Here is a 57,003-nt window from a genome sequence, read left to right as displayed (position 1 = left end):
ATGGAAAGGTAGACATTGACTAATATTGTGCAAATATGACAAACAGCAGGTGCTAGTGATAATTCTTTTTAAAAAGTTAGAAAATAAGTTTTTGTTTTTGTTTCTTATTTCGAATAGCTGACTTTAATAGTAGTGGACCTAATGCTCTGTAGTAGCCTACACTACAAGAACAAGAGACCCGTTCAGTTTTGTTCCGTCGCGTCACTAGCTTGAAGAACGTGCGTCTTTAACGAGAGGCGTTGCTTTACTAGCCTATATGTTTTTAAAGAAGAGATTTCCGCTTCCTGCTGCTGTTTTAAACGCTCTATTGATCACAACAAGCCGGAGAAGCACTGAACGCAGCAGCAACTGAGTGAAGTGTCCTATATGAATCCACCGCTAAGCGGAGGCGGGAACGTTAAGAGGCTCGTGCCATGAACGTGTCATCATCATCATTCAAAAAGATTGCAGGCACGAGCGAGTGTCTAAACTGAGCGAGTCCAGTGGCAGCACACACAGATCCAGAGACTTCCTTCAGCATGTCGGAGCGCGGAGGTCTTCAGCAGCAGCAGCAGCAGCAGCAGCGAGCGGGAGCTCCGTCTCCACACCTGCAGCATCTCAGGACGGTCACGATTTCTTCGGGTCGCCCGGTTCAGATGAACCTGTTCGCGACATGGGAGATTGACAGCTCCTCTCCCAGCTGTGTGCCCAGGTATGCCGCTTCTCACTTACTAGTAGACACATGCGCTTTTTTGTTGTACAAGCAGCAACCGATAGAGCTACTTTGTATCAGAGTAAATGGTTAATCCCGATCACGCTGCTGGAGATCACATGAAACAGTGGTTTCTTACTTTAGACAAGGGGGCTTTCAACCTTCACACATCCAGTCCCAGAGACTCTGCAAAGCCGTTTCAACACAGCCAATATGTAGCCTATATTTGTTACTTGTACTTGGCCTATTATTAAATTACTACTGAGAAATTCGTTAAGTTCACTTGTAACTGTCATTAGATAATAGTATTTAGTTTAATAGCACTATAGGCTATATTTAGTCAAGGCTACTCATTCATTACATACTAGCCTTTTCTCCGAGTCACTATTACAGTAATGCCTTGTTTTTATAATTTACCAGAAAGAAAGTTGTATTACTTAACATAGTAGATAACACTTATTTATATTATGGTAACACTCATTTGTAAGTCACTCCGGATAAAAGCATTTGCTAAGTGAATAAATGTAAAATGTAATGTATGTTGAATATGAATGCCACACGAGCTGCAAAATCATTTCTAATTGATTGAAATGTCATGATATACTGTTTGTACCCCTAGGGCCCCTGGTTGAAAACCCCTGGCTTTTGACAGTAGCTGATATTGACTGCTGATCTTTTTGCATTATGTTCAAACTTTTTCCTGTTAATACTTCCTGTTACTTTTTCCGTTACATAAAAAGTGTACTGAACGTAAGCAGTCTGTTAACATCAACACGTCCTTGGAGCCGTCCTTAAATTTGTAGAGTGAAAATGTCATTCGAGGTGGTTGCCACAGTAAAAACTAGTGCAAAAAGAGTTGTTTAACAAAATAAAAAACATTGCATCTCCTTTGTATAATGCTTGCAGTAAAATGGATGCATTTGCTGTTTACTATTCACCAATATTCATAAAGGGATTGTGATATGGAAATAAAGAGGAGGGGCTTTGGGATTATTTATGCAGGGAGTCTTGAAAATTGTCCATGAAGATGCAAAAAGGCAGACTGTAAAAGTGGCCAGCAGAGAAGAAAAGCAGAATTGGAGTGACAGACATAGAATAAAGAGTATTACTCAAATATGAAGACATTTTTAAACTAGTCTCTTTCTATGACACTGCCTCCATAATGCTTTCAAAGGCTTTTGAGACTCTTTAGGCATTTAGTTTCTTACTTTGTACTTTCCATTCAAATACATCAGTACTGCTGAATGTAAAATCTAAATGGATGATGTAGCATATTGTGCCATTAGAATCTTGCAGATGATCACTGAAAGGTGAGATGTGTTTCCAATTCTCCCCTCCTCTCCCAATTTCATTACCTCTGTGCTCTAGAGTTACACTCTAATGCACAGGGACAGACTTGTAAGTGAATTAGACCCGTTCAATATAGTTCACTTTGAAGAGCGGATTGGGCTCAAGCTGCTATTATGTATTAATGTATTTTCTTGATGTTGCTTTTAGGTAATGCAAGGGCATTGGATGTCATCTGTAGCTTAGAAATAAAAACAGATTGCAAGTGAAGATGTATAATTGTATTATACACAAATTTAGTTACTAGATTCAAATATACACAGCTCTGGAAAAAAAATTAAGAGACCATTGGAACATTTGCAGTTTCTCTGGACTTACTATTTATGTGTTTGTGTTTGAGTAAAATTAACATTTTAGTTTTATTCTATAAACTACTGACAACATTTCTTCCAAAATTTAAAGTAAAACCATTGTCATTTAGAGCATTTATTTGCAGAAAATGACAACTGGTCAAAATAACAAAAAAAGATGCTATATTTTCAGACCTTGAATAATGCAAAGAAAACAAGTTTATATTCATGTTTTATGTTTTAATATTATATATATGTTTTAACTTAGGAAGAGTGCCAGAAATCAATATTTAGTGGAATAACCACTAAACCACATTTCCAATCACAGCTTTTATGTGTCTTGGCATGCTCTCTACCAGTCTTTCAAATTGTTATTGGGTGACTCCTGGTGCAAAAATTCAAGCAGCTTGGCTTTGTTTGATGGCTTGTGACATTGTGTCCTACCTCTTGATCACATTCCAGAGGTTTTCACTGGGGTTCAGGTCTAGAGTTTGGGTTGGCCTTGACAGGTTCTTGATCTAGTGGTCCTCTATCCACAGCTTTATTGGCCTAGCTGTGTGGCATGGAGCATTGTCCTGCGGGAAAACCAATCCTTTGAGTTGGGGAACATTGTCAGAGCAGAAGGAAGAAAGTTTTCTTCCAGGATAACCTTGTACGTGGCTTGAGTCACGCATCCTTCACAAAGATGGATCTGCCCGGTTCCAGACAAATTTCACAGTGGGTGCCAGACACGGTAGGTTGTAGGCCTCTATAGGTCTCTCTCTAACCATTAGAGGACCAGTAGAGGAAGGTTATCCTGGAAGAAAAACTTGCTTCCTTTGGCTCTGATGATGTTCCCCAACTCAAAGAATGGGTTTTCCCACAGCCAGGACAATGCTCCATCCCACACAGCTAGGCAAATAAAGGTACTTTTATCTTAGTCTTCATATTGGTTTAGATACACATCTATGTAATTCCTTATGTTAGATTTTGGTGTATTTGGCCGAGCAGTGGTTTGGGTGGCTCGCCAATGTATTAGATTTCTCCAATACATAAAATAAGTAAGCTTGACCAGAGTTCTTGTGGGGAGAAGAATTGATTGAAGGTTTGTAGTGTAGCAGTCCTTCAGCAGCGATGTTAGCATGTCGCCCTTCAACAATCTTAACCCAAAGTTCTGTGTCTGAGACAGAACTTTATACATGAAGACAAAAGGGCTACAAACAAAGGAAAACTGTTAGGACCTCCCACAGGAGATCGATCTATACTGACACTGTTTTCAGTTGATTAAATCTAAGTCATAATGTAGATGAATCTGATGACTGAAAATACAAAATCTTTCACTTACAATGTTATGACAATGTTCTTCTCCTGTCATTCTGTAAAAATACAACCTGTCGAAGAAACTGAATGAGCCAAGAGCCTGAGTGCTGGCTCAGATTTATTACCTGAGTTTAATATCACCAATGCAGTGTTTTTGACTTCAGGCCAAAAACATCTCAGCACACCTTGTGGAGATGTATCAGAGGACAACCCAGTTTTTGGGACGTTGCATTCCTTGTCTGTTACAAAATAGAGTTAACTTCAGATGTCCTGTGTCAGGTGGAGTGGAGAAATTAACTTGGAAATGATTTTCATTCCAGCATCCATTATTAGCTGTCCTTAGATCGCTAGCAGGATATTGAACCTCCAGTCATGTTTGTTTTCTGTACATGTATTTTATAGATTGATTGTTCATTTTTTGGCATGAAACTATTTGCCATCATTTACTCGCCCTCATATTAATCCAAATGTGTATATTGTTTGTTTTCTTTGAAGAACTAAAGTAGAATGTTAAGGAATCACTTCTTAATTGACCGTTCATAATTACATCAAGCTCAAAAAGGGACAAAAAAGGCTCAAAAGGGTATATTTTTGAGTTAGACAAACAAAGGCACTATGGAAAAAGATCTGTGTGTAAACAAATAAATTCTCCTTTTGTGTTCCACAGAGAAAAAAAAAGTAAAACGGTAAAAAAAAGTAAAAAAAAGGTAAGTAGTCTACAAAACAGCCCATGGGTGTGGAACTCCATGAGGGCGAGTAAATACCATTCCCTTTATTTATATGAGGAGGCACATTTCGATTTGTAATTGTGACTGAGAGTGATATATATTAAAAACCATCATGGCACTTCTCACCCACTGCACAAAAGGTCACAATTGTTTTGTAGAATTTTAGGTGAAATGCCAGCCAAAATTGCATCTGGGATTTAAGGCCAAAATGTCAACTCTGTATGGTAAACTTGATAAACCAGCTTGGGGACAGATTACTCATTCAGCTGCCATAGCAACTTGTCCTCGCAACAACGTGTGCATCTCTCTTGTTTTCTCTTGTAGACTTCTCAGTCTAACTCTTAAAAAATTAGTGATTTTGAAGGAGCTGGACAGGGATCTCACATCGGTGGTCATTGCAGTTAAACTTCAGGTAAAAGTGTTTTTTTTTCTGGTTGGCAAAAAAACTGCTTAATCTATGTTTAGGTAACTAATGATTGTAAATATCTCTTTAGGGCTCAAAACGCATTTTGCGGTCAAATGAAATCATGCTATCCTCTGCTGGCCTCACAGAGACCGATCTTCAGCTGACCTTCTCTCTTCAGGTTAGCTGTGTTTGAGTGCATTTTGGATGAGATTAGTACTACATTGACATTTGCAAATTTAATATTATGGTATTATGGTTTTGTTTTGATGAAACTTATTGGAAGTCCTTTAGTGACTCTTCCCTTCTGTTTAAATGAATTGGATTCAATTAGATTAATGTTCATTCTTCAGTGCTTTTTCCCTTCCATATTGGCTTCAGTACCCACACTTTTTGAAGAGAGATGCCAACAAGCTTCAGATTATGCTCCAGAGACGCAAGAGGTACAAGAATCGCACTATACTGGGCTACAAGACCCTCGCACTAGGACTGATAAATATGGCTGAGGTGAGGAACCGCAAAACCCTACACATCCAGTTTGGCCACATTTTTGTGTGATTCTAGACTGCTTGTTTGAAAGAAGTCTCATATTTAAGCACAGATTTGAAAAATACTTCTCAAAAAATGCCATATAAGACATGGAAGCTGCTGTAGGAGGGCGGAGAGAAACTTCTTACAAATGCACCAAAATCCACACAGGTCATTTTGTATCTGTAATTTAATGCCCAAATAAATGCCAAGACATTTGCATTTGTACTATGATTCAGTACATAACTTACTGTTGAAAACACATCCGCGTCATCTCACATTATTATTATTCATTTCATACCAAGAAGAAGAAAATATTCAAAAAAATCTTGAAATTAAACCATAATAAAATGTTAAAACGCATATCTGTTTTCAGCACGAAAGCAAGTCAAACAATATATTGAATATATTTTGCTGCAAACATATCTACATTTGAGCACCATAGCTAATCTAACATTTTGTAGTTTTTTTGCAGTGTAATCATTTAGCAGATTTGTTTTATAGTTTGTTCGCTTGTCTTTAAAGCTACTTCATGGCTTTTGTTCCCCCTGTCTGTAGGTGATGCAGCACCCTACAGAAGGTGCTCAAGTGTTGTGCTTGCACACAACGGTGAAGGACACACCGGTGCCCGTTGCTGAGATCAGGGTCTATTCTCTGTCCAGTCAGCCCATCGACCCAGAGGGACCAAAGTCCAAGCTATCCGGTGAGTTGCACATGTTGATCATGTATTTCAAATTTAACAAGCTAATGAGAAATTACAAAAAGAGGTCAAGGCTGCTCTTTTACTTTTGAGAACACTTTCTGTAAGTTCTTTAGCCAGGCCTGCTCTGGTTTAATCACTTGCATGCTTCCCGTTTTCTGCCTTTCAGATCGTTCACCAGACATTGATAATTACTCTGAGGAGGAGGAGGAAAGCTATTCGTCAGAGCAGGACGGCAGTGATGATCCTCTACAGGGGCAGGTGAGGCCTGTGAGATTGAACGGATTGATTTTGATGTTCAGCCATCTTGCCTATTTCCGGTTTAGTGAATTATGTCTGTGCTCAGAGACTGAAGTGAATCTGTTGAAGAAACGCACTGCATGGTCTTTGTATAGAAAAAAAATATTATGAGATAAGAAGTGTAAGACCCTCTAGCAAAAGATTAGTAAGTTGAACTGAAAACAAAAATTCTGTCATCGTTTACTCATCCTTATGTAGTTTCAAACCTGTATGACTATGAAACTGAAAAAAGAAGTTTTGAAAAATGTTCATGAAGCTCTTTTCCATATAACCCATACCAGTTGGTGATTACCAAGAAAATCCATTCATTCTCCAAAACGCTTATCCTTTAAGAAAAAAACAAAAAAGTGTGTGTATACAGCCCTAATATATATATATATATATATATATATATATATATATATTAAAAAAAAATATATATATATATAAAAAAAAAAAAAAAATATATATATATATATATATATATATATATATATATATATATATATATATATATATTAGGGCTGTTAATTTAATTATTAGTTATGGAAAATAACGTGAAGGTCATCTTACATTTCATACAGTTGATTGGTGACGAACATGCAGGGCAACAACTTGCTGCGTGATGTAGCCCATAGAATGCAGTTAGAATGCCCCTAAAATTCAAGATATTAGGGCAAAAATGCCCCTGTATGAGTTTCTCATATTTAAATTAAATCATATGATATCGTTAAGCAGTATCACACGAGTGCTGTTTTTGTCCCGAATAGCACAAGTGTAAATGTGATATTGATTTCATACAACAATTCAATAAATAAGAAGTTAACATTGTGTTATATTTTTGACAAAATTGTCTGTTTGCCAACGAATATATTACCTATAAAGCCAGCGCAGAACTGTTGTGCATCTCTGAACAACACAGCATTTCTAAATGATTCTGCTTTTTGAGCAAATTGAATGAATGAATGATTCAATGACTTATTCATTTAGACATTTACTGCCACCTACTGGCAGTTTAAGTTTCTTATTTAGAGTATCATTTCATTGAAAAAAATAATTTAATATTTTGGCAATAATTTGTAGCCTAAAAGTTTGTGTAATTAATTCTATATTGAATCAAATAAAATATTTATTTTCTCATTTAACACAATAATGACTTTAAATTATTATTATTTAGATGTATTAATTGCCACATAATGTAATTAAGGAAGTACTTTTTTTTTTTTTACATCACTTGACAGTCCCAAAAAAAAAAGTTTCTATGAACTGTTATTGTATTCAAATAAGGTTTTTGAGGTGGTTTTAAAGCTTGATTTGTCCCTTTTGGGCAGTATCTCTACGACGACGAGGATGAACTGAGGAAAAAGAAACCTCGTCGTAAACTCCCCTCCACAGCCTCCATCACCAGAGCTAACGTAAGTGACGTAAGTGATCTGTCCAGAATTATAAAACTGACCTCAGAGAACCAGACCAGCTTTCTCTGTCTCCATGTTGACTCAGGCTTTGTCAGGCTGAACAACTGCTCATTTCTCCCTGGGGTAACTGATGTTCTTTAGATGTAGCAGTGATTGCAATAGGAGCCGCTGCAATTCTTGCAATCACATGGAAACTCTTGGGATGGGGCTTCTGAGCGCATTAACGTGATATCTGCTTCCTCCTCTCAGATGCTTTCAGAAGTCTGTTTTGTGTTCCTGCGTGCTTCGTCTTCTAGCTGACAAGCCTTCGCCAGTGCTTGCATTAGATGCTCTGTGCTTGTTGTGACAGCTTTTTTTCCCTTCTCTGCTTGCTGCTATTTTTGTTCCCTGCTGTTGCTCAACCAGATTTGTGGTTAATTTGTGTCTGTTTGCTATTGTTGCTTATGACTCCCCCGCTTTCTGTCTAACAAGGTGTTTGTGTTTTAAATCCAGCAACCCAACATCAAACAGAAGCTTATGGCATTGGTGAAATGGTTCAAAGTGTCTGATGAGGTAATTGCACCCTGTCTCTAAATTCACACGCTCTTTTGGTGAAGGTCTTTTCGCTTCTGTTTCCGCCCAGGTTTTCCTTAAGAAATTGATTTGGTCATTTAGAACAGTACAAATCTTCATTAATGAGCAGTTAGGGGTGCATCTATATAAAAATTCTTTCAGATACAGATAAGCTGGTCATTATTTTCATGTAATGTTTAATAATCAATAAATAATAATAAATTTATCTAAAAAATAAATAAATCATTTTTTTAAGTGTTATTTGTGTTTTTAAAGAGTACCATTTAAGTGTATCAGATGATGATAAAGGTATTCTAAATATGGTAATTGAGTAGACCCAATAAATATCCTATATCAGCCGATACATTTTTTTTTTAATATCGGCCGATAACCGATATGGTACCTATTTATCGTTCATCTCTATCAGTAATCGATGGGTAATATTATGAATGTAGGTGGGGTTCGGTTTGGATCATGTGTCCCAAGAGCAGATCCGGGATGTGGAAGAGGACCTGGATGAGCTCTATGACAGTCTTGAAATGTACAACCCCAGTGACAGCGGCCCAGACATGGAGGAGACGGACAGTATTATCAGCACCCCCAAACCCAAACTCCGGTACATCATTCACTAGTTATATTTACTATTATGGCACCCACTTTCAGATATTGATTTAATAATTTTGCTTTGCATTAGATGGATTTATACAATAGAGATAGCCAATAAATGTAGTGTTGTTTTTGCAAAAGATTCTGGTATTGTATATGAGAAGAAGCATATTCCACTCTCAAATGTAGAAATAAACTGACAATAAGCTTTTTCAGCCACATACTGAGTGGGCAAACTGCCTACATCTCAGCTTTCTTATTCTGACCCTGGGTTTTTGTGTGTGTGTATTTTAGGCCATTTTTTGAAGGCATGTCACAGTCCAGCTCTCAGACGGAGTTTGGCAGCTTGAATAGTAGGTGCAGCCGCAGCAAAGACAAGCTGAGCCCTGTGAGTGTCCTTCAGAGAGAGAGAGAGACCTTATTTTAGCACTGCGATTGAACTTTACTTTGATTTGCCTTATTATGGTGCTTGCCCACTACAGCGGCAAAACTCCGCTTAGTGCCGCTTATAATGCCTCTGCTCTGGGGGATGTCTGTAGCGAGTGTTTAATCTGGCAATATAATCATCAGAGATTCGTGCGATTACATTTGGAAATTGGCTAGCTCTGATTCCAAATGCCCCAAGTAAAGATATCCTGTCAATTTTGTAAACTTTGAAAACCCAGCCAGTATAATTGCAATGTAAGCTTTCAAACTGCAATATTTAACATACATGTAACAACTGCAAAGTGTACAATGTGTAAAAAAATGTATCCAGCATAAACTCAGGCACAACCTGCATATTTTTAAACGCTCAAGACAGACCTTACAACCTGAACCACACAGCGATTGGCTGCTCCCGCATTTTTCCCTTGATATTTGCATAGAGTGGAGAATTGCCTAACCTTTTGACAGTCACGCCCACTCTCAACGCTTTCTCCGGTCCGCTTTCAATCCCACAATGCACCGCGTGAGCGTGAAGCTCAACTTCCATAGGAATTAATTGAAAACTCACTGCTCCGCTCGCTCCTCGACAGTGGGCACGCACCATTATTGCTTTTCTTGTGTGTGTGTGTGTGTGTGTGTGTATATGAATGTATATGTGTAAACATTATAAACAATATATATATATATATATATATATATATATATATATATATATATATATATATATGAGGTAAACCAAAACTGTTTTGACTTTTAAACCAGCTATTTTGGCAATTAAACTGACTATGGTCACATTAACTATATGAAAGTGTCCGAATACCTTTTATCTTATACCTTTTATCTTTTATCATTTTTAACATGTTTTCCTTTTGTGAAATATTTAGCTGTTCTTTTTTCAATATACATGTCACTCGCTCAAATTTGTTGTCTAGTGTAATGACATTCATACAGTTTTAACTACAGTTTTAACTGTCTGTATACATTTTGGGGCCACTGTACATCTCATTTCTTTTCAATTCTCTCTCTTTCCCTCGCCCATTCTTTCTCCTGAAGAGGAGCGAGCAGACTATATGTGGTAAAATCCAGCGTTCCCCCAGTGCGCAGCTGGATGAGGCTTTCTCAGAAATGGACACGCTGGTGAGCCTGATTGCACCTCTTTATATGCCCCTTCTCACTTTCTACCCCTCGCATTCGGTTTGTAGTGAATCCACTTTTGTCCTCTGTGAGCCTGTGAACTAGTATTTATTGAAAAGGTTATGCTATAGGAACTCAATGAAGTGGAGGTGATAGCGGACGGGACCCCTTGCATCACTTTATCAGTGGCGGAGAGGCCCCGGACCCCACAGAGGAGCAATAGCACTAACATGCCATCTCCTAGGTTGGTATTTCACATAAAACCTGTATTTAAAGTGATGGTCCACCCAAAAATTAAAAAGTTGATACCCAAAACGAATCGGTTCCCATTGACTTTACATTGTATTTTTTTTGTCTATACAATGGAAAAGGAACCAAAACTGTTCAGTTACCAGCATTCTTCAAAATAGCTTATTTTGTGTTTCACATAAGAAATAAATTTTTGGAACAAGACAAAGGTATGTAAATGAAAACAATTTTTATTTTTGTGTGGACTATCCCTTTAAGGGCTGTTTGCTATGAAGCATCAAATGATAGAAATGTGTCAGCCGATTTTTCCATACTAATTTGTGATAAGTTATGTAATCTTTTGGTTTTATTCCATCAAGTACCAACCAAAAAAAGAAAAAGAAAATAATCATTTGAGATGGAGTAGCTTATATAAACTAAAATAATTATTGCCCTTAATATATAAACAAGTACTTGCCTTTCTTGCTAAATTAACTGCATTGTTAAATGTACTGTTACGACATGATATAAAATGACTCATACCATGAAATTGTGGGTAATACTGCCCACTCCTAATGTATTCTATGCACAGACTATGTACATAGTTCCTTGTTCATTTAGACTTTTGTGCACATATTGAGAAAAAATGGAGTGGATAGTAAATAAATAAAAGCAGCTGTGACATTATCTCCAGGCTGGATGGCAATCATACACCTAAACAGCGGCGAGGGACCCCTATGAAAGAGAGACAGCTGTCCAAACCGCTCAGTGAACGCACCAACAGCTCAGACAGTGAGAGATCACCCGAGCTCAGCCTCACCCCTCAGGTAACAACACACACACACTCATGTAGTGTTTTCATGTTTTATGGGGACTTTCCATAGACATAATGATTTTTATACTGTACAAACTGTATATTCTATTCCCTTACACTAACCCTATCCCTAAACCTACCCATCACAGAAAACTTTCTGCAATTTCACATTTTCAAAAAAACATCACTTTTTTGATTTATAAGCCGTTTTCCTCATGGGGACCAAAAAATTTTGTCCCCATAATGTAGGGTTTACCAGGCCACACATACACACACACACACACTTACACACTTACAGCACTAACAGCTGCCTCACTTTTCTTAAGTTGCTCTGACTGAAGTTCAGCAGAATCAATAAACCCCCAAGGGCTATTTGCTCAGGAAATTGTGTGTTTGTGTGGATGTGAGAGGGCAAAGCAGAGAATATGGTGATGCATTTGGGCCGTGCATGAGGATTAGTGAGAGGGGGAAGTGGGTGTGTTGCTAGAGGAGAGAGAGAGAGAGAGTGGGCGATAATTCTCCTTATGTAACTCTGTACACATGATTCAACACCTAGTTCATATGGCGGTTCACTTTTGTGCAGAGGTGTCAAAACATACTCAAAGGTCATTGTGATGAAGTGCCATTTTTAATTCTGCCTGCATGATACATTCCACTTAATCATGTATTTTTGCTGCTGACCATCTCTGCTGCTTTTTATCAAATGTTTGTGTGAAACCATGCGGTTCGTGAGACCAAAATAGCTATTTCTGAGTCACCCACAATACGAGAGCTCTTAAAGGTGAAGTGTTTATTGGGGGAGGGGAGGGAGGGGAGGGAGGGGGTGTTACAGTAACTAGTTTGGCTCCGGACCTGGACTGTCTGTTTGATAAACAGTGGAAGACACAAGCTGTTGGGTGTGTTTTAGCGCTTGCACAAGATGTTAGCATATCTGGCCCTATGAATGTTATTTCTACAGTAACGGTAGTATTTATCTGATACAAAAACAGGATCTCAATTAGAATAACATTTAAACTTGAACAGATACATTCATTTCAAAAACATTTCTTCTGAACAGTAGTTTCAAACGTTCACCATTTATTTGATTAAAATGTAACAGTAAAAACAGCAATATTGTGAAATACTGTTTTCTATTTTAATCTATTATAAAATGTAATTTATTCCTGTGATGCAAAGCTGAATTGTCATCATCATTACTCCAGTCTTCAGTGTCACATGATCCTTCAGAAATCATTCTAATATGCAGATTTGCTGCTCATTTCTTCTTCTTATTATTATTATCGGCAATGTTAAAAACAGTTGTGCTGCATAATATTTTTGTGGAATCCACAATTCCATTTGATTCTTTGATGAATAGAATGTTAAAAAGAACAGGATTTATCTGAAATAGGAATCTTTCGTAACGATGTGAAAGTATTTACTGTCATTTGATCAATTTAATGCGCCCTTGCTGAATTAAAGTATTAATTCCTTAAAAAAAGTGACCCCAAACTTTTGAACAGTGGTGTTCATTTACATTGAATAAAACTCTCTCCTCTCTCCACCTATATCCGGTGTGTGGTGAGCGCACTGGCGCCGTTGTACTGTGGCTGCCGTCGCATCATCCAAGTGGATGCTGCACACTGGTGGTGGTTGAGGAGAGATCCCCTGACATGATTGTAAAGCGCTTTGGGTGTACAGTAGTACATATGAAAGCGCTATATAAATGCCCCATTCATTCATTCATTCAAAACTAATAAAATAACATTAAATAACTGAGGCAAAAACTATGATAATTAGCAGTAAAATGAACGAAAATGAATTCAATAAAATAAAATCAGACTTTCCAATGCTTATTTCCTCGCTTGGATGTAGAGCTGACATTACAAATACCTGACATTACATTTTATTCTTTAAAAGCTACATTAATAAAGCAGCTCATCTGCTGTCACTCTTCCGTGAAGGTAGTTAAGTTAGTAGCGTCACTATGATGTTAGATACTCTCTAACACCAGAAATTAAACACTGCACCTTAAAATGCTAGTCTGAGAAAATGTTCTCTTTGCAGATGCCGAGGAAGATAGTATATGACCAGCTCAACCAGATTCTGCTGTCTGACAGCACCCTTCCTGACAGCCTTATCTTGGTGAACGGTAGCGATTGGCAAGGACATGTAAATACCATTCCACTTCACTTCCTGTGTGCCTGTGTCTGACCACCCTGCACACAACTTACTGAACTAATTGAACTGTGTTCAACTGATAACTGCTTTAATCTGAAGTTGAACCTCTGTAAATATGTTTCATCAGTAGTGTATCAGTGCATATTGCTGTTTTTATCCATTTTGAAGTAGAGAAATCTGACTCTGTGTGTCTGCAGTATGTGGCTGAGCTGCTGCAGGGCCAGAAGCTGCCGGTGGTCTGCACCTGCTCAGGATCAGAAATCCAGGCCGTCCTTTCCGCCCTGCTCACACGCATACAGAAATTGTGAGTGTAACTGTGGTGGAGTCAGTGAGAATAAACACAAATGTGAAACGACATGGTTTGCAGTGTTGCCTGGCTGTCGGATCTCATGATGTTAATATTCATGGTTGTCAATATGAATCACATAGTTGATCAAAGATTTTAGCATACAAACAGCATGTGCTTCTACCAGTTCCTGTGTCTACAGTGTGGTGCATATTGTTCCTTCTTTATTCTCACAGCTGCAACTGTAACTCCATCATGCCCAAACCGGTGAAGGTTGTGGCGGTTGGAGGTCAGAGCTATTTAGGAGCCGTCTTGAGATTCTTTGTCTCTCAGCTCGCCAACAAGATGTCTGACTGGCTCAGCCACATGAAGTTCCTTGTGGTGCCTTTAGGTGCATTTAGATAACCTCTAAACACAATGATATTTCACATAAAAACTGCAAAAGCTTTCCAAAAAACAACAACTGGGAGTTAAAAAAAGTTCAGGCTGTATCATGTGTCTCCACAGGCTCTCACCCCGTGGCCAAACACCTGGGTTCTCTGGACAATCGCTACAGTTCTTCCTTCCTGGACAGCTCATGGAGAGAGTTTTTCAGCCGCCCAGAGCCTCCCCAGACTGGTAAGTAATGCATTTTTTTGACCCCAGTACGGTTCTTTATTTTTCATGTTTAATCTCAGAGTGCAATGCCCCATTTCTCTTTTCTGTGCCCATTCAGATGTATTATATTGACGATTGTTCATAGGATTTGTTCTTGTATCTCTTCAGCTTCTTCCTCTGCTGACTTCGTGGATGTGACTGGACGAATTCTACAATACATTAACGGATCTGCAGTTACTCATCAGCTCCCCATTGCTGAGGCCATGCTGACCTGCAAACAAAAGATGTGAGTGAGATGATTTCTATCACCTCATCATTTCAAATATTTTGTATTATATTTTATGTATTTTTTTTTACTATTCTAGGCAAGATGAAGATTCCTACCAAAATTTTGTTCCTTTTGTGGGTGTGAGTACATTTTTAGTTAATGTTACACTAGCATTTACAATTTTTTTGAAAGAAGTCTCACCAAGGTCTCAGAATTCTTTGATTTATAGAAAGTTCAAAATTTACTTTTGTAACATTAGAAATGTATTTACTGTCACTTTTGATAAATTTAATGCAAATTAAAAGTATGAATTTCTTTAAAAAGACTTTTTAACACTAGTGTTTTACTCTTCAATGATGGATGGATTTATATTTCCTTTTTTCTTGCAACAGTTGGTTAAGGTAGAGCGATTGGTAGAGCGCAGCCCAGGATCTTCAGGTTTGTCTTTTTTTTTTTTTTGCATCTGTCCACAAAAATTCACCAGTAATATTGTATTACCAATACCATTAGGGTTGGGAACAAATAACCAGACAGTGCAATCAGTGTAGTTTGATTCCTCAACAAGTGACTCTTAAGAGCTGGTTTGTTTTTAGCGAATCAAAAACATACATTGGAACCAGTGTGGTCTGACTCCCAAATGAAGGATTCTGAGTTGGTTCTTTTTACTAAACATGCAACTTACCACTAAAGTTAAAGATGCACATTTTGAATTTTATCAATAGTAAATGAATTTAATCACATTTTTGTTGTTTAATCTATAGTTAAACCTTTATTAGATTAGCCAGTTATTAATAGTAGTAAGCATTTATATTTCTTTTTGAAATTATCTTGTCACTTTGCAATGAAATTGCATTTGTCCCATTATTGAAGTTTTTTTTCTCCAAATGTTTATGACTCATTGTAGGTGGAGATTGTGAGGAAGGTTTGGCTTTGAGCTTGGCAGTTCCCTCGACGTCTCCACCTGCTCATGTATCTCCCACTGGGATGATGAAAGATTCTGCAACGCCTCCTCCATCACCCTCACTAAGCGGCGGACTGGCTGCTCTAGGGTTTGTGTACAGTATTGTACAGAAATCTGCACCGCTTTGCTGTTTCTCACATTGCTATGGCTTACATCTGTTAAAAAATGCTAGCCTGGGAAATCTGGTCAAACTGATTCTGTAATCTAGGAGCCCCAACATGTCTCATGGCGTGGATGCGATTGGGCTGCAGGTGGATTACTGGGTGTCTGCCGGGGTTGAGAAGCGCAAAGACGGAGAGCAGAGAGACAGTAAGAAGACTTTGAGGTGTGCGTTCAGATCCTTGCAGGTTAGCCGACTGCCCGGTTTCGGCAACATAGAGCTCCAGCCTGGCTCTAACACCATGTCCATGACTGTGGTGACCAAGGAGAAGAACAAGAAAGGTGAGATTGTTCACTGAATTTACAGAAAATGCACATTTGTCCTTTTGCTAAAGATCCCTTTGTTTTCATGACTCTATACAGTGTTTTTCATCCCTGCAAATTCATTTGACATTTCTGCTCTCTCTCGCCCTCGGCTCTCTTTCTTTTTTTTTTGCAGTGCTACTATTGTTGATAGTCTCCGTATTTATCCATATCCACACATAACTATATTTACTAATTTTGCCTGTTTTCAGTCCCAACCATCTTCCTAGGGAAGAAGCCAAAAGAGAGAGACACAGAGTCAAAGAGTCAGATCATTGAAGGCATCACCAGACTCATCTGCTCTGCCAAGAATCAACAAACCAGTCTAAGAGGTACTTGTCAACAGAACGCAAATGAATTGAGCAGTTTTTATCGCCTGTTTACTTTTGTAATAACCCAGCAAACATTGGTCCGATGGCAACGTCATGGCCCTGGCCAAAAATAGTCGCTGTAGGACGGTATAAATCGGTAAAAATATGTAACGCAGAACAGATAATGTCAAATATGTCCATTCAACTTTTATTTTGGAACTATTTTTCAACCATGTCAGTGGGACGTCTTTTCAACGGTCATTAAACGTCTAAATGTTTGCTGGGAATGTGTCTAAGACCGCATTTACTTTATATGGTTCAAGTGACCAAATTTTTTTCCTCCCATGTGGCACAGATTAGATATGAAACATGAACGTGTAAGCAAGAAAAAAAGCACATGGATTCCGATATTCTCAGATCGGTTTCAGGCCTCATTCATGCTCATAAATCTGATATGAATCGGATACATGTAGATGAATCTGCCATGTAAGTGGACAGATCAGATATTCCCCTGTAAATGCGAGTTGTACATCATTGAAAAGGTGGCAATAGCGAATGACATCAACTCAGGTGGACACCAACTGCGATCACATGACTCTTTTCAGTGCTCAGGCTGCAACAAGGGCTCCCCTTTTTTTTCTCTGCCGTATGAGACCAATGTTTTGCTGACCTTTAAAGATGATCAGAATGCAAAAGCTCGTAGTATCATTTTGTCTGCGTCTATTGCAAATCGCACCATTTTTACTTCCTTCTCGGCCTAAGCTTTTCCGGGTCAGTACATCTACTTTTTTTCAATTTTAAAAGATATAAGCTGGTTGTCAAAGAAATCGGAATTGGGCTAAAAACCTGCAGTGTAAATGCAGCCTCAAAGATTTAGATACGTTAGATACCAATTCCGTGAATAAAAGATTACTAGTATCTAAGGATTTAACCAAATATTCCAAATTCATGGGGTCAGTGGTAAGTTTAAGAAGCTATCATTGGAAAAACCCATTGTTATATGACCACTAATCTGAACATTAATGTCTATGATGTTTATGGCCCTGAAAGTCCTGAGACCATTCGCAAAATGCTTTTTGCATTTTCCTAATTGAATATTCAGCATATTATCATATTTTATATGATTGAGAAGTTCAATTAAAAAATGTACCTTCATGAATTTTAGAATGTCTTCGTATTTGTTTTGTCTACACGATCAATGTCACACATTTGCTTATTTTAACAGTGACCTAGAATCTTAAATATTTCATATTAATTGTGTTTTAAATGTCAAAATTCAGGTTTAAATTCGCTTTTAAATGTCTCAGACATTTGGACCCTCTGTATGTTAACGCACTTTACTCACGAGATGGACGTGTTTCAGTGTCTGTAGATGGGATGGAGTGGAATGATGTGAAGTTCTTCCAGCTGGCGTCTCAGTGGCCCACTCATGTGAAGTACATTCCTGTGGGGCTGTTTGGGTACAACAAACCATCTTCCTAGTGACCTCTGGCTGGGGAAATAACATGGTAAAGTTTGCTGACCCTGCTTGTTTTAGCCTTCAGATGGAATAGAGGGCTAATTGTTCACGAGTGGTCATGCTTCCTGTACACGAGAGATACTTGAGCCACAGTGGGAGCTCTTGAAATTCTCATCGCTGATCAGTGGGTTGATTTGATCTTGTTTTGACCTATAGAGGGCCAGAGCAGACAGAAAAAGACTTGAGGATGGATCATCAGTGGGTTGAGATATTATTTATGAACCTTTTCTAACAGTTTTTTGTCTGCTGTGCGATTCATGACGCAATAATATCCCAATATTGTATTGAGTTTATATTTAAATGGAACTTGATGTTAGTGATTTAAAGTCCTCAGATTTATTATTTGTACCTTTTATTGTACAACTTTAATGTGATTAGTGCTAATTCACCTGACTGAATCTGATATCCAAAGCTTCTCAACCTTTAAGCTACTTTATTAAAGGATATTTTTGTCTAGGTATGAAATATTCTACTGTATAAAATATATATATTTGCTGCTTATGTAATTTTATCTATATGTATGTAGTAATCAAAGCATGTATGTATATGTGCTTACATCAGGTTTTGTCTAAGCTGCTATTGTCACCTAATCCATTCCACTGTGGTTTCTGAGTTTAATCTCTTTGTTGCTATTCATTTATTAATCTGTTACCATTACTAAAGGTAATCACTGGCATTTGTTATGCCATCCACAACAAATACGATTATTTGTGATAAGTAATAACAAGGGTAAACATAATATGGTCTATTTTGTACATTCTAAGTGACCTGAGACCACGTTTGAAAATTGTGAACCATTATTGCCTTTCTAAATCTGTTGTACACAACCTACAGTAGTTAATTTGCATGATGCAGTATATTGATCAGTATGATTGCCGTACACGTGGTTATTTTGATAACACACTCTACATGTGAAAAGTCAGTATTGTATATTTTGGTCTATAAAGCTTGGTATTTTGACATTTGCAGAAGTAATAAATCTATTGTAACTGCAATCTCTCTGTTGTGTTTGTAAGAAGGGGGCTCAAATAAAGTTCATCATTTAAAAAAGTGTAATATAGATTAATTACAAATTGTAGTCATTTACTGATTCCAAATTACATGACAAAAATTGTAGTTAGTAAAATTGTCATTTTAGGTTATGTATTCTGATTACTTTTAAGATTACTTTTGACCTTTTTTCACATTGATTTTTATAGGATAATCTTGTACCACAGTGAAAATTAAAAATACAAGGAGAAACAAGATATATTCTGTTCTTTGGTATCAACAACATGAAGTACATTACGTCAGGGTTTCCCAGACTGGAGTTCATGATAAACGGCAGGGGGTTCGTGAGAACCGTGAACTTTATTTTTTCCTATATTATTATTATTATTGACTTAATTTTATTATTGACCTAACTTATTAACTTGAAATATAAGGGCTTACTTCAATTAAATGTATTAGGGCAAAGAGATTCAGCTGACATCTGCACTGCATGTAAATATGAAATGACATGAATTTGTATATTTTGATGTGTCTGAAAAACAAAAACAGTCCAAAGACAGAAATACAAGGTTAATTCTGAGATGATTTCTGTAAATCCAGTGGTCAAATGCTCACTGATAGTCACATGACTAATAGTGGCTGGTCTGTGTGTGCAATTCCACAAACCTGGAAGACTTAAAAGGAACATTTTAAATTTAACAAAGTAGTATCAATGAATTATGAATAATTTACTGCCATTGTGAGAATAACATGCAATCAATAGAAAATAACTATAATTTGATTACAAGTATTTTCAAATGTAATATAATCTTATTACAAGTAATTAATTTTTAGATTCTGATTATGTAATCTTACGTGTAATCAGTTACTACACTCACTAATGTATATAGTATAGTGCTGGGTAGTAACTGATTACATGTAATCTGGATTACGTAATATGTATATTATGTATGCATATTATAAATTCGCCTTTAAATTTCCGCTATAAAAGTGAGAGTAGAGATTTATAGTGTTAGAAAAAATTATATATTTCAAATAACATTCTGAAAAACTCACAAATAATAAACAGCACAACTATTTTCAACATTAAATCAGCATATTAGAATGATATCTGAAGGATTATGTGACACTGAAAACTGGAGTAATGATGCTGAAAGTTTAGCATTGACAACACACATATATATATATATATTAGTTTAAATTCTATTAATATTTCAGAATATTACTGTATTTTTTTTTTACCAAAAAAATGCAACCTTATTTCAAAAACAAAAAATCTTACCTCTCCCAAACTTATGAAATATAGTGTGTTAATAACTGCCTTTATATTTTAGGAAGGGGGTCATCCAAAGGGATCATCATATTTGTAGGTCTGTGCCATAAAAACCCCTGATTTAGCAGATGCTTTCTTACTCAACACTAGGGACATGTAAACTATTCACTGTGTGTGGTTACAGGGGATACAGAGCGATAGAGGGAGGGCAGGAGATAAAGGGAGAGAGAACGAGAACTGCCCCCCTTTGATGCCCAATAACCCAGTTATGCCTGTCCAGTCAGAGCCAGGGACTGAGGTTTGAAGGGGAAAACACACTGACCTGTATGGAGGAAAGCACACACGGATCTTCTCAGAGATGGGCTGTACAGGATGGAGACTCCTCTGGTTGGCCTGCTTGGTGTCCACTTTTCTGCAATATGGTACGTGTTGATTTTATTGTTAACATTAGGCTGTTAAATATGGTCGGAAAAAAACGTGTGACTTGGGGAGAAGAACATTCACACAACTGAAGAGAACTGTTGCTCGATAACTTGAAGACAGCTGATTTTAACCAGGGTTTTGCATACTGTAACATACCATTACAAGTCAATATCTCAATGTTTTTCTTATTACAAATCCTTTTGAAATCAGTCCATTAGATATGAAATGTTTGAGTGAGGTATAATAAAAAACAATGATCATTTGAGCATTTTTATAATTGGTGTTTTATGTTACAATAATTGTAGTATATGTAATTTTGGTCAGTTTTTTAGAAGAATTGAACCCCATTGTTCTCTCAGTTGGTGTATTTGTCCTTGCCAATGCTGTCAGCTGTAATTAAGGCTTTATAGTCACTTTGCTTTCCCACACACACACACACACACATACACACACAAAGGCCTGGGGGTGGCAGAGCGGTGGGGGTGGGACTCATCATTATAGTAATGAGACAACCATTGAGATGGAAGGAGAGAGGTTGAGAGCTACACAACCAAACTCTAGAATAAACGGGCCTGCTAGTGATTTATCATTGCCAGTTGTTTACAATACGAAAACGGCCTCAAATCAAGCACAAACGTGCATTAAAAATGATCCAGCTTGACTGTTTCTCTCCATCCCCTTCAGGTGCAGTCCGGGTGACGGTGAGGGAATCTGGTCTGGAGGTTGTGCGGGGAGATTCTGTCACACTGCCCTGTTCGTTCTTCACCATGATGCCCTTGTTCAGACTCAGCATCATCTGGACTCTGACCCCAGTCTCGGACCCTGACTCCCCCACACAGGTGTCACCTATATACAACAATCAGCTAATAGACCTAAAGGCCCATTCACAGCAAGATAGATAATAACTAACCAATAACCAATTTTTTTTTCACCTAATGAACAATTAAAACATTGACAGGCAATCAAAATACATCCAAATTTAAAGCATGGAAAATAACATACCATAGAATAAAAATAGAGTTATTATCCTTTGGTCTGGATGCTTATAGTTATTATTATAGGTTGTGTCTGAAATAGCATTCTCTCCAAGTAAGTACTTCTTTTGAATATGTAATTACTTTGCAACCATTAAAAAAGTATGTTCTGGATAGTATGAATGTGTGTAATATTAATGTAATCTGGATCTACTACATTTGCTATGTTGTCATTATCATGTGACCTACCAGCGTCAGTTGCGTAGCTTCATTGCCATTCGCAAATCCTCTCCAGTGGCCTCATGGGATAGAAAAGTGTCCATTGGACGCGCATACCCTTCAGAATCTTGCCGAAAGTAGTCATCCGGGTACTTTTCACCCTACTGTTTTTTGGATACTGTGAAGTTGGAATTCTGTTTTTCAACTACTATATAGTTGGGAAGAATGTGATTTCAGATACAGCCATTGCTTTTGTTGTTGGTGTGAATGGCTTTTAGACAGGACAGATGCATTATTGAAACAGATTAAAATGAGGCTGGGAGTTAAGGTATAAGTCAAGTCCCTAGTTCAGTATTCAGGGCACTGACTAGGGAGTCAGCCATTTTATGTGCTGTCATAAAATCCTTCCAGTCTACTGGAATGTTCACCCCTTAAAAATTCCACAAAGTATGCAAATTGGGATGGACCTTATGTTCCCTTATCCGGGAATTCTGAAGTGCTAGATGGGTAGTAACCATAGATGAAATTTATAATTAAATTTTGTCTAAAATGCTGCAGGGATGTGTAACAAACCAAAGTTTTTCGTTAAACAGCATAAAAAAATAACGTCAGATATCGGTCCTGCCCGCTGGTGATAAATAGCCAACCAGTGACGTTTTACAGCCCATAGGCTAGTCATGTTGTTGAAAATTGAGTAGGCTAACCAGTGTCCCGATGTGTAGTAGGCCAGGGATTTATTTGAATTGTATGATTTAATGAATAGTTTAACATCAATTCACGGACCCCTTGAAGTTCCCTCACAAACCCAAAATTTTTTCAAAATTTTTTCAAAATTTTCACATTTTTGAAAACTCACAACTTTCATAACAGTTTTATGAAATTTTTGTCCACTGAAAGTGTTTGGAAAAATGTTTAGTCAACTCAACCATTGGCATGTTGTTAAACCTGCGATCAACTGAACACACTGTACTTCTATCCCTCACAGCCTTTCCTTTCAAACATGAAATCTGGTGCTAGTTAGTTTGACTAAGATCTATAAGGACTGATATCTCTCTCGTTGTGCAGGTGATCGTGTATGATCAAGGGCAGGTGTTTGAAAGCCCTTCCTTCATGGGCAGGGTGGGCTTTGCTGGCATGCCCTGGAGTGCAGACATTATCTTGAATTCCACGTGGGTGTCTGACGCTGGAGTCTATCGCTGTGTGGTCAGCAACCCACCTGAGACAGGAGACCCAGGAATAGGAGAGCTCAGCCTCACTGTTCTGGGTATCATACATCACACAGCATCTATCTTTTATAAACACCCAATTTATACACTGAAAAATTAACATAAATATACATTTTGTTTCTATTAAGTAACATTATTATGCATTTCCTCTCATACCGTTAAAAGTATTATTGGTTTATTTATTTAATTGTAATCTAATTTTATTTATATACAAATGTTGATTAATATATTTAATCTAAATTAATATTACCAACGCACATTTTTTTTAATTTATTTATTTTAATCTAATTTATTTAGTTGCTTATTTTAATTATTTTTTTTAGTTTAAAAAAAAGAAATAACGGGATAAAGGAACGCTTCTACTTAGACCTGAAACACTTCAAGCACTTAATTCTTAGCACGGTTCTTTTGTCATCAATAATGTTTTAAATTGATATCAGTTGGGCTCGTAGTTTTGCTGTGGTATATAAGTTGGAATCGAGAATTGTGAAATTTCACTGGTATCTAGGTATCTAATTTTGGTAGCTTATTTAGAATACAATGTTGTTAGGTGTAAATGAAAAACTAAAAATTATTTCATTAATTACTCACACTCATGTCGTTCCAAACCCGTCAGACAAATGAAGATTGATGAAATTTCGAGAGCTTTATGTCCCTTCATTGACAGTCTACACAACTAGCATTTTGATGCTTCAAAAAGTTCATAAAGAGATCATAAAACTAATTCAAATGAATTGAGCAGTTCAGTCCAAAATTTTCAAGATCTCTTTATATGATGAGATTTAATTTAGGCTTTTATTTACATAAACATTCATCAGCTGTGTGCAGCGCAAGAATAAGCGGCAGTAGAGAAACTTCCAGAGGAGTGTGAGGCCTTCGACTTCACTGCCAATGACAGGAAGTGCAGGAAGAGACACTGCAAGGTACCTGAGAAGCACCAGCTGGGAGAGAGAGAGTGGAGGAATGAGAGGTGAAGATCAATAAAGGAGGCAGTGATAAAGATGCGGCTGACAGTATATATAATAGATAAAGAAGAGAGGATGTGTACACCTGAAAAAAAGAGAGATGCACAGTTTGGAAAAGTTGATGGAGGAACGAAGTGAGCTTAGGGAAGCTGGAGAAAAGAAAAAAGGAGAGAAAATGTAAGGAACAGAAGATCATCACAGTGCCAACGCCACATCTTGTGGAGTTCAAACCTCTGCATGCTACAGTCAGATCTTCCTTCTTAAAGCTAATAGAGGGAGAACTACCAATGCTCTCCGGACACCTCGCTCTACCAGACGCTCGCTTCAAACCCCTGCCGCCAGTGACAAAACCACTCGTGCATCCTCAGAAACCAGCTCCAGCACCTGAAGATGTGTTATCCCTGCCATGTTCTCCGCTTCAAGTGGATCCTCCCAAACTGTTGGCGAGTCCTCCGTGTTCCAACGAAGCTGTTTCCCTCCCACGCTCTTCATCCCAGATGCTTCCATTGGCGGTTCCTCCACACCCCACTCCAGCACCTGATGAACTGTTTTCCATCCAGTGCTCTTCATCCCAAGTGCGTCCTCCCAAACCACAGATGCTTCCATTGGCGGTTCCTCCGCACCCCAACTCCAGCACCTGATGAACTGTTTTCCATCCAGTGCTCTTCATCCCAAGTGCGTCCTCCCAAACCACAGATGCTTCCATTGGCGATTCCTCCGCGTCCCGCTCCAGCACCTGATGAACTGTTTTCCATTCGGCTCTCTTCATCCCAAGTGCATCGTCCCGAATGACTTCCTCCGAGCCCCATTCCTGCACGACTGGAATGACCTAAATGACCTGCCTGATGAAGTCGTGGCTCCGCTTTGTCCTCCCAGCCGAAAGCCTCAGCCGTTCACTTCTTCCCCGTTTGAGCCACCTCCACAACTCATGCTGGTTGATATAGAGGATGAGGAGAACAAGTATGTTGAGTACACAGGGAAGACCATCCGGGTCAGTGACTTACTCAAGTCTGGAACGCCCCCAAACGCCGGAGGCTGAAATGAATCCGTGAAAGATGGTTCCATGTGTTGTGAACTTAGAATCGAAAGACCAGGAGAATTGGTTGTTTCTTCAGCAGGTTTCTTTATTGAGGACACAAGCTGTCGGCAGCTGCAGTCACCAAGCCTGACGTGAATGTTCTCTTACAGTTTATATACATTTAGGGGCAGGAACCGAAAAAGACAGGTTTAGGAACCGGTTTTAGACTGTGAGCATTGCCCACCCTAATCCACTCAGCATATCTATTCAAACACTGAGACCCGAGTACAGGACTGGCTGGACTTTCTTGCTAAAACACAAACTCCAAGAGTTTCAGTAAAACAGGACTGACCAGAGTCTTTTGCTTATAAAACTCTGATAATCATAATTTATACCTAACCTTAACATGCTAAATTCAATGTAAACCTAAATTAAACATTTTAACAAATTTGCATTCCCACACATGGTTGGAGAAGGACAGCGAGGTGCAGGAGGAAGCGTGGGCGAGCGAAGGGGTGGAGGTCCAGGGATTTGAGGAAGGTGACCCCAGTGAAATGGGAGACTCCAAGGCCATTCGGATGATGCCTCTCAGATCGATGAGCTCACAATGAAGCTCTTCTGTGTAGCCTCTCCTGACAGTCCCAAGAATGAGACCCAGCACAATGTGAACGAAAAGTGCTACTTGTTCTGTTCACCTGGACAGAGGAAAAGGCCAAGAAAAAGGAGGAGAAGAAAATAATCAAGGAGAAGGAGCGAAGAGAAAAATAGTTGCTGCTTGAACGCTACATAAACGATCCAAACTTGTGGATCAACAAGCACAACCTTGAACTAATTTGAATTTACCTAACAGCAGAAGAAAGTGAATCATTCAATGCTGTTCATTACAGAGTGAAGTTCACAGATCAATATAGTGCGAGTAGCATATGCTCACAATTTCAAAATCATTTGCGATTTATAGATTTCACATCTGTAAGAAAGGTGTAGGGCTATGCAGGTTTTTTGTGCTCATGTTAGTTCTCAGAATCACACGTTCGTAACATTTGAGAAATGATTGCAAGATTAAATGTAGGGCAGTTAGTTTCTACATAACATTTAATAAATGAGGCACCACGTTTCCACAAGTTTGTGCAACATTACTGCTATACTTTACACAAGTTGAACTCTTTCCAGTTTATAGACTACTTGTAATTCAGGTTTCATAACTCTGTGTGTGTGTGTGTGTGTGTGTGTGTGTGTGTGTGTGCAGCACCCCCATCACTCCCTGTGTGTCTATGGGAAGGAGACACAGATGCTGGGGGCAATGTGAGACTGTCCTGTGGGGTGGTGGAGGGCTTTCCCACTCCACAGGTGATCTGGGAGAAGCTAGAACCAGATAAGACAACACTGCCAGTGAACATGGATGGTAAACCATTTTTACACAGGTTTTTGAAAAACATCAGACATGCAGAAACTGTTTCACACCCTTATGTGTCGCAGACGACATGACGGGTTCTGTGCACATTGCCAATGTGTCTGCGCAAACCTCGGGCCTTTACCGCTGCTCAGTGACCAACCCACTAGGAACTCAGCACTGCTACATTAACCTGTCTGTGTACACACGTACGTCTTTCTGTACTTTTATGATTCCTTTATGGTGCTTATTCATTGTGATTGCACATATAAGAGTGACCAGAACAGTCTTCAAAACTTACTTTGTGTTCTATGGAAGAAAACAGGTTTGGAACGACATGAGGGTGAGTTGATGACAGATTTTCCTTTTTTTCGTGACCCTACAGCTCCAGATAATTCCCCAGGCATCCTGCAGGGGGTGATGTTGAGTCTCTCTATGGCCCTGCTCTTGCTGGCTCTGATGGTGCTGGTGCTGTGGCTCCACCGTTCGGCACAGGAGAGCAAATGGAGGATCAGCCATGAGGACGACGAGTGCTATAATGAGATCAAATACACACCCGCTCTCATTAAACGCTCCTTTGTCTGAGACGAGGACAGGAACTCACAGCTGGATCATCTCTGCACTAATCTCAAATGTAAAGTTTCTGTCAGACAACAGCAAAGGAAAGATCATACTTCACCGGACAAAAAGTACTTAAGTGCTTAATTGCATTAAAGACTACGGTAAACAAATTGTTTTAATTTTCACGTGGGAATCAACAGCATGCCACAGATGTTATGAAATAGATCTAATTTGCATTTAACCCAGCATATTACTTTAAGGGCTGGTCTCAAGACAATCAAGTCACTATAAATCAATGTAAGTTTTGAGTTTGGTCCTCTGGTAGAGGTGTATATTCTCTGTAGAGGGACATTCTTTTCAGACAATAAAAATGTAGATACATGCACTTTGTTCTGAGCTAATCCTCTTCAATGATTCCTTGAGATATTACAATTCAACACATTTTAAAATGTACTCTATTCTTGTGGTGGCAAAGCTGATTTTTTTTTAGCAGCCATTACTCCAGTCTTGAGCAACATACGATCATTCATAATTTTTTATTTAATTTGTAATATCTCACAATTTCAATGTATTAAATTGTATTTTGATCATATAAATATACCTTGGTTAGCATAATAACGGACCTCGAACATTTAAATGGTAGTGTATGATATGTATAAACAGGCAATTTATTAAATTGCTACGATTAATTTATAAATTAAAATGAACTAAATAGCTAATTGCTGAAATTACTCACTTGCAATGCTATTGATCCAAATCAGCATTAACATGACTTGAATTCCTTTATAGTTTGTGAATTGATTTTACCACCCTCTAAATAAATCTTGACACAACATTTAATACGGGGGGGGGGGGGGGGGGAGACCAAAGACATGAACAAAATGACCGTTTTGCAAACAATAACACAAAAAAGCTTTAATTTAAATAGGAGGGGAAAAAGAAAAATCACATAAAAAAACTGTACATAACTTTGAATATTGAATAACAGTTTTTAAATAAAACAACCCCCAATATAACTAATTAAAAAAAACAAAAAAACAGGATGGTGTACTATTTTACAATAGTTGTGCAAAAGCAGTATTAACTGATTCAATTCCCCAGACTTCATGATTCTATGTCGAGAGAGAGAGTCGGACCCCTCTGCAAGCACAGATACACCGAAGCGTGACTCTCCTAAGACTCAAAGTAGTGTCCTCCATTGAAAAATAACCAGAAATCCAATAATAATAAAATAGATTTATATATATTTTTAAATATATTTATATACAAAACATGCTGTACATATATGGCAGAGATTGGTTAGATCCCTTTTAAATCACTGACACCCAAGACTATCCAGTAACTTGTGCTTTCTCCCAGTAAGAGAAGTACTCCCTGTTGCTTTGGAAAAGTTACCCTAAAGATGAGAGTAATGGTCCTGATGGAAAGAGAGAAAGAGGTCGATCGGCCTCGAACCAAACGCTCAATAGCTATTAAAGGTGAACGAGCCGAGTTTGCTTGGCAGACTTGAAATGACCTAGAGAGTGTGACTAGGCTGCACGGTTCGCAGAGAGACTTCATGCTTAGTGTTCAAACAACGTGTGATATGGTCTGTGTAGGGCAGAGAGACTCTATATACTTTCAGTGTTATAAACCTATTAACAATCGGTGGTTTAAGTGAGAGTATGAAAAAGTGAGCATGATCAAATCGGTGCAAACTGCCTCTACTGGCACTAAACGAAGCTAGAGATTCAAATCACGTCAAAACTTGATATTGATCGGACCGAATCGTCTGTTTTGAATGTGTCAACACTGTAAAATGAAGGGCCGCTCAGTATAGAAACACTATTTTGCATGAACGCATTACTCTAAAGAAAAATCTCCAGCAAAAATCCTTCTCTTCCACCTGAAACCCAGTCAAACCGTAAGGCACCATTTTCTCATGGCGACTCTCAAACCATATCCTTCAACGCAAAGCTTTTTTCAGAGCACAGCTCAGCCGTGTCAATCATTTTAAGCTAGGAAATTATATATGGTGAAGAAGCATTGAACTGGCTTTCTGAATCTGAAAACCACTTTAAACTGCTCACAGGATATTCCAAGCTCCTTTACATCGATACGCCGCAGCTATTCCAGGCTGATGTCAGTGGCGTATTGTTTGACTGCGAGCATTTGATATGTTTGTTATTGTAGAGGCAGTGAGTGCCCTGCTTTCCAAAGCAGGCGGTCTGAGCTTCGGTCGCCCAACAGCAGATATATAAAGACATCTACATTTCCAGTTGTATTACACACAGAGAGGGAATTTGCTTGTCACAATCAGGTGGATTCAAGAATTGGGGGGTGGGGGGGAAGCTTACAGTTCACTCATGTCCAGCTAGAATCAGCACAATCAATAAAAAAAACAGCCACTCCATCCATCTTCATTTGAGATCAGCAATCAAATAAATCTTTGTCTTTAGAATTGGTACATCTTTATTGTTTTTATTCCCCCATCAAGTTCTTCCAACTAAAACGCTGGAGTTTAGAAGTCGAAGCAGTAGTTAGTTCTATTAGTAGTAGAGGGGGTGGTGCAGTAGCAGTAGTATTGCAGAGAGGGAGGCGCTTGCAGTAGCAGGAAAAAGCCTGACGGGAGGCCATGAAACCCTCGCGTGCTCTGGCCCACTAAATCACCAGAGCCCATTCGTTAGGCAGCAGTTTAGGAATTAAGAAGGTAGTCTGATTTCCTGTGGGATGTGTAAAGAAATATAAGAAAGAGGATGGGGAAAAAGACAGACAACCTGATGACTTCTATCCTGTCCCAGTTGTCCTACACTTCACCCCCAAAACTCAGGCCCTTCCATCCTCACCTGAGCTGGCTGTAAACTACGTAGGGAAGTGCGCATGAGAGCGAGTACATGTGTGTATTCAAGTCTTATCCCTGAAGCTCGCTGAAGAATTGTCGTGGTTGTGTCATTTAAGAGCGTGAGGCTGTCTGATGGGCCACCGACGTGATCGAATGTCTTTTCTGGAATGTGTTTGCTATGAAATGATAGCTCTGTGAGAGGGCATTCAAAATCGAGTCCTTTGGTCTTGAAAGGACGGTGGCTGATTTGGTGGAAAGCTCTGGGCTTTGATCAGAGGAAGATTAAAAGAAAAATCCTGCACAATACAGCTGACGCAGAGGGTTTGTGGATGTTTAGCAATGGACTGGATGCTTGAGGGTAAAAACAAAAGCTTGAGAAGGTTTAAGGCTGCTACAGGGGAGAGGAGAGTTCCCTTTTTGTTACTGCTGGTGGTACAGGTCACAGATTTGCTTTGATTAAATGACCTGAACCTCCTTTTGTAAGAAGGAAAAAAAAAATCCCTTAAGATTGCACAGACTGTCCACTTTTTTGGCTTATGGGCCTGGAGGCCAAAACAGTAGCCAAAGAAGCTTAGGAGAGCTCAGTCCAGAGTTCATTACACACTCTTCTAGTGTGCTTGCGCATCTGGTGATGTGTTTAAGTATACTTGCGAGAAACATCCTAATATATGCAGAACTGACCGAAGATGCTTTAATTCCTCCCAGCTCTCTCGCTCTCTGGATGGTGAGGATGACCATGGGCTAGTCTGATCCAAGCTGTACCTGTCGTGCAGTGAAGGCTCAGCGGAGGTGCTCAAGTAAAGGCAGTTCTGTAGTTTCTTCCCGTGCACTGGGCGGGTCTGATGATGTAAGGGGCGTGGTCTCAGAGGGTACGACTGCGCACACTTGATCCAGTGTTGGGCTGACATCAACGGGCAGGACAGGAAGGGGAGGCTGCGAAGGCTAGGAATAATAAAAAATGTAATGGGTTAATTTTTATGTACTGTATATACACAAAAAGTTTCAGGTTGGAAAACATTTGAAAGAAGTCCTTTATGCTCACCAAGGCTGCATTTATTTGATAAGAAATTTAGTACAACAGTAATAAGGGATGCAATGATACTTTTTTCATTTTCGAATTAAAAGTGTAGATCTACGCGTTTCGGCTACAGCCGTCTAACCGAAACGCATAGATCTACACTTTTAACTGTTTTTAATTGATTTATCCCAGTTAATTATAGGCTTTTTACTTCACCACGTGAGTGCCTTGGAGTATTTCATCTTCATAATTTGATGTCTACCTCTACCAGTTTATCCAATGAGCATCAGTGGCTACGTAAAGACACCCGTGTTAACACTCTCTGCTTCTGTAGTTTTGTAAGATCTTTACTGTCACTTTTGATCAATTTAATGTGTCCTTGCTGAATAAGAGTATAATTTTTTTTCAAAGTGTTATTAATTCATAAATATAAATTTTTTTGTGTGGTCTTGCACTATATGTCATTTTACAACCTGTCATTAAAAAAAGTAAACTATCTGATATTTAGGGTGCTTTCACACTAGCATTTTTGGTGCGCACATGGGTTCAATTGACATCAGAAATCGGTTCGTTTGGCTGATGTGAATGCTGTTTTTCGAACTCGAGTGCGCACCCGCAAACCGTACCTGGTACAAATATAATAAACACTAAAGCTTGACCGTGTGTCTGTAACGTACTTGAACAGACCTCCTTGGTACTCGCGTGTTACACACGGACATTTGAGCTTCTACTTTTCCTTTTAATGATAGTTGGCAAACCCACGTGAGGGGTGCATTTTTCACCACCTACTGCTTCGGCAACAAATAAAGGATCTGGCTTAGCATAGCCAATACTGATCAGTAAAAAAAAAAAAAAAAGAAGCTTAATCTGCCCAGATGCGATCCTTGAGATCGGCTCAGGACACCGCTAGTCTTTTACCTGTGTGCGTATGCTCTGTGATGCTGAACCATCCCCTTCCAATACTGCAGGTCCGTTGAATCCTTTCCTCCCTGGCAGACTCCATTTGTTATATAGGGCCTCATAGTGCAGCCCGCTGCCCTGACCCAGGCTTAAGCCCCTCTGAGACACCCTGTGACTTAGATTGTCCTGCAGGCTACTGGGGCAGAAGCGGTCTGCAGGTGGAAGGGCCACTGAGCCACTGAAAGACAGCTGGGAGCTGGACAGGTGTTGCCCCAAAAGCCCATGGATGGAAGAGGTGCGTTGCAAGGAGCTAACCAGCCCTGCATCCATCCTGCCCTCTGATTGGCTGAGCAGGGCAAGTGGGAGGGGCTGGGGATGTAGCGGCCAGGAAGGTCCAACGGGGTTGTCAGTCCCTTGAGAAAGGAAGGGAAGAGTAAGACTAAGCCTGCACACATCATTGCTTTATTAACTGGAGGTGGACAGTGATACATTAACTGAGAAGCAGGAGTCGTACCCATCAAGGGCTGTAAAGTAGTGGGATGAGGCTGAGGGATGCTGGATGCTGTGCTCTGTGGAGGATGAGCTGCAGGGTTGTTACTGATAGAGGTAGAGCCACCACCACAGTCTGAATCCTCAATGTTCCCTCCACTGTTACATCCGGCACCACAACCCTTCTGAAGCCTGAAGAGAGCAGAAAGAATATACATAAATAACAATAGACACCTAAAATGTGATTTAACACGGCAGAGTGCATGCTTGTTCTCGACGCCCGACCTGTCCCAGCTGCTGATGAACCAGGTGTAAATGTTGTGGGGACTGATGGGGCCTCCCCAGACCGAGCGCAGCTGGACATGGGCCCCAGCGTAGGATGTGGTGAGCGGGGAGACGTAGATTGGGTATCCAATGGGCTGATCACAGGATGAGTTAATCATGTTCCTCAAGGCTTGCTTGGCATTCTGGATGCTTCCGCGTTCTGGATTCCGGTTCCGCAGGAAGACCAGCTCCTGCTGCTGTCCGGCCCACAGTCCGCGCACACACTCCCGGTTCACCTGAAGGAAGCACCAGTGAAAGAATAGTTACAGCAATGTCATGATAAAACACATATTTATAGTCAACAGAATATACATGCTAATAAACAGGCTTCTGCTGCAAAGTACCTTGATGACTCTGAAGCTGAGGAAGCGTTTGTTCAGCATGATGATCTTGTACTCATCGCTGCCGTCATCCATAACGTGGCGGAGAGCGAGCAGAGAAGGCATGTTGGCCAGGATAGCGCTGCGCCAAACAGGGTCACCCTCGTGAGAGATCAGCATCTTCTCTTCATTAGCTGTGATGGCATCGTACAGCACCACTGGGTCCTCATACTCATCAGGAGAGGTGAAGTGATCCTGTGGAGGAAAGGACAGAATGAACGAAAGACAAAATTTGAATCCAGCATTCCAGAGAGACATTTTATATAATTTTATATAAATAACTGCATCATCATCAGACTACTTTTACTTTATACAGCATGTGATGTGAACTGTAACTCACCAAAAGTCTATTTTAGTACAGGCTATGAAAATATCACTGTGTTACCCCAGAAACCTGAATAAAGTGTGATATCAGTGAGGATAGATGAATGCCTCAGCTGTACCTGATGCAGTTTGAGGGACATCCGTACACCTGGAGCTACTACCCTGTTCAGCAGGTCCATGTCTGCAAAAACCCACTCGTCTCTGGGAGAGGTGATGCGAAAGTCACCCTTGAACAGGGCGTGAAGGCCATAGAGAAAAGGCTCCAAACTGAATGTATAAGAAAGAGAATCAGTGCGGTTATATCAACAAAATTCCACTCATAAAAATCTCATTGCAAGAAAACCATGTTTACATAAATGGTCAACAAGACTATGTTAGTTACAGCAATACAGCGATAGTGATATAAAGTTGGTGTGCCAAGCAAATGCAAAAGGCTGATAAATGTTTTACTTTAGGCAAATGAGCAGTGACTATGCACCAACTAGCAATATGAGGTATAGGTATAACTTTAGTTTACTCCGGTTACACGACTCATACGTGAGGCTGTAGTGTGTAAGCGTCCCAAACCTCACAGATGTGGAGAAGATCAAAAGTATGGCTACATTTCAACAGGCTCGATGCCAACAGCACAGGATGCAATATTTGCAACAAGATAATTGCTGCCAAGACCAGCAACGACAAATCTGATGAAGCATTTGACAGTGCATGGAATAAACTTAAGAGCAGAAAGTTGCTCCGTCTTCGACTGCAAGAAGAACTGAAGCGCATCACATAAATCGAAACTCAGCGTATAGGTTACTTGCCTCACAGACATGAGAAATAGACATATAGGATGCTTGAAATGTCTACTTTTAAATGATCCAATTCGAAACCAAAACAAATACTCTGATTATGTAATCTAAATGAAAGGTGCATTTCTCTCTATAGGGGCACGCACAATGTCAACTTCATCCTTGCAGCAAACACTGAAAACTCAGAAAATACTAGTTTATTAATAAACAACTAAAATGTCTCCTTGCTATTTTTTCCTGACACATTCATAATCATTAGGCTACTTTTGCCAGTGCTTTGCGGCAAGCTTTATGCACGCGCTTGAGTGCGAGGCATATATTCCGCCCCCCAGTGGCCTATATGAGTCTGAGTCTGTAATAAGTCAACAAACTGAAAAAATAAACTCAAAGTTATTTTTAGGTAATATGTAATGTAATCTTGTTAAAACGGATTTCATAAAATTGGTGTAGAAAAAATAATGTCCAGGAACCGGTATCAATGTATTTGCATCGGAAAAAAATTAAACGATACCCAGCCCTAGGCACTGCAGAGCTCCCCCGCTACACCCATTCGCTACCTAATGCCCAATAACTCTGATGCAACATTTTCAGTGCTTGGGCCCTAATTATGTAGAATGTTGCTTTTTAGCAGCAGGAAACATCTTATTTAACAGGTAATATTATGTTAATTGTATTCAGACTTCAAATGGCTAGTTTATAAAAATAAAAATTAAGGCATGCAGCAGAAGAAACACCATTCTGTAAAAATGCTGAATGTGTGTACGGTGCATAAGCCCACAACTTGATGATATTTAAACGATTTAAGCAAAAACGCTGTAATCAGTTTGAACACTTACCTGGCTGACATGCTGTGGGAGGCAGTGCCCAAAGCTCGACGGCCCAGAATACATAACCCAAAACAAAGTGTGACCAGAGGGGAATCCTTCTCACTCTCAACTGGCTGTAACAGAAAAGAAAAAACAAAAAGTTACATCTTTCACTCCCATACAACCAGACCACAAGTCAGCTATTGTAAACAGCAAAGCTGTCTTTAAAATACCGTTTCTCTGCGGCTGTTGCAGTATTTGATCCACTCCAGGTACACCAGACAGAAGGAAAAGGGAGTGATGCCGGAAGCACGGTGGTCGTAGTCTTCATCTATGTTCAGGTTGAAGGTGGGGTCACTATCCACATAGGAAGGGCTGAGGCAGGGCCGCAGCGCTTCCTGCACCGCCTCGTTGGCCAACCACTCCTCCAGTTTGGGTGAGCGGCTCACATAGTAGATGATACTCTGTGGTGGAGAGACTTGGATCACTGCTCTGTATCTCAGTAGCTATGTTTACATGGGCAAATTTAGTTTCAATCAGAATGAAATCATTCCGAATGATGAATCCAAACAGTGTTTACATGAAAGGTAAATAAAGTGATCGGATTGCTGTGCATTTATACATTACAAGCTTCAAATCGGATTTGATCTCTTGACATGCGCAAACTGCATGAATACACAGAGTTTCCCGCTGTTGGTACATAATAAACATAATCCTGTCATCGCTTCTTTTTTTTTGTTTTAACAGCGGACTTAATACAGGGGTGCAAACACATGTATGGTCAAAAAAGAGAGAGGTAATCGAAGCCCTCGTCCCGTGGCAAATATCCAGATACTACATTGCCACCATCCCCAACCCACCCCTTTAGGCACATAGAGTCAAATGAAATTTAGAAAAACTATCTTGCACTTCTTCTTCTTGCTTTACTGCTACTTCCTGAAAACAATTTCACCTGATGATTTGAATAGCTCTTTTTGTAAAGAATTAATAATTCTAGGATGATTGGGATAATTGTGTAGGGTAGGCCTAGTGCATTTGCATAAAAACTAATAAACAAAATACAAATATAAATACAATAAAACACAAATACACGAGAAATAAAGCAGTGCTTTATGTTTTTCAGGTAAATTAACTGTATTAAGTATTAATACAGTTTATCTTTTGACAAAACGTGATTTTTCTCTTTCTCTTTTGTTGTTTGATTAACTTTGGTGACACAAACAGCTGCAGGTATATTGGGTGCTGTCCCTTTAAGACGAATGCACGCATCTAATACCGGTAATGACACGCATCCGTTTTATTTTGACTGCGTTTACGGGGAAACTCGTTGAGACGGACACTGGCTTATTTTTTCGTGCACATGTCTGTTCAAACACAAATAGATAAGAAAGAAAAGGGAATTCGGTGTTCACGAACTTCACGTGCTGTCTGCGACTGCGTGGCTCTGTGCGCCGACAGACCATCTACATTTGGATGTTAAACATAATATATATATAGCCTGATACAGCAAAGACAACGTCGGCTGTTTTAAGGTCAAAATAGGCTACAGAATATTTCGTTCTGTAGGCCTATTGACAGGGGCAATATTTGAAAATCGATAATTAGGCCTATTTTTTAAATTACAATTATATATGCATTTGTCAAAAACCGAGAGACTTTCAAGCATCAAAATGTAATTTATTAATATGTATTTGCGCCTTCTATTTTGTCTGAAAACTTCTAACACTCTTGCGTGTCGCGTGAAAAATAGGCGTCGGTTGCGGTTCTATTTCTAGCACGCGGTTTCGGCGCGGCTCGAGAAGTGTGTGTGTCACGCAGGCATTGTGCTCTAACACAAGCTCTAACCAGTTAACATGAGAGCCGACAAAAAAACGGACACTCCACGCCACGCAGAGAGAAATGTGATGCAGTGGCAGATCCAGACTTCCAGAGTGAGAGTGAGACAGAAACACTAGTGGTTCACGCTTGCGCACATACTGCTGGTTTGGCGCGCAGTGTTCTGATTCGCTTATTTCCTATTTACTTGTTGGTGGACGCAATCCAGATTTACTGTTGGTTAAATTATAATCAGACCCTCTCAAATGCTGATTATAAAAAATATAATGCTGCTTATATTTATCAAGCCGCAAAAACGGCCCTTCCTGTGCGATCAAAACAAGGTGTCTGTGGATGAGAGTCAACTAGTGCGATTACAAACAGATGTAAACACAGATACTGATGGTTTTATTTGGGTCATTCGTCTGATAGGAACTGACCTTGACGTAATATGTGATGAGAATCTTGCGCAGGTCGAACACTTGAAGCATGGAGGCTGCGTTGTTGTCGCTAATGCTGTAGCCCTCCAGCACATATTTGGTGGCAGCCACTTCCCAGGCCAGCCAGCGCTGACCAAAGGCCGCATTGAAAGAGAGCATGTGGGGGAGATGACCTGGCTCACAGCAGCAACAGCCTTCATCTTCCTCCACCCCTTCAGTGATCGCCTCCACCTCCCTCTGCTGGCAATACGTTCCTGAAAACATTCATTCAAGAAAAGAGAAAATGAAGAGAGGAAAATACACTGTTCATGGTAAATCAGTTGCGGTTCAGTATCGGAAACTTTATATCGCATCAAAACTATTCTAAACTATTCGATTCCACAAAAGGTTCTTTATAGCAGAAAAGGGTTCTTTAGATGTTTAGAATGTTCTTCACGCCAAGTAAAAAATATGGTTCTTTTAAGATCTGTTGACAAAGGTTTAAAAAAAAAAAAAAAAAAAAAAAAAATATATTTAGTGGCATCACTCCAAAAACCACCTTTTGGAACCTTACATTTTAAGAGTGTACATGACAACTAGTGTTGATTCTTCCTGAGTATAAGATGGGCAGAGGCACAGATTTTTTTTTAGCTTCATATTATGATTCTACCTAGTCAGACAATGTAAAACACATTGTTTTCATTTGTCATGATTATATGAGCAACCAGGCAAATGTTTGTGTGAGTTTTTGTGTGTGAAATGACTCCGTCTGGTAGTGTGTGATCCTTAAGCCCGGGACACGCCAAAGAACTAGCGCTGATGATAGCCGACTTGTGTTGTCACCTCGCGCTGCCTGCGTCGGGGGGAAAAAGCGAGATGGTCCTCACTGCAGAACATGAAATCCAGGGGGAGGAATTAGATCCACACACCGAGATAACTACTGCCGACTGTCAGCTAGAATGCGCGTTCTGCGCCTTCTGTAAATGAGACAAATGTCTATTTCTGCAGATATATTCATCTATATTCGTCATTCAAAAAGGGAAACCGACGCTGCAGATACACAAACCATAAACAAAGCAGTGTGTGCTTGCCGTTTTGAATATCAATCCTGCTAAACACTTTCTTTATTCCACTCTGCTCATGTTAATATTGAAATATTTGCCAAGGAACACTCAGGTAAGATGACGTAACATTAGAACAGCCTTCTATCTGTACCGTTTTGACTTCTTTGCTCGCTGTTTTGCTATTATTCTCGTGCACTGACTTGTTCACTAAGCTGAACAGCCAATCAGAGTTCTCTCTCTCACAGACAGCCCGACACCGATTCAACATGTCGAATCGGCCGAAAAAAAGCCAACGAGGACCAATTTCAGCCAACTGTGCAGAACCGTGTGGAACACGAGAAAACTTAAGTCGGCCGACGCACAAAAGCGTTTTAGCGGTTTAGTGTGCGTGCCCAGTTTTTCTCTGTAACCATTTACAAAGTCAGCAAGTGAACAATGCCTAGTGTGTTTAAATCGAATTACGATCAGATTTTAAGTCATGTAGTGTATTCTAGCATTTAAGAACAATTGTGCAGTCCCTTTCCTGGAACACAGCTCACCCCTGAACTCCAAGCCTCTGAGCTGGAAAGTGACAAGCCCGTTGCCGATCTCAATGATGTGTACGAGAGCATTGAGGTAGTCGGAGGCGAGGATGAAGCAGTCTCCTGTGCTGTAGTTCCCCCAGCGGCCAAGCAGAAGGTCCCCACATAGCGAGTGCTGCAAAGAGCGTGTCAGATGTTCATAGAAGATCGAGTTCAAGTTGTTGTCATCAGCACCTATTCAAGCAAGCGATAAAGGGAGAATTAGAGGACAGATTAAAAGGAAAATACATAGATGAAAGGTCTGTATTAATCAGAAACAATATCACATACCAGGGTTGCGGTCCAGCTGTGTGGCCAGACGCGTGTTAGAGTGATCCACCCGTTTGGTGCTGAAGGACGAAATAATATTTAAGGGGTCAAGTCACGTCTTCAAACTTTTTTAATCAAAACAAACAACGCAGCTGACATTTGCATGATATTTCTGAAGGCTTACTTATAGTCTCTCTCCCAGAACTTCACAGGTCGAGTGTAGGAAGTAACAAAAACAGCACTGCCTAGCACAGGGTTGAGGGGAGTGGAAAAGAGAGCTGAAAACACAGCTTGCACAAACAGCATGGCAGAATCTGAGAGCAAATCAATGTTAAGGGACATTTTCAAAAAACAACTGTATAGCAAGACATTGCAAACATACTGAATGTGAAAAAGAAATGGGGACAAACAAACAAACTCAATTATGGACAAAGCAACTGAAAAAGTGTGCAAACTACCTAAAACAGCTGAGGAGGAACATGTGAAATGTGGCCCAGAGCAAAACCAATAGTACTGCTGTGCTATATGAAATGGCAGCACTCCCACTGGGCACATGTTAACACCAGGGTAAAGTTGTGAGATCAGCATTCAAGTCTGTGTGAGAGTAACGCTGGTAAAGGATACGGGGAACAGCAAATGGCTGAGCGAAGGCATGGAAAGCAGAACCCCATGTGATCTGCCAAGGTGCAATGTAGGTCAGCACAAACCGCAGCTTAAACAGCAGATCCCACATCTGCTCACACACAGGAGAGATGACAGCAACATCAGTCTTGAGATTCACACTCCAGCAAGAGTATAAGTAATACAGTACATACAAACGTTTAAAAATGTCACTCAAATAGAATGTTTATAGGGAATATCTAATTAACTTTTATTATTTTGGAATAACAATTACACCCGAATTAACTAGTGAAAAAAAAAAAAAAAAGTGTTGAATGATGGTGAAAACCTTAAAAGTTAATCTAAATTTTAATCTAGATGTTTATAAAAAACAACAACAAAAAAACATCCACGTAATGCTTCAACAATCTACATACACTACTGTTAAAAGTTCGGAGTTTTTTTTATTTATTTTTTAATTAATGCATTTCTTCAGCAATGACATTAAATTGATCAAAAGTGACAGTAAAGAAATGTATAGTTACAAAAGATTTCTATTTCAAATAAATGCTGTTCTTTTGAACTTTCTATTATATGTATGTTTTCCACAAAAATATTAAAGGGGTCATGAATTGAAGAAATCAAATTTCCTTGATTTTTTGACATAAGAAGTCATTGTACTATAGAAATATCCAGGATGTTTCAGAACTCAAAACAACTCGTTTTAGATTTTGTCACATGATGACATAATAGTACGATGAAAGACCACCTCTGCAGAACAAAATCAACTCCTACTTCTACATCATTGCCTCTTTAGCCCTGGACACCGATTTGTGCATGTCATATAGTAGTAAATACGAGAGACGCAAACACAGTATTACTCCAGCCACAAAACGATAGAGATGCCTCTGAGGATTACAAGACATTTTGCAGTGACAAGTTGTAGAAATACAGTCTTTGCATTGCCTTCCTTGTGATCCTAACATAAAGAAAGTGTGGATAAACTTTATTATTAAGTTCCAGTCAGAACGTGTCAGTAAGACACTGTTCATTTGTTCGCTTCATTTTACTGCAGAATCATTTTTAAACAAGACAGTTCAACAGGCTTTCAGAGAGACCGAAAATAAAAGATGATGCAGTGACGACTTTATTGGATTTGACAGCAATGTCGCAAACACTCAAGTGTGAGTAATGTTTTTACCATGTGGCTCTATTGCTTGGTCTGTTACAGATTTTTTTATATGTACTGATTATTAATACTGTAGCGCTGCAGAAAAACTGAGAATAGTTGATTAGCAAAGTGATTTGCTGTGCTTTCCTTTTCTTCTGCATTTATGGGGTTAATATGGGGACTTCCTGGATACGGAAGGAAGCACATAGAGAATGCTGTTTTTGTTATTGTTTTGACCGAAGCCATTCGCTGTAATCCTGAATAAAAGCTTTAATGAGCGACATCTGTTTTGTCATCAGTAAGACATTACAACACGCTTCATTTTATTTAAAACAACACTGCAAATGACAATGTACGCATATTTCACTTAACCGAAAAGGATGAATCACAGCGCCTCTAAGAACGACAAATAATGGTACGTTCATAATTCTGTTTACACTAAACTAATTCTGTTTACACTAAACTTATCCTGTCACAAAGTTATCTTCTCAACTATAACTGTGGTAACTCATACTTAAACTTTATATGCCACAGTCTACATAATACTCAAATGTTTCACAATGTTTTGGAAAATGTTTCAACTATGTAACAAGATTATTATTATTTTTTTAAAATATCAATTTAAATACCCAATCAAAGTAGTGGGCGTTTACTTCCAAGTCTTGAAAGTACTGAGTTTGAAAGAGAGGGCAAAAACACAGATAGAAAATAGCTTATAACTTCTGAACTAGATATTTTTTTAACATCTTAACATCATAAGCGGACATTATAAAAAAAATTGCAGTTCATGACCCCTTTAAGCAGCACAACTGTTTTCAACATTGATAAGAAATGTTTCTCGAGCACTAAATCAACATTTAAATGATTTCTGAAGGATCATGTGACACTGAAGACTAATGATGCTGAAAATTCAGCTTTGCCATCACAAGAATAAATTACATTTTAAAATATATTAAAACAAAATAGTTTTTACATTTTAATATCTCACAATTTACTGCATTTTTGATCAAATAAATGCTGCCTCGTTGAGCATTAGAGACTTTCAAAAACATAAAAAAATCTGACCAACCACAAACGTTTGAATGGTAGTGTACATAGAAAAGGTGGAACTGGTGATGGAAGAACTAGATTGTGATAATTAGACCCTTAGCATAACATAAGTGGACTTGAGGGACAATGTAAATGTTACAAGTGTTGAAATTGGCTCCTTTAAATCTCAGAGAGATGTGACGTATGCTCAGACCTTGCTGAAGAGGATGGACATGCAGTAGTAGTCGAGGAGGAAGGTCTGTGAAAAGCGCGGGTAGTCGAATTGGAAGAAGAGGGCGGTGAAGCACAGAGTGACATACTGCTGAGACGGGACACAGAAGGATGAACGAAGAAGCTTCATCCCAGCCACCGAGATGAACAGAGCACGGCCACTAAAGAAACAGATAAAGTATACCATATCACTGTGCAAGTCTGAAAATCTAAAGTCTGAGACCACATTGAAAACCTGGGATACAAAAACTTCCAAAACAACAGAGTAACATCAGCTAGTTTTAAACTTCACTCTACACTAGGACTCTTTGAGAAATCTTAAGGATTCTGGATGATCTTGTTCTTACTAGGCTCCAGGTTTGTCAGGGTTTTGGCTGACAGTGTGAGCTTCAGTGGTGAGGGAGTTGAGCACTACAGCCGGGTAGATGAAATACTTCTCCACACACTGCAGCCAAGCATACAGCTTCTCAAACCACATGAGCTGAGCAGCATCTGAGACAGAGAGGGATCAGTCCATCACACTTGTTCAGATTTTCAGGCATTAATGCGTGCGTGTTGGTTTGACTACTCACCTCGGACCTCAAACTGGCTGTATTCTCGAGATCGCAGCACAGGGTGGGCTAAGCAGAACCAGGGCAGCTGTTTGCGGAGCTGAGGCAGGAGGTAGTGTGTGAAAAACCCCACTACCCCTGCCAAGATGTACAGGACGAAACTGAGGGCAGGCTAAAAAGTAGTGCAAAAAACACAAATTAAAAGCGCAATGATTTAGAAAAATTGTTTATGGAAATTAATTTCTTGATTCGCTACACTGAACGAGACTTCCCACCTTTACAAGACTAGAAATGATGTTCAGTCCTTGGATTAGAACTAGGTTATTTAGCAAGATCTCAAAATGAAACCATTAACATACTCGAAATCACATTCTGGAAAGCCTACTGACCTGCAGAGCAATAAAGACAGTGCTGGCACTAATGGCGAAAGTGATAATGGCCATAAGAGGGCACATGACCAGGTCTGAGTGAAGAGTCTCTTTCTGCAGAGTCAGAGAGGGGAGCCATTTAAAAACCATTAGAACACTTATTTAGCAAAAGATAAACGCAGATGGAGAGAGCTTTTACCACAGAGTCACGCAATTTCTCTGGAAGAGGGTCTTTAATCTCTAATGGTGGCTCTTCTGGTGTTCGGCTCTCCAGCTCTGGGAAGAACTTGGAGCGGACCAGAGACCTGCCCAGTGAACAGTGTAGAAAAACATGTTAGATGCCAATCACAGAGCTGTTGGGGAAGTGAGATGATTGGGAAGTCAACAGCATGTGTGGTGAGGCTGACCAGAGGATGGTTGGGTCACTGCTCTGCCTGCTCAGATGATAGGACAATGCCAGGAGGAGGCCACAGAACACAGAGAAGAGCACCGGGACATGTGCCTCTCCCCACGGAGCCTACACACACACAATAAATAAAATGAGTAAAGGAAGCACTGATAAACACAGTTGGTTGTAAAAGAGACAAACAGCATCCCACTTACATTGATGGCACCAAGGCAAAATCCATAAACCAGAGCTGCCACCAACATACTGCGCAATAGACTGTAGACTGAAGACAGGGGGCTTGTGGTGGCTGAAACACAAATGACACAATCTCATACTTATGGTGCAATAATATACATGTTATATATATATTATACATATACTTCAAATGTTTTATTAGTAAGCCTGCTCCCTGTGAATCAAACCTGTATCAAACCAGTTGAACAGGAACAGCACAGCTATAGAAACACTGTTCTATAGGGTTCCATTTGTTAACATTACTAACAATTAGGGTAACTAACAATAAAAAATAAAAATAAAGCATTTATTTATTTCTCAGATAATGTTAATTTGAACATTTATTAATACATTAAAATTATCTCTTAATCTGTATAGGTTAATATTTAATAGACCTGAGCTAACAACTGACATTTGTATTTATTACTAATGTTAACAAAGATTAATCATTACTGTAACAAATATATTGCTCATTGATAATGTAAATGAATGCATTAAATAACGTTAAATGATTGGACCTTATTGAAAAGTGTTACCGCTATAGCATTAGTAATGTGTAATATAGGCCTCACCAGTTCCACCGAAAATGTGCATGTCCACCTGCTCCAACAAACACATGAGGAATGTGTTGACCTGAGGTAGAAGCCCAAACAGGAAGATGACGGGAAAAGAGAGGGTGAACACTGCAGAAGAAAACATACGAATAATTACATTATTATATTATGTACAACTCAAACAGAGGTTTAACAGAACTGGCTTTGAATGATAGTGAACAGACCTATGAGCATGTCTCTAGCACAGAGCAGAAAGTGGGCAGAGAAGAAGGTGACCCCATAGAGGGTGAAAGGCAGCATACTGTCCAAATTGCCGACCAAGTCAAACACCCAGATCAGCATACAACACAGGCAGAAATACACCGGTCGGCTGTACACGATGATCCAGTTATGGCCCTGCAATGAAGACCACATCAAATGAGATAGGCTGGTCTTTGACTGTGAAAGTCTAAGAAAAGAGAAGACTGAAAAACAGCCATTTACTCACATGCATTGGAGATGCTGCATCAGGCTGTACACTCTGAAATGGACAAGAAAAAACGAATTAATACTGGACACATTACTATCTTTTGACGATCAAAAAAAAAAAGACAATTTTAAAAATGCTAACTCTCACACTGACCTTTAGCAAGGAGTACTGACAGCTGGCAATGACTAGGCAGAACTGGAAAACCCAGATGTCTCTAAAGAAGCCCTGGAGAAGAAGCAGGAAGCCAAGGAATGCCACCAGGCTGGCCAACACCACCGCAAACACATTCTCGCCAACTCGTCGATTCCTGTCCAGCAAGGCCAGCAATGCTAGCCTGTCGTAACGAACTCTTAACCATTTCCCCGGCAGCACCCAGAATCGGTAATACTGTTTAGGCTTGGCCTTTTCCTCAATCATCAGCGTGTTCTCCTGGGATTCGTGAGGGGACTCGTGATCTAGGTCGAACTACAAACAGAAAAAACATCAACACAATCAGCAGGATTGTGAAATGGAACATGAGTTTTGATGATGTCGAAGCGTTAAGTCTCACCTCTGGCATATCCATTGGCAGCCTGCGAACCTGCATACCCTGGAGGACCACCGGTCTGGGCTGCAGCATGGACAGCACCGGCGCCACCTCCTGGACATCAGTGGAGGTAAAGCTGGAGGACTGTGACTGTCGCTCTCGCTCCCTGAGCCAATGAAAACGTGTCAAACACTAGGAGACTTCTGAATATTATCCCAACGGTACAAGTTTTAAGACTTACTGGACTGGGTCCTCATATCCTCCACCAGCAGGCCCAAAAGTATATGACCTCTTTACTCCTGAAATTAGATCATTTCAATTGAAGAAACAAACTAAACCAGAATTAAATTAGTGTTACAAGTCAGTGAAGCACAAATGATTCTTTACCACTCTCATCAAAAAAGTAGTGCACAGCTCCCTCTGAGGTGTCGTCAAAGGTCGATGCCTCGTGAACTCCGCTGCGGGGCAGTAGCAGCAGAGATGAGGCGGCGAAGTGCAGGGCGGAGGGGAGCGTTCGTGTGCGGGAGTGAGAGGAGGTGCGGACTCTCTGGAGGTCCTGTAAGCTAGGAGGGGAGCCCATGGCGGAAGGGGGTGGGGTGGGGTTACTACCAGCATTATGTCGCCTGCGAATGGCCTGTGTCCTCTTCACACTGCTCACAGAGTCACGTTTACTTCCCTCGTCTGGGGCTACATGGGCAAAAAGAAACAGGCAAACAGTTTTAAAGGGCAAAGAAAATAAATTAAATATTAACTACAGCAGAAATCAATTAAAATAACAAAAAAATATTATTAAAAAGGAAAGTGTGAAAATTTTAACATTTGAAATTAAAAAATGTATTCTTTTTTTTTCAGCCTAATGAGGGTGAATAATGTGTCTTATACAACATGATGAAAAAAAAAAAAAATCACTTCAGCAGAAATTATTATGAGTTAATCAATTAAAAGTACATACAAATAATTACTGAAAAAGGAAACAAAAAAAACGTATATTTTATATATATATATATATTTAAAATCGAATGTTTTTTCCAGCCTAAATATTGGGTGAATATAATGTGGTATGATGGTCCCAAACACCATGACCAAAAAAATAGAGCAACATACCACAGTAAAATCCTATGCATGGTTCTAAATATTTTTGCACATCTATGCAATGCAAGAAAAGAAGTGCGGAGAATGAATCTGTTCGCTCCTCACCTCCTCCTACTGCCCCCTCTTCCAGCAGCTCTCCTGCCCTCCAGCCCGTCTGGTTCCCAGCCCAGGAGCCCCCAAGTGAGTCTATCCTATGATGTATCCTGGAGAAAGCCTCGGAGTGCATCGTCCGAGCCTCCAGGTCTGATTTAGAGATGGTGAGTGGACGTGGGGCAGGATTGGAAGAAGGGGGTAAAGGTAGCATAGTAGATGCAAGGGTCCCTGTGTTGTTGGAACCCCCACCGGCCCCATCCATGCTGAGCACTCTGGCATGAGTCTTGGCACTGGCTGTGCTGGCTGAGCGCTGAGCACTGCGAGAATGGGAGGGACCTACTGCGTCAGGCTCCTCCCCCTCTCCAGGGCTAGGTAACTGACTGGGGCCAGGCTGGGAAGCATTCGCCAGATCGGGGGAGTAGCAGGAGGTAGAGGAGCTCGAATCATCATCTTCATCATCGTCTTCATCGTCAGAGCTGAAGCGACGTTGGGATCCAAGGCTAGAGCCTGCACTCATATCGCTGCCATCGTCTTCGTCGCTGGAGTCCTCGAACAAGCTCTCGCTGTAGGCTTTGGCACCCAGCCGACTGCGTACAGGGATGTAGTCTCTGTGTTGGCCACGGTTTTGGTGCCGTCGATAGGAGCCACAGTCGAAACTGCTACTGCCAGGAGCACCTCGTTTGCGTGGAGCTTTCCTGCGACCGGGGCGGTGACCCACACTGCCCCCGGCACGTAGCAGCTTCAGATCTTTAGGTCGCACCACCTGCTGCTGAGCTTGCAGAGATGGTGGCTCTGCTAGGAGGTAGGACGGGGCAGAGACCGGCAGAGCAGGCTCCGAGCAGACCAAGCCCAGTGCCAACCCTGACGGTACAGAGCTGGCCTGGCGTGGAGGAGGAAGGGGGGGTATAGGGATGCCATTGTCAAGATCGCAGGTCTCAGAACGCCCGCTGCTAGACGGCGACGAGTCCTGCAAGGAGGGCTGTGCAATGTCTGAAAACAAAGGGGGAAGGTCCTCCCCCTCCACCAGAGTTCTGTCCAGGCCCTGCCCAGAGGAGAGCTCTTTGGAGGGTGAGCGTAGCAGCACGCTGTCTGACAGGTCATCTGTGTCGCTGCCGCCCTGCAGCACATCTCCAGGCTGCTGATAGGGGCCTTTACCCTGAGGCAAAGCTGTGGAAGCAGCGTTAGACACGGGTTTATGCGTCTGGCCCAGCGAGGGACTCTCAAGCTGTGTTGAGTCTGTTTTCTCACTGCGGTAGCTACTGACCGTACTGAGAGTTTCTCTGTCTGTGGCTGCTCCACCTCCACTAAAGCAGCTGTCAGTGGAGCCAGCAGCCAGGGCCACTCCAGTGCGGCTGCCTGGTTGCTCAGCACTGGGGGCAAAAGTGACAGGGTCGAGGCCCAAACCCAACAAGTTCTCGCTTAGTTCCTCGCTCAAGCTACTCTTGATTAGAGGGCTGAGAGGAGCATCTCCCAGGCTCTCAGAATCAGCTGAAGGCCCAAGAGGGGAGTAGCCTCCTAGACCCTCCCCATCAGGGCTCTGCTGAGATAGCTGCTCCACACCCCCATTCTCCACCTGGTCCTTCTCATCTCCATCTTCTTGGCTGGAGGGGGACGGTGGGATGGAAGGACAGTTTGCTGGGTGCAGGCCACTAAACCCTCCAGACATTACATCACTCACACCAATTAGACCTCTGTAATCCACAGCCAGACAGGATGGTGTCACACCTGCAACGACAAAAAGCGTCCAGTTACTACTGAGCAGATTAGTGATGTTTAGAGGTACACATAACTTGATACTAGTAACAATCTAAAACAAATCCAATGGTTTTAAGCTATCAATTTATTCAGTTAACTTAATTTATAAGATTTCAATATCTTGTAATATTTTGCAATAAACATGCAACAAATTTTTTAATACATATAATCAGTGACTGTAAACTTTTTGGCTTCAAATTAAAGTTTATAATGTTATGGTTCATCTCATAGCTGGTTGGTTTAGATTAAAGCTTTTTCCTTAATAAAGTTCTGATGAAACGGAAGTAGTGACAGATCTTTTCTTCTGTATTGTGACGTACATTTATAAAAAATAAAATAAAAACTCTAGTATGGTGTTCTATCCATCAGTTGTTGATTGATATTACCATGTGGGCAAATAAATGGGACCTAAGTTTTGATAATTTTGATTAAACGGGTCCAATTTTTTTTTTTTTAAACATACATAATTAAACATTCACAGCAAGATCTTAAACAGGCATTTACAAAAAATAGATAAGTGAATTTGACTTTTTTTGAACCAAGGATGCTGAAAATATGGGTTGCCACTGTAGCTCTCTGGATTGGAAGTCTAGGGCAGTGTTTCCCAACCACTGTGCGGCGGTACACTAGTGTGCCGTGTCAGGTTGTCAGGTGTGCCGTGGAAAATTATCAAATAATAAATAAAAAAAAATGCTACAAATAAGAATATATCATCGCTGTCAGGCCGAAACCTTGCATTCTCTAGATTTCATTTTTGTTTTATAAAATATATGCTATTGGTCATCCTTTACATCTGCATGTGGTTTTTACAAACATTTAACCAATAAAAAGCATTTAAAAGAGGTTGTGACTAAACCTCGTAGCTCCATCGGCTCCTCAAATTGTCAGTCAAACCTCATAAATCCACTCGCCACAATTTAGACGGCCTCAGATGCGGCTGTGCCGGTGACGAACAAAATATCTGTCATTCACTGGTCAAAAACCTTGTAAACCATAAAATGTTAATATTATAATGAAACATGCAAGTGTCTAACCATTTATAAAAACATAGTGTTTAATTTAAAAGAAATACAAGGTCTCTGCCAGACAGAGATAATATGTAAATTTGTTGTTTTATCATCACCAACAACATCATATAGCTACCTATATGACCTTATTGTATTCCTGCCTGACTTAAGCTCAAGTTTCACATTAAATGTGAGAACTACTTTTAATATAATATCTAGATCTAATTTGCCATTTGAAGCAATGCATGTTTGTGAAATATTGTTATATATTTACATAGAGGTGTGCCGTGGGATTTTTTACTTATCAAAACTGTGCCGCAGCAAAAAAAAAAAAAAAAAAAAAAAAGTTGGGAAACACTGGTCTAGGGAACTGTCCAATGCAACACTAATGTAGTGAAGCAGTAAAGGGACAGTTCTTACTAGTGTTGTCCTGAGAGTTGTGTCGAAGGATGTCTCTATGTGCAGAGGTTACGATCACATTATTAGTGCCCTGCTCCTGCATGAGCTCCTTAATATCTGAAATTTTAAAAATGATAAAAATCAGAGAAGAACTGAAACAAGCATACCAGTTCATGTTACCTATTTGGTGTTTTTTAAAAAAAAGCAACAATAACAACAACAACAACAACAACAACATACCCTTTGGGACTCCAGGGTCTTCAAGATGTGGTAAAAACTCCTGAGCAAAAGAAAAGAAAACAAGTCAGAGGAAATTCCAACGAGTTAAGGAGAATAATGCTCAAGGACATGTGACATTTGGCATTAACAATATCCTCACCGACACCTGATTCAATCCAAACAGCGAATGCTGGGAACTGCAGCGTACAGGAGGGGTGGAGTTCACCTTTCGGAACACCGTCATTTCCACACCGACACCACTGTCCCTGTAGGCACAGGCATGCCGACATGAGCCAAAACTGACTGTGACTGCTCGACACCATCAACAGATGTCAACCAACAACAAATCCCCGAAGAACATCTGACTCAGTAGCATGATGCTTGTAATGCTCTACAAACTGATTCTGTCTACTAGCTGAATTGAGCAATAGATAAGTGAAAACGAAAAAGAATGTGGTAATGTAGATACACTGTACCTGTGTTGGCTTCCGTCGTGAGCGCCAGAGCCTTCCTCTCCTTCTTCCACTCTATGGGGGTCAGTGGCGAACGAGGCCTGCCTCTTCTCCACAATCTCGCCCAAGTCAAACATGGCATGTAGTCGGAAATTCACTGCTTTTATGGCCGTGAAGAAGGCCGCTATCACAGCGCAGTACACACCAGCCACCACTAAACTGGCAGGAAGGGCCTGAAAGAAAGAATGTGGGAGAATCACATCAATGTGGTTGCAACATTACAACCTCAAATTAATTTCAGACATTGCATCTTATGTAGGCCACAATGGACTTGTGCAATTTCATAATGCGCTTGTGTGCAAAATAGGCTACAACATAGACTACCAGTCAAAAGTTTTAGATCGGTAAGATTTTTAATATTTTCTGCTCACCAAGGCTGCATTTATTTGATTAAAAATAAAAACAAAAACAGTCATATTGTTAAATATTATTACAATTTTAAACAGCTGTTTTCTATGTGAATATATAGTAAAGTGTAATATCCTGTGATCAAAGCTGAATTGTCAGCATCATAACTCCAGGCTTCAGTGTCACATGATCCTTCAGAAATCATTCTAATATGACAATTTGATGCTCAAGAAACATTTCTGATTATTATCAATGTTGAAAACAGTTTTTTACATTTTTATTTCAGGATTCTTTGATGAATAGAAAGTTCAAAAGAACAGCATTTATCTGAAATAGAAAGCTTTTGTAACATTAAACACTACCCTTCAAAAGTTTGGGGTCAGTAAGAATTTTTATTTTATTTTTGGGAGAAAGAAATAAAAGAAATCAATACTTTTATTCATCAAGGATGAGTTAAATTGATCAAAAGTTACAGTAAAGACATTTATAATGTAAGAAAATATTATATTATAAATAAAGGCTGTTCTTCTGAACTTTCTATTCATCAAAGAATTCTGAAAAAACAATTTACACAACCGTTTTCAACATTGAAAATAATAATGAATTTTTTTTTTAGCATAAAATCTGCATATTGGAATGATTTCTGAAGGATCATGTGACACTGAAGACTGGAGTAATGATGTTGAAAATTCAGCTTTCATCTGAGGAATAAATTACATTTTAAACTATATTAAAATAGAAAACAGTCATTTTAAATTTTCATAATATCTCACAATATTACTGTGTTTTTTTTTTTTTTTATCAAATAAATGCAGCCTTGGTGAGCAGAAGAGACTTCTTTTAAAAACATTAAAAATCTTACCGATCTAAAACTTTTGACCAGTGGTGCAAGTAATAGTAAATGTGTTCATTAATAAACATTAAAAATGACATGACAGACAAATATATATATAAAAAATATATAGGGCCTAATTAGATGCAATTGACATAAAACTGAGTAAAATCATTGATGACATTAAAAGCTCAATAAAATATGTTTCATGGTCAACTTAGGATTTTTACATTAGCAGCAAGACGGAAGTTCACCTGATAGTGAAAAGTATCACTAGCGATGTCATAACATGTCATGTTTATCGACAAGCTTTTCTGTATTATCATCAAACCGGTTGCCACACTGAGAAAATGGACGCAAAGGAATGTCTTCCTGAAGACTGATGTAATGATTCTTCCTTGTATATCTGATCGTTAACATTGATCGTGCTTGTAAGGTACTAACATTCTGTAAAAATTCTAAACAGGCTGTTGCCTCGAAGGAACTTTATTGAACTTTAAAATACTGTGTTGACTTGGGGTCTGTAGGAAAAAAAAAATTCAGGGAAGAATTCGTTTGATTAAAAATACAATATTAATACAATTTAAAATAACTCCTTTTAATGTATTATAATTTTTTTTTTTTTTTTTTTTTTTTTGTCCAGTGATGAAAAAGCTGAATTTTCAGCATGCAGAAATCATGCAGAAACTGGAGACACCTCCAGTGACACATTATGATCCTTCAGAAATCATTCTAATATGCTGATTTGGTGATCAAGAAACATTTATCATTATTATCAGTGTGCTTGTGCTGCTTAACATGGTTGTGCAAACCAGGATTTTCTCATGAATAGAAACTAAAAAAAAACTAAAAAAACAACTACAACTAAAAGTGAACATTTATATAATTATTATTTTTTACTCTGACAAGGTTTGCTGTTATCTTGGTTCTGCTTCATTGAAACCACTTAGAAAAGACATTCCATAGAAAATATCCCTGAAGCAGAAATATCTGCAGCTGTCATTCATCTTGACGGTTTCAGAAAGATCTTTCTATAGTAAAGCTTGAGATCACCATGTAAGGAAAGTTTCTCAACATGAGTGACACCTAAATATTTCCAGCTCTTGGATTCCATCAGTATTATTACATTTACATACATTTTTCCAAGAACATGTGCCTGGAGAATTACTGCATGAACTCACCATGTACAGAAGAAAGGGGAAGGCCAAGAGGAATATCCAGAGGTAGAGATGAAAGCAGTTCGAGAAGGTACTCTGATGAGGGTCAACGTACCATCCTCCGGTCAGAGAAGCCCACACTCCCTGCCGCAATATCTGAAGAGCTTGAGAGCCCATCTTATCGCTTCGGGACGAGACAACCCAGAGTTCTTGAAGTTCCCTTGTCAAAGTTTCTAGTGCGGTACTTCCATTGGGAACCTCAGGATGGACTTTCTCAGACTCACTGGTAATGAAAAGGCTGCCCAAAAAGTTAGCAGAGAGCGAGACGATTCAAAACAACTTCAGGCCTGTGTTTTTTCAGCATCAACTGTTCTTTTGTATGCTCCTCCAGCAGACCCCTGTTTGTAGTGCAGATCATCAAGAGTTTTTGGCACAACTGTGACCCAAGGGCTACATGAAAACATTCATCCTGAGGAATCATCAAAACTGCTTGGTTTGGTTTCTTCACGACTTCCCAGCACTTTAAGCAAACACAATCCCAAAAATAATCAAGCTGTTCTGATGACATACTTAAGATCAACAGGCTATTTTGAATATGGTCATTTTAACCTATCTGTGGCGTGATAAGGCATGAGACATTTGTCTGATTTAGATAAAGTAGCCTAATGTGGGATTTCTAGAAAATACAATTAAGAAATCAAGTTTCATTTAGGGATATCGTATATTTAACTAACTTTAGAGATGTCAACAGATATGTATAAGATCACTGAACAACTGCAACTATTTCAGGCAATGTAGAGAAAGACAGGCAGTTAGTTAACGTCTGCATTGGCTTTCTAGGCTTCTGTAACTATTGAAAATATGGTAGACAGCTTCAGAGTCCTGAGAATTCAATTTCTACTTTTTCTGAACAAATCTGTAAACCTGTCCCGTTGCCAAACAAAAGATATGCGTATATGACACCGTTTAGAGTTGTATGTCTTAACTGACTGCTGATTTATTTTAACCTATAGTCATCTCGTCCAAGCCTGAACAGTCATAGTAGTATCCTTTCAATTTTTCCTTTATGGCAGTAGCTAATCTCTACATCTGGAGAAGGAAAAACACTGAGCATCCTCGGCAAACAATAGTCGTTTGAATAAACGAACGCCGACAAATGTCTCAGTGGATTTGGCTTTTAACCAGCACAACTTCAGCTAATGTTAGCATAGGTATATTAGCTTGCCTAGAGCATCTTTTAAATTATATTGAGTCTAAATAAAGACAGTAGAGAGATTAATGTCCGTGAAACGTTCCAATATCACTTCAATGAAAACGTTACCAGAGTGCGAATATTTTTAGAACTGTAAACAAACCGTGCGTTTACACAGCAATGGCGCTAACGCTGACAGCTGAACGACTGGATTTTAGACTGAATCAACCTGCTGAGCATCAAATCAATCAGAAGGGGCACAAATATATTATATGTAATCTATTTTCTCAGTTTTTCGACTTAATTTGACGTATATCTGTCCTCTCACCGCTCAATATCACCTGACACTCACTAGCCACACCGCTAACATGCTACAAGCAGTAGTGAGACACCTCTGACTTTGGCTTAAGTGTTTTGTAGCAAAATTTTGAGCACTCTTCAACTCAACGTCAACATTCCATGTTTTTTCTCGGCAGGGTCTGCGTTAATTCCTCCAGAAACGAGAGAAGGAAAACCACAGGACGGCGAAACTGAACGCGAGTTAGCATCGGCTAACGGCAGCACTGAGTGCTTCCTCCTTATGACGAAAATAAAAATACAAAAACACACACAGACCGCAAAATATCTCTACGTGGTCACCACTTCAACCATTTCCACGGTAAGTCCAGGGCCGCTGTGTAAAAACTCCAGCGAGAAAAGCCCGGAATGTGAGCTCGCTAAGTTCCAGTGTCGAATCGCTTCATTCACACAGGTAGCAAACACCCACCTACAGGAAGAGAATTGATTCTGCAACGCGATTGGCTACTGCGGTTAACCCCCACCTGCATGGACGGAACTGATCCTTCAATGCGATTGGCTGCAGCAAGTGTTTGTCATTCAGTGGACGAATGATCGTCAAATCAGTGATGATTTGATTCATCGATATGTGACAGACATAACCTTTTTCTGTCAGGTTGCAATTATTTCATGCATTCATTTCACATTACATCAAAGTTAATATTTTCTTACAGTAATTTATTTAAATGATTTTTCCAGATTTTTCTTTTCTGGGACACTTTTTTTCTAAGTGACCCAGTTAATCTTAGATAAAGTGAGACAGGTTTTTCAGGCAAAGTGAGACACTTTTGAAAACTTTTCCGATTGATTATAAATATTTAATCATAATATTATCATCATAGTATTGATGAATCATAAATCATGTCATACAGTTTGGATATTCCATGAATATATGAATATATGAATATTCCATAATATTGAAGACCCTCTATATAATATAATATTAACAATATCCATGTATTATTCACAGGGACTGGTATGACCACATTTTATTTTGTGATTCCAGAAGCTTCAAGAACTATGTTCTTCAATAAAAAACCACTGGTCAATATACTCTAAGTTAGTTTTGCATGTTTTTCCGTGCTGGTGATTTATTGCCATTAGCTGGTTCAAGCTGATCTAGATGATGGATTAGATAACATCTGGTGGGGTTAAGACTGACTTGGTAGACCTTAGTCAGGCTGATAAAGGCTGGTAGATCACCTAGTACCAGTAACAAACCAGGTTCCAAAATCCACTGTGACCCACCAAGCTGATATAAAATGGTGTTCCAGCAGGGACAAACACTTAGAAAGGGTGGTATAATGCCCTTTTCACAAGATGTAAAATAAGCCTTTGATGACCCCAGAGGGTGTATGTAAAGTTTTAGCTCAAAATACCCCACATATATTTTTATATAGCATGTTAAAATTGTCCCTTTTTGAGGGTGAGCAAAAATGCACCGTTTTTGTGTCTGTCAAAAAATTAAAAGGGATATTTCACCGCTGGAAAGATGAATGTGTATTTAAATTGGGTCATTTATGTAGTAGAAATGTGAAATTATTTTAGAAGTTGGTGCCTTCTAGACTGAGAAAAGCCAGAAAATGTATTTTTGGCTCATGTGGATGAAAGACAACAACTCCCAGAATGCACTTGTTTCGCTGCCCTACGAGGCCACTCCCAAGCCACGCCTACCGGTTACAGAGGGCAGTATCAGAAGAAATGATATACAACTAGGCTACTAGTTTACTCGAAACTGAAAAGACACCGTTTTATTGTGAGATCCATTCCCACCCCTAATGGGCGGGTTGAAAACATGCGGAACTAGCTCCTACTACTGGCTGTGGTCTCTATAGCATCTGGCCAAAAAAGCAAAATTACGATTTTTGCATCATCAGAGTTTTTTTCCAGACACTCAATACAGAAATCTCTCTTCTCAGGGGGACATGAGGGAGGGAAGCACGGCCATTCGAAAATACTACCGGGTTTCTACTGATACAAAGCTTAATGCTAATCGGTGAAGTAAGTTATCCCTTTAAATGCAAATGAGCTGCTGCACCCAGCACAGGAGGCAGAGTTTTTCCAAAAACTTTTAGCCTTTTATGTTCAAACCAGAGTCAGACAAAGATGGAGAGACTCAAGAAGAAGTGACAACATGTAGAATGCAACAGGACATTTCTGAATGGTTAGTTGATGAATTCATGTAACTTATGTGTAGTTATCTTCTAGTCATTGATTGGCATATTCTGTCATTATAATATATAAATCGCGTTCCGCGGGGCAGGGTTTATGTAAATTTTAGGGTTAGTGTTATCACTAACCCGTCGTGCGGTCCCTCCCTACCAGCCATTTGTTGTAGTCTTTAAAAAGCAATTTCTTTAAAAGAAAATATCTCCCTTTGCTTTGAACTTTGAGCATTGTAACTTTGCAGATGTCATTTATGCTCAAACAGCAACATTACACACACACTAACTAAAGTTACCACCCCTTTTATCTAAAGATTTTTTTGTATAACTTTTTAAATTGCAACAAACATTTGCAATGAACTTCGATAATCTGTTCCACTTGACCGAAAAAATAATAAACAGTTCCAGTGAAAAGCAGTGCCTAACTGCGTTCAAAAATCTATCATTATCACAAAATATTAGCATAATAATAAAAGGCTGAGAGTATAAAGCTTTTATCTATCACAAATCTACCAAAAAGCATCAAACTTTTGCATATTTCACCCTACATTTAACTTTGGACTGTCAAAATAGATCAATGCCATTTCTGCTCATCTGACATTTTGATGACTTTTCATCATACAAACAAAGGCGCAGAGAGCTAATGCTAATGAGCAAGCTCGCTGTTCAAGTGTCGTGGCTTCTGCGCCTGACGAACAATCACTCTCAAAATTGCGGGTTCCGATGCCAAAATATAGAGTTTATTATCAGA

General features: G+C 39.5%; 3 protein-coding genes across 6 annotated transcripts; 2 read left to right on the top strand and 1 right to left on the bottom strand.

Moving 5' to 3' along the window:
• The first annotated feature begins 256 nt into the window (after window positions 1–256).
• pacs1a (phosphofurin acidic cluster sorting protein 1a) lies at window positions 257–18,999 on the top strand. 3 transcript variants are annotated; one of them, XM_084137555.1, is made up of 24 exons: window positions 257–691; window positions 4,680–4,767; window positions 4,850–4,939; window positions 5,140–5,265; window positions 5,845–5,989; window positions 6,156–6,247; window positions 7,597–7,680; window positions 8,173–8,232; window positions 8,688–8,848; window positions 9,133–9,226; window positions 10,318–10,401; window positions 10,530–10,642; window positions 11,321–11,453; window positions 13,487–13,591; window positions 13,798–13,904; window positions 14,123–14,277; window positions 14,394–14,504; window positions 14,652–14,769; window positions 14,849–14,891; window positions 15,144–15,189; window positions 15,656–15,800; window positions 15,921–16,153; window positions 16,387–16,506; window positions 17,849–18,999. In XM_084137555.1, the coding sequence occupies exons 1-24, from the start codon at window positions 519–521 to the stop codon at window positions 17,965–17,967; spliced, it is 2,745 nt and encodes a 914-aa protein (XP_083993681.1). In that variant the 5' UTR covers window positions 257–518; the 3' UTR covers window positions 17,968–18,999. The 3 variants fall into 3 exon arrangements, with proteins under 3 accessions (XP_083993681.1, XP_083993680.1, XP_083993682.1); XM_084137554.1 differs by having other exon boundaries at window positions 282–691; window positions 7,597–7,689; XM_084137556.1 differs by lacking the exons at window positions 257–691; window positions 4,680–4,767 and having other exon boundaries at window positions 4,885–4,939; window positions 5,112–5,265; window positions 7,597–7,689.
• Window positions 19,000–20,502: 1,503 nt separating this feature from the next.
• Window positions 20,503–27,428, top strand: LOC311097618 (immunoglobulin superfamily member 11). Its single transcript, XM_084137440.1, has 6 exons — window positions 20,503–20,689; window positions 21,375–21,529; window positions 22,949–23,147; window positions 26,339–26,494; window positions 26,569–26,691; window positions 26,868–27,428. The coding sequence occupies exons 1-6, from the start codon at window positions 20,626–20,628 to the stop codon at window positions 27,065–27,067; spliced, it is 897 nt and encodes a 298-aa protein (XP_083993566.1). The 5' UTR covers window positions 20,503–20,625; the 3' UTR covers window positions 27,068–27,428.
• Window positions 27,429–27,943: 515 nt separating this feature from the next.
• On the bottom strand, window positions 27,944–54,518 carry LOC311097615 (pecanex-like protein 3). Of its 2 annotated transcripts, XM_084137435.1 has the most exons (33): window positions 52,584–54,518; window positions 50,187–50,395; window positions 49,871–49,976; window positions 49,732–49,771; window positions 49,513–49,608; window positions 46,343–48,055; window positions 45,533–45,832; window positions 45,387–45,444; window positions 45,170–45,311; window positions 44,773–45,084; window positions 44,638–44,670; window positions 44,375–44,546; window positions 44,169–44,279; window positions 43,578–43,669; window positions 43,382–43,491; window positions 43,174–43,279; window positions 42,996–43,088; window positions 42,628–42,778; window positions 42,403–42,547; window positions 42,039–42,216; window positions 39,649–39,757; window positions 39,209–39,338; window positions 39,046–39,104; window positions 38,734–38,949; window positions 37,152–37,405; window positions 35,130–35,360; window positions 34,927–35,030; window positions 33,419–33,566; window positions 32,940–33,170; window positions 32,557–32,831; window positions 32,297–32,463; window positions 31,801–32,195; window positions 27,944–30,806 (listed from the first exon to the last, which is right to left on the bottom strand). In XM_084137435.1, the coding sequence occupies exons 1-33, from the start codon at window positions 52,734–52,736 to the stop codon at window positions 30,645–30,647; spliced, it is 6,801 nt and encodes a 2,266-aa protein (XP_083993561.1). In that variant the 5' UTR covers window positions 52,737–54,518; the 3' UTR covers window positions 27,944–30,644. The 2 variants fall into 2 exon arrangements, with proteins under 2 accessions (XP_083993561.1, XP_083993562.1); XM_084137436.1 differs by lacking the exon at window positions 49,513–49,608.
• Window positions 54,519–57,003: the final 2,485 nt, after the last annotated feature.

Source organism: Abramis brama (assembly GCF_963993115.1).
Source record: "Abramis brama genome assembly, chromosome: 15".
In the NCBI taxonomy this organism is placed as follows: Eukaryota; Metazoa; Chordata; class Actinopteri; order Cypriniformes; family Leuciscidae; genus Abramis; species Abramis brama.
Note: the sequence above shows the minus strand (reverse complement) of the source record. Positions and strands in the feature narration are given on the sequence as shown.

Coding starts and splice junctions, on each gene's coding strand:
- pacs1a (XM_084137554.1), top strand. CDS start 519: ATGTCGGAGCGCGGAGGTCTTCAGCAGCAGCAGCAGCAGCAGCAGCGA. Junction 5,266..5,844: donor GACTGATAAATATGGCTGAG/GTGAGGAACCGC, acceptor CCCTGTCTGTAG/GTGATGCAGCACCCTACAGA. Junction 7,690..8,172: donor CCAGAGCTAACGTAAGTGAC/GTAAGTGATCTG, acceptor TTTTAAATCCAG/CAACCCAACATCAAACAGAA.
- LOC311097618 (XM_084137440.1), top strand. CDS start 20,626: ATGGGCTGTACAGGATGGAGACTCCTCTGGTTGGCCTGCTTGGTGTCC. Junction 20,690..21,374: donor GTCCACTTTTCTGCAATATG/GTACGTGTTGAT, acceptor CATCCCCTTCAG/GTGCAGTCCGGGTGACGGTG. Junction 23,148..26,338: donor GCTCAGCCTCACTGTTCTGG/GTATCATACATC, acceptor GTGTGTGTGCAG/CACCCCCATCACTCCCTGTG.
- LOC311097615 (XM_084137435.1), bottom strand. CDS start 52,736: ATGGGCTCTCAAGCTCTTCAGATATTGCGGCAGGGAGTGTGGGCTTCT. Junction 49,977..50,186: donor CACGACGGAAGCCAACACAG/GTACAGTGTATC, acceptor CTGTGCCTACAG/GGACAGTGGTGTCGGTGTGG. Junction 33,171..33,418: donor TGTCCCTCAAACTGCATCAG/GTACAGCTGAGG, acceptor TTTCCTCCACAG/GATCACTTCACCTCTCCTGA.